Source organism: Lynx canadensis, chromosome F2, assembly GCF_007474595.2.
Source record: "Lynx canadensis isolate LIC74 chromosome F2, mLynCan4.pri.v2, whole genome shotgun sequence".
Lineage (NCBI taxonomy): Eukaryota > Metazoa > Chordata > Mammalia > Carnivora > Felidae > Lynx > Lynx canadensis.
This window is the reverse complement of record NC_044320.2, coordinates 72,284,392-72,356,480: the sequence shown is the minus strand read 5'-3', so window position 1 is coordinate 72,356,480 and position 72,089 is coordinate 72,284,392. Positions and strand designations below refer to the sequence as shown.

Below are 72,089 nucleotides of genomic sequence, written 5' to 3'. Positions count from 1 at the left end.
TAATCCCTAGAAAGAACCTAACATGCTAAAGCATGGAATAAATGTGATGAAGAAGTAAATGTTTAATATCCCAAATGGGAATTAATAATCCCCATGCCTGTGTTGTTATTTTTATTGTGTCTCCTTGCCCATAAAATTCCAAACCTCCTCCCTAGCAATACATTCCCAGCACTTCTTTCAATGTCTGGATCAAAAATCTATATCCTCCAGTAAGGTTTACCAGGCAAGTCATTTTCCAATTTAATTATTTCTATTGGCTCTTTTTACATTTTATTTGTTTATTTACAGAGTACATTTCTTCTAGTTGTTTCCTGTTACGTTGATCTCTTCGCGTAGATTATAATTTTTTTCAAATCCCTTATTATCTGCTTCGTTAAGCCACCTAGTATGCTTTTCGTTGTAACTCAGATTCCCAATAAAGGTTTGTTTTATTTTTAAGGAATTGTTGAAGAAATGTTGAGTTTCATTTTTGCTGTTATTTCTTTGTTGTTTTGACAGAATCTGTCCCTCGTCTTTCAGCGTGGCTCTTACATCTTGGGTTAGGTTCGTGACGTCATCTGGAGCATTTTCTTCTACTTTTCCTCTCTAAATTTTACACGGTGGGTATACAAACTGCCAGATTCCATTTAAAAATATTTTAACAGCCACATTAGCGAAGTGACAGATTTTTGGTAATTGTTTTGTTAAAATATTTGGTGGTTTTATATCAGATCCCCTTTATGACCGTGCGGAAACTAGAATTATTTTAGTGCAACTTTAACAATTACTACAGTTCGTAAAACACTTGGGGTTGGGGAAAGATACCAGGTAACTAGCTAAGCATAAAGCATCGAGTCTGCTATAAATATCAAAGGTGAATTTGTCATAAATCACTGGATTTAGAACATAAAATATCCTTGGGCGTGAAGTATACATAAACTACCACGTTCTTGTAATACACATACACCATAGCAGTGCAGTAGCAAACTACTTTTAGAAAAGCCAGCCAGATTTTTCCCCCCAGTTATCAAGAACCAAATGTCCGTTTTTAACCATTGCGTCAAACCCTATCAGGAGAGAATAACATCCTAAATACAGATTCAGCTTTATGACGATCATATGAAGGAAACATTATATATGTAGTCACAATTACAGAGTGTCTTCTGGGATATGTGGAATATAGAAGCCCACATTTATGCTGTCCACTGATTTATTATATCATCTTTATCCAATAACCTGAGAAATCAATTGCTAGTTTTGAACAAAAGACAGCAAAAAAAAAAAAAAAAAAAAAAAAAAAAAACAACCTGGAAATTACTTAGGTTTCAATTAAGAGTTCTATTTTTATTGGAGCGTTGCAATAGGTCCAGGAAGAAATTTGTGAATTTATAGAATATAGTTTTGTTATGTGTGGAAAGACGCCAGTTAAAAAATTAGAAACCATTGTATAAAATCATGAATGTTAAACAAAGAGCCAGATAGGATTTGCTTTCAGAGAGAAATTAAATTCCATACCAAAAAACAGAGTATGAGTTTGCAATTGTCTATAAAGACACTATTTACCAAATACCAAACAGAAAGAACACCTTGTTCAATATTGTTTAACTGCAAAGCATGTTTATAAAATTCCAGCAAAAATATTGGGGGGGGTAACTAATATATTATTAGAGCTCTAAAGCTGCAAATCTAATGATTAGACAGTCTCCAGAAATGAATATGAATCAAACACTTGTTGTTTCCTAAGCATGCGAATGACCTGAGGTGGACATTTGTGTCATAGGAGAGTCTGAAAACTTAAAGCATCGAGTCCAAGTAGGTATTTGTTTATTTGTTTGTTTATTACAAGGGCAGAAGTAGAGTTTAAGGTGTAAGAACGTGAGACTCCCATTTCATATTAGTGTTCCTTTGGTTTAGCCAGTTGGAAGTATTTTGAGTGCATTCTAACAGAGGAAAAGGGGAAGAAAAAAGCAAAAATTGGGAGATGTAGCCACATGAAGACACAGAAGTGAGAATGTCTTCTGTATGGTGCACACTTGTATCCATTACTTACTAGCTAAAATGACTGAATTGAGGAGTGCCTGGGTGGCTCAGTCGGTTGAGCATTGGACTCTTGATTTCAGCTCAGGGCATGATCCCAGGATCATGGGACCAAGCCTCACATCGGTCTCCATGCTGAGCATGGAGCCTGCTTAAAGATTCTGTCTCTCCCTCTGCCCCTTTCCTCTGCTCACGCTCTCTCTCTCTCAAATAAAAATATAATAATAATGAAATGACTGAATTGAAAGGAAAATACACATACCTCTTCAAGCTCAGCTTTAATGGATTCTCTTTAGATGCAATTAAAGAAATAAAAGCATAAAAAAAATACATGTGTAGGCTCTCTAATATGGTCATGTAAAAATCAGATATGTATAATTTAGTTTGGTACCATTATATTTCATCTCTATTGTGGCTTCATGCTTGACCAAGAAAGTTGTTACTTTCTTAAGAAAATTAAAATTTCTTATGTAGATCATTTGTGCCTTGGCATCTAGTGCTTAGGATACCCACTCCTTAGACAGAATATTCTAGAATCAACTTGACTTTCTAGCTCATTAATTGCTATTACGAACACAACTTTGGAAGTACTAAGAGCTATATTTTCTGGATGAAAGATAATCAGGTTTATATAACTTTATTACAGCTCTTTCATAGTGTCGTACAATGGTTTTTAGATATGAGTCCACATTACCACAGAGAAAAGATGGAAAATGAATTTTTGTCTTCTGGCATTAAAGTCATCTGGTGATAAAATAAATAGAAAAAGAATACTCACATCATTTCAAGCTATTTTATTTAAATGTCTAAATATTCTCACTAAATTTTCCTTAACTTAAAGGAACTGAACATTCAGTCTGCTCATAGGTATAATATAAGTTTGAAAATCATGGGGAATGTAGACATTTAACTTCTTTTTTGACATTATTATTTGTCACAAATATCTTCATCTCTATTATCCAATATCAATATGTGATTGAAGAATATTATGGCTGCCTTTGGCTCAGATTATTTCATTGCCATTTGAAAAGTAAAGTGTTTCTCATAATACTTGCTCAGAAGTCTCAGTATCCATACATGCCAGCCTCTTTTAAAGCAACTATTCCCATACGTTGTGCAAAGGCCAATAAATAAAATCAATCTTATCCTACCTTTGTTATAACTAAATCTCTTTTTTTGAAGTTGGGACAACAAAGGTGAGAATGGACTTTCCTTATTCACCACCGAGCAGTTAAGGTATTTTTCAATCTCTGTTCATGATTTCCCATTTTCTTTATATGAGACCATGGATGTCCATCACGGGAAACAAAAAAAGAAAATCAAGCGATTGAACAGAACAAAATTCTTTCCGTTCTCAAAACTGTAATAAGAAATTTCTTTTTTCGCAATAAATTTCATAAAAAAAAAAAAAAACAAACAAAACAAAACAAAACAAAATTTAATTGGGCAGGAGTAGTAACTATTTGAAAGTAGTGGAAATTATTTACTATTTTTGTTTATTTTGCAAGCAAAATAGAACCTGATCATGTACATTATGTAATGAAACAAAATAACTTTGCTCTAAAATTGATTAAATTGTAATAACATTTAAAAAAAAAAAAGAAAAGAAATTTCTTGAAGTAGAAGATGGCTTGAAACTAATTACTGAAAGAGTTTCCCGTTATTCCCTAGAAAAACCAACACAATGGCGGCAACCGGCAGCCTCCAAAATGTCTCCCAGTGATTCCCATTTCCTAGTATACAGGCGCTAGTGTGTTCACCTCCTGAGTCCCATGGGTAGAATACAGCTCCCCAAGATTAGGTAATAAAAAAATATGATTTCTACCTTTTTCTTTCTATCTCTGTTTCTCTGTTTCTTTTTGTCTCTCTTTGTCCATACTCAACCTTTCTGTGGGGGAAGCAAGCTGTCATATGATACATCGTCCTATGTGGAGGCTTATTTCTGCAAGAACCAGTGTCTTCAACCAGTAGCCATGAGGAACTGAGACCTGCCAATAACCACGTGAATGAGCTGGATTTGGGGTCTTTGGAGGTCCACTGCTGTATGAGTGGCTGGTAAGTGGATTCTCCCTAGTCGAACACTGGGGTGACTGCATCCCCAGAAACACCTAGGTTGCAGCCTTATAAATGCTCCCGAGGGGCGCCTGGGTGGCGCAGTCGGTTAAGCGTCCGACTTCAGCCAGGTCACGATCTCGCGGTCCCTGAGTTCGAGCCCCGCGTCGGGCTCTGGGCTGACGGCTCAGAGCCTGGAGCCTGTTTCCGATTCTGTGTCTCCCTCTCTCTCTGCTCCTCGCCCGTTCATGCTCTGTCTCTCTCTGTCCCAAAAATAAAAAATAAAAAAAAAAACGTTGAAAAAAAAAATGCTCCTGTGTCAGAGGAATTCCTCAAGCTGGACTTGGGTTACTGGCTCATAAAAACTGTGAGACAATAAATGCTTGTTGCTTTAAGCTGCTAAGGAAAGCTAGCTAATATAATGAGTATCGCTAAAACATAGGCTAGTAAAATTATTGAGCATCAGAAAAAACACGCCAAATGACTTAGGGAAATAAAAAATCAAATTGCCATGGATTTTTAACAGCAGTACCTTAGGATGATTAAGAAAAGGAAATATGACCAATGAATTTTATATCCAAGACATCAGGGAGTATTTTTCTTATGATCCTTTTCTGAGGAAACTTTTAGTGAATTAATTATCTTCAGACAACCAAAGTGATGAGCAAAGTGCTGACCTAAGAATTCATGCTGAAGGTTCACAGTTTACGGCATAAAAATGTGCTGCTCTGATCTGGCTTTTCTAGAAGGGGTTCTTATCCATTCCCATATTGTAATACAGAACCTCTATCCAGATGATGATCTCGTGAGGACCTTCACACAGTATGTTGATGGCTTTGCCTTACACAAGTAGATTTGAGTTTGTTACTCAGTTTTCAAAAGTATGAGGTAAAATATAAAGAAAAGCAAGTGAACACAAATTTAAAAAATTGAGATGTGATTTTCTATCCAAAGTGGAAAAATCTTCTGATTTATGGGGTATTGAGAAGAACACTCAGGAGGATCTTACCTCACTGGTAAGGAATACTATTCCAAACTGAGACTGTTTATTCCTACCCAACAAATCTTAATGTTAAGACTTCATAAGATCAAATTGTTTTCAAGTAACTTAACAGTGTCCCAAAACAAAGCTCGAGGACACTTAACAGGTATACAAAAATATTCAGCATCCAATAAGGTAAAAGTCACAAATTTTGTCACTCAATCAAAGATTACCAGGCATGGGGCACCTGGGTGGCTCAGTCGGTTGAGCGTCCGACTTCAGCTCAGGTCATGATCTGACAGTCTGTGAGTTCAAGCCCCGCGTCGGGCTCTGTGCTGACAGCTCAGAGCCTGAAGCCTGCTTCGGATTCTGTGCCTCCCTCTCTCTCTGCCCCTCCCCCACTCACACTCTATCCCTCTTTCTCTCAAAAACAAACATTAAAAATTTTAAATATATATATATATATATATATAAACGAACATAAGCATATGTATATGTAAACAAAAGCTAATAGAAATGTAAACAGAAATAGATAAATTAATAATTATAGCAGAAATATCTCTGGAACTTTCCCAAATATATGGACCCAAGATAACACAGTTTCACACAATACATGCATTGAAGGGAAATATCAAAACATATATGAAAAATATTTTGATTTGAATGAAAATGAAAACACAGGATAAATTTAAAGGAGTATTTTTGGGAAGATTTATCACACGAAATGCCTATATAAGAGAAGTAAAAGGTCTCAAAACATTGATTTAAACTTCCTTCCACCTTATGCAACTAAGAAAAGAAAAGTAAATTAAACCCAGTACACAGAACAAAGAAATAATAAAAATCACAGCCACAGTCAATAAGATAGAAAACAGAAAAACAGCAGAGAAAACCAAAGACATTCAAGGCTGCTTACTCGAGAATATCTATAAAATTGATAAACTTCCAGTCGGGAGGAAAAAAATAAAAAGAAACAAGACACAACTTATAAACATCAGGAATGAGAGAAGGATCATCCCTACAGTTTTTAGAGATAGTAAAAGGATAGCAAGGGAATACTACAAAAAATTCTATACCAATAAATTCAATCACAGATGAAATGGACAAATGCCTTGAAAGACATAAACTACTGAAGAAGAAATGGGTGAACTGAGTCACGTAGGGAATCCCTTGGGGTAGGTTTCTGGAGAGAGATGTTTCTCCTACAAAGAAAACAGACTTTGGAGGCTCTGTCAGGAAGCAATGCTGTCGCAGGGTTCCGTGTGGGGCTGGGGGTGATTTGGGGGTGGGAATGGAGTGGGGAAACTGCAGTTACGGATTCAAGCACTTGAGACTGTAGGGTGGGAGGGGGTAGCTCAACAAGGCTGAATAGGGAACCCTCCATATGAGACAGAGAATAAGAAAGGAGCAGTCTCTTTCAAGGAAGAGCTCGTGAGGAAGAGTTTCAGAGAACATTTATATAACCAACTTAACCACAAGACGAACCCAAGTCAACGTAAAACTCTTCTCTGTAACATAAATGTAAACGTAAATATAAATCCCTGTGTCTGGGATATTTACAATAATGTAACTAATATTTCTGAGTGGTTATTCTTCACCGGGTGTCTAGTTAAGTGCTCTAGAGGCCTGGGATTTGATCATTCCTTCTGTTTGGAGGTAAGAAAAGGGACGTTCACTTAGCATAAATCAACTGTATGTTAACGAACTCAAATTTAAATTAAAAAAGGAAAGGGAAGGAAAGTTCAGAGTGTCGGTAAATTTTCCTAAATCAGGAAGGGCCTAGATTCTAACAACTCAATCATGAAGATGAAATTTTCCTAAATCAGGAAGGGCCTAGATTCTAACAACTCAATCATGAAGATGATGATGGTAACAGTAACAAACAAACAAACAAACAAAAAATCAATTTCAAATGCGCCAGAACTTTGTGTTCATTATCATGGTTAATCTTCACGCGACCTTAGGAGAGAAGGTACTATTTTTCATCTTCATGTTACAGATAAGAAAACGGAAATACAGTATTTAAGAAAATTTCCCATATCATAAATATTTGTCTACGATTTTCACTCTAGGGAGACTTGAAGAATGATCTGTTTGAACTGGTGTTTTGCACTAGCTTGAGGGATAAAGTATTTTTATCGTCAAGAGTGAAGTATTTAAATTATATATGTGTTTGTAGAAATTTTATACAAGTGATTTTCAAACAAATTCCCCAGACATAAAAAAAAAAATCAATGTGGTCCAATTAAACAGCAAGTTTGTTATTTATTTACATAGTGTTAGACTGAGGATTTCTACTGGAACCATTTGGGAAAGACACAGTACCACATGGGCAGAAGGGCAACTTCGTTATTTGGAGTGACTTTTTTTACAAGAACAAAGAAGAAGACAGTATGCAGCATCATTGGGAACATAGAATATGGGAGGTACTTTAGGTACGTCATCAAGTCCAATAGTAAACTTTCAAGTGGTGTTATCATCCCAATTTTACAAATAAAGAAACTGAAGTTCAGGCAGATGCACTTTCTGACTGAGGTATACAGAAGCAGTGGGTAGAATCAGGATTTGCATTCGGGTTGGTCTGACACCATCGCTAGGTTTGAACGACACCATCGTTAGGTTTGAACGAAACCACCGTGCTTTCCAGACGAACGTTTTGCTCCATAATGTAGGTTTTCCTTCAAAAGGAATAATCCATTGAAGCAAGTTTAAGAAGAAGGGATGGGTTACTTTAAAAGCAAAGAAAGAATCATACCGTGGTCACAGAGGGCTTTATAATTCTTAATCAATCATGAAGAAAAGCATTCCTAAGGGCATATGAACACTGAGACTTTGTCCCACAAAACCCTGAGAGATTGGTTTGAACCAACGGATCAAAATCAAATAAAGAAGCATGAGCACAGTACTCAATGTTTTATACATTTGCTCTATAGTTGAGGTTGTTTGAGTTATTTATTTATGCTTGAATAAATGAAATATATTTATATAACATGAAAAGAAAAAAGTAATAAGTAACACTCTATTCATTGCTGAAGGAATATCCTAAATCATGAGGGTATGACTGTGGGATCAGAATTGTGCATGGTTTTTATCCTTAGTTTTTCCATCCGTGGCCATACATCCAAGCTGCTAAAATTTGGAAAAAGCACGCAGTCACCAAGTAGCAGCAAATTGGAAAAATGAGAGTCTGGGAAAAAGTTGTACGTCCCACATAGACTTGCCACAATTTCAGTGATGGAAATAGGGCTGTGGTCATATGGCAGAAATCCAGGTGCTGTTAAACATGGGTCAAGATAAAAAAATGGAATGTCTTCAGATTTCAGGGTTATAGAGACAAAATTTATAACATTTCACTTGTTCATTTTCTATGTGTCCCACAAACCTTCACTTAAGCAGGAAAATTCCATCTGTTTATTCTCACATTCATTGTAAAAGTAGCCAAGTGTATTATTCACTTCTTTCATTTAAAATAGCATAAATACATCTATTTAATTAGTAATTCAATAGTTTCAGATGAAGGCATTTGACACACATTTCCACCAAAGATAACTTAGAGCATAAGCTCAGGATGATAAAGAAAATATGAAATAAGGAAGGGGCCTTACTTATCTTCTGTGTTTTTTTTTTTAATTAAAAAAAAATGTTTATTTATTTTTGAGAGAGAGAGACAGAGGGAGGGGCAGAGAGAGAGAGGGAGACACAGAATCAGAAACAGGTTCCAGGCTCTGCAATGTCAGAGCAAAGCCCAACATGGGGCTAGAACTCATGAACCACAAGATCATGACCTGAGCCAAAGTCGGACACCCAACCGACTGAGCCACCCAGGCGCCCCTCTTATCTTCTGCTTTTGATGCACAGGTCAAATTGTTTTTCTCCTCTACCAGTTAAAAATACAATACAGAAGAAGGGGAAAAAACTATAAAATGTTCATTAGCAAAAATACTTTGGAAGATAATAAAAATTAATTACTAATTTAAGAAAAACAAATGTAGATTTTAGTAAGCAGTTTTACTTTTGACTAGTGCAAACTAAACATATTCCAAACGTCTTCTGATATTTAAAAAAAATGTATACATCTGTATGCTTGTGGTCAGTTTTCAAGATAACACCTTAAGATGATATTGTGGCATCACCATACATAAGCATTAATGTTATCTGTAATGGCGACTTAAATCGTTTTCCTCTGAGAATTCCTCAAAGAAACTTTATGTATCTTTACTTTTTTTTTGCATTTTATTTCAAAAATCTTCACTGAGTTTTATACTTTCTTGGCGACTTCCAACACTTTATTTTTCTCAAGTGATTCTATAACTTCAGAAAGGACACAAGTTCCAATCTCTTACAAAATGGTCTTTGTTGTAAAAAATGTCCTCATTTCCTTCTGCAGAAAAGATACACTAAAAATAAACCTAGCTTTCTTGTTGCCTGGCCATTCTCTTTACTGTCTCTTTTCCTTTCTCCTGGTATTCGGTAGCCAGAGATGCAGGTTCTTTCACTGTCTTTGAAAATTGTTTTCATTCTTTACAGGGCTGTACTTAGAGCTGACAGTTTTTCCATTTAAATATTAAATATTGCATTTTCAATGCTCAGAAGGTTTTTTTGCAAGCCCAGCCACTTGGCTGTATTTGTCAAAGGATTGAAAAATAAATTAATTAAAATAAGCTCAGAGTTCAAGGTTCACGTTCTTAGCACTAAATTATAGTGGTTACTATTGAACGTGGCAAATACACTAGCTCACTCAGTAGCCGTTACAACACCCTTCTCCCCACCTTCCTCTGTGTTGGGAGCTGGAAAATGTCATACTGAAAGCCCAGCCTCCTTTGGAGGCACCGGGGATACGAAGTGAGTAAAGAAATTGTACACTTGAGAGGCAACCAGAGATTGGCCACTAAAGACAGCGTGGTGAATGCCATGGAGAAGGGTGTGCACAGAGATCCCCGGGGACACACAGGAGCATTTACCGTGTACCGCTCATTTCATGTCCACACGAAATCTCTAGAGGTACAGCTGATACGAGCACAGTAACTGATTGCCATGACCAAATACAAACCATGTCATGGCGGCCTGGGTTTAGGAGGAAGTAGAGAAACCGCTCCCATTTCCTATGATTGAACCTTTTATCTAGAGAGGCTGGTTCTAAGATGGCACCAGAACTCACTTTGAAACAAGATACCGAATTCATCACCTTTCTTCGATATTCGGCATTGTATTTCTATTTTTTCAGCTTCCTGAGCTTCCTGAGTCATTTCCTGTCTGATCTCTTGGATTCTAGTCTCTCCTTCTGGCCCCACCGCTATCTCACGTCGTTCCTACTTTTTCTAATGATCTTCTCGAATACCTGAAACACTGTGCGTTGCCTGTGGTAGAATGGATTATTGTTCCCTCTTCATCATTCCTCCAGTCTGCCCTGGAATTCTGTAGTGCCTTCCACTATGGACTTGGCCATGTGACTCGTTTTACAAATGGAATGGGGCAGAAGTGAGAGCGTGCCAGCAAGTTCCAAGCCAAAGCCTACGAGGCATCCCACGTGTCCCCTTGAGGTCTTATGTGCCTGTGATCTGCCAGGAGATATGCATGCCCCTGGTAGCCACTGCACCTTCAGGCTGAGCCCTAGAATGATGACAGGTCGAGCACACCGGATCCTGAGCTGGAAGCCTGGAGTCCAGCCTGACTCAGCCAACCCCCATCAAAGTCAGGGAAACACAGTTTACCCGCAGCCTTGTGTGCGTGAAAGTCAAGGTTTGCTTTTGCAAGGCCCTGAGATTCCGAGGTTGTTCACTACAGGAAAAATTGCTTAATATGTTGCTTGCAGAATAATGTATAAACTCTCAGATTTTGCCCTTCAAGCTCAAGAAGCTTTTGCTTCTTGGTCTAACTTCTGGCTACCACACGAGTTGCCGGTTTGTTCACACTATCACAAGGGTGCATTTGCTGTGCTACTGTGGGGCCCGGTTCTTTGTCACACTGTATTTCTTTCAAAGCTGAACTCTAACCCTTCGTCCACAAAGGCATCTCACTGACCGGATATTGATGGTCTGAGCTTCAGGCTACATGTTCTGTCTACGACTCTCAAAGTCTCTACAAGTTATGCTGCATTTCTATCAGTCTCTTCTATTGCCATGGAACTTTCTGTGTTAAAACGTGAAAGTGTGAGACGGAAGAGGGTTTCTGATGTGGTAGTGAGCGTGGGCATGGCCTGGTACAGCGTTTGCCAGCCATGGGATCCTTTGGCCAGTAAGCTATTTTTTTTGAACCTTTATTTATCGGCTTTAAATTGGGGATAGAAATCCCTACTGTGAAAATGGGTTGTAGAGAATAAATGTGATAATTTATATCAAACTTTAAGCACAATGTCAATCGTGTATGGGGAATAGTAGAAACTGCTAGTGAATATTATTATTTTTGTGATTACTGAAAGTCCTTAAAGGAAAGAACCATATTTATAACTGAAGAACCCTGTCACGTACTACAAAGTGAGTGAATATTCCCTACCCTACGAGATTTCTGCTATTCAGAAAGTTAATTTATTGCATGAACTAGGCATCAAAAATGTTTTTGGTGATGATAGTAATAATCTAAATACTTAATGCTGCCCGTCCTTAAGTATATCCATCAAGAGTTGGTGGTAGCTTAGACTAGAGTGGCAATTGTAGACATTGTTAAAAGTGGCCAGATTGGATGGATTGGAATCAGTAAAGAAACAATTCAGGCTTCCAGACTTTTATCCTTTGCCACTCTATGAAATGATGGTACTATTTACTGGGAAAGAAAATAATGGGGGGGGGGGGAAGCAATTGGGGAGGGTTAAGATCAAAATATCCATTGTGACAGCATGAAATGTCTACAAGAAATACAAATAGAGTGTCAAATGTTTGCCATCAAGCATAAATATGGAATTCAGGGGCTGAAGATGATTAAATAGAAAGGGACATATGCAGAGGTGAATTGAGATGAAATACAGATGCAGGGTGGGGGATGATTAGGTAGTGGTAGAGAGGGTAAATTTATTGCTGGAGGAGAGAGAGGGATAATGGCAGGAGCAAAGTGCTTGAGTAGATTAGGAATCCCGTACATAAACGGAGGGATTACATTAGATACGTCCAGGACCTGTATACCCGCTGAACTCAGAAGCAAGGCAGATGCAGAAACAATGGCAAATCTGGTATTACTTAGACCTCTTCTAATTACATATGTTTCCTCGGTTAAAAAGAGAAGATAATGACTATATGGAAGAAAGGGTGATGAGTATACACAGAGGGAGGAGATCTCAAGAAAGAGACGTGTGTCACAGGGGAGAGTCAGCTGATTAGGGAACAGTAGGTAAGAATGCAGAGACGTACTAAGGGCTCGCTTGAACTCTGTAGTCACAAATTAAGATGAAACCGGGCAGCAGAGTTGTGTATTTTTCCCTAGCAACATTTTGGGAGAAGGAAAGGGGCACAGGAGTCGAGCGTAGTTTGAGGGAGACTGTACAGCTGGAAAGGTAAAATTACCCTCAGGCAGGAACATGTCAAGGAACCCAAAGACTGGATTGTCAGCTGGGTTTTCTGCGATACGGAAGTCATCCTGAACGATGACTCCAGTAACGGTGGAGACAAAAACAGAGCCAGGTGGTGAAAGACTCAGTGCAGATGGGTTTGCTCCGTATCTTTTCTTTTTTTCCCCACCCTCCACTCTTCCCATTTGGTTTTGGTGAGGAATGGGTTTGGAATTTTCCACCTTTATGTTCTCAAGTCCATTCTTTTTTTTTTTTTTTTTTTTTTGTTTATTCACTTTTGAGAAAGAGAGACAGAGTGTGAGCGGGGGTGGGGCAGAGAGAGAGGGAGACACAGAATCCGAAGCAGGCTCCAGGGTCCAAGCTGTCAGCACGCAGCTGGATGCGGGGCTTGAACTCAGGAACCACAAGATCGTGACCTGAGCCGAAGTTGGATGCTTAACCCACTGGGCCACCCAGGCGCCCCTCAAGTAAACTCTTAAAAATAAAACACTGCCTTGTGAATACCTGAGACCAGCACTGGAGTGAGGCATTTCTCTGGTTTTGATTTTTTTCTAATGTTTATTTATTTACAGAATAGAGCACACACCTATGCACACAGGTGAGCAGGTAAGGTGCAGAGAGGGAGACAGAGAATCCCAAGCAGGCTCCATGCTGTCAGTGCAGAGCCTGACGTGGGGCTCGATCCCACAAACTGTGAGATCACGACCTGAGCTGAAACCAAGAATCTGTCGCTTAACCAACTGAGCCAGCCAGGCGCCCCTCGTTTTGATTTTTTTTTAAAGCACTTTTGATATCAGAGTCAATCAAATTAACTATAAAACAATTTAATGGAAACACATCAACTCGCATACTATCAGAGTCATATCGATTTTATTATGAAAGCTTACGGCATCAAAAGGAGATTGCAGTCAAACAGGCAAAAAGACAATAAGTATTTTATGGAAATTATTTTGTCATGTGTGACCCTCAATATTTATTTTTCATGTGCATATGTTGGATGCTCCACCCCAATTAGGACTTGGATTCCAGGATGACACAATTGCATATTGTACCTCTTTATCCTCAAAGATCAAGCACAGACTTTTAAAAAAAAACTTTTATTTAAAAATAATTTGGCGCTGACAGAAAATGTACAAAAAGTCAACGTAGTACAAAGATGCAAAAATATAAACAGAACACAGAACTCCCATATACATTTGACTCAAAGTCAACTTGTATCCAAAATATAATTGACAACTTACTCCTTTTGCTGCATCGTGTATGTGTTTTATGTTCTGAATCAATTGAAAATAAGTTGCATATACTTTAAAGGCTTCAATGCTTTAAGTCTGAGAATAGAGAGATTCTGTTAGCTGACCCTAGTAGAATGGTTAATTTGATAGGACATTTCTGTATACTCTACTGTTTGTACCCCAATTTTGCCAATTGCCCCAACAATGTGCATGATGGTATATTTTTTCCCTCTTTACACACAGTCCATTTTAGGATCAGTTATTGCATTTAGTTACTGTGTTTCTTCAGGGCCCTTTAATCTGGAATATTTCCACTGTGCCTCTTTTTTTTTTCTTCCACATTAACATTTTTGAAGAATAAACTTGCTTTTCTTTTAAACAAACCATTTTTCGTTTTGATTTTGTCAACGTTGTCTTATGATCATGCCTGGTATGATGCCTAAGTGATGTTGTGCCTGTCTCAGCATTATCACATCTGGAGGCACATGATGTCCATCTGTCTCTCATTGGTGATGTTAATTTTGATCACTCAGCCAATATGTTGTCCAATCTCTGCACCATATTATTACCAATCAGCAATCTGTGGGGAGATTCTTTATGACTATGTAAATATCCTGCTCCTCATATAAATTTCCTCTTACATTGATTATCCCTTGCTAATTCTTGCTTGATCTAATTTTTACTATGATGGATACAAAATCATGATCTTTTAAGTTTACCCTTCCTTCCACATTTAGCTTTTGACTCTCCCTCCTATCAATATTTGTCTATCATCTATCTATCTATCTGTCTATCTATCATCATCTGTCATCTACCATCCATCCATCATCTATTCATCAATAATCTGGTACTGGTATGAACTGATAGCTTCTTCTTTCTTCCAATGGTTTAACATTCTTTATTGTTCTTAATTATGTTGGTGTTCAAATTTTCCTGTATTTGGGCAGTGGGAGCCCCTCACCCTGGCTCCTATGTCTTTGTCATATCCCCCTACCCTTTTTTAAGCACTTCTTTACTTTCTGACATCAAAGATGTCTCTTGCCCAGCCTTGGGATTACCCATTGATTTGCAGAGCCTAGTTCCTTTTAGTGGGGACCGTATTAGACACCATGGTCTGCGTGTTTGATATAACACATGCCTTTGTATATATAAAATATCATTTCTTTTAGTGATAATGATATTAATTACAATTCCTATTTAAATACGTGCCAGTTTATTTGAAGATATTCTGCATACACCTTTTTTTTTGTATGAGATTAGATACCAATTTTCATATGGTCCAAGTTAGAAAATGTATTTGAAAGAAGTATGACTCCTATGAATCTATTTTGTCCCAAATCATAACCACGAGCTGCCTTGGTGATAATCTCTTTACAAATGGGTCTTTTGTGGCTCAGGCTTTGCTGTCTGCTGTGAGATTTCTTTCAAAGTGAACTCTTTGCTTGGTTTGGCTGATGTGGACACTAAAGCCTGAAGGAGAGGAAAATGGGCTAATTTTTGAAGCTTATTCTCACTTAAGAGGAATGAGTCATCCTGGATCTGAATTACACAGGGCCATAGAAAACAGACAGCCTCTCCTCTTTGCTGCATTGAAATAGCCATCTTAGGGATCTTTTTTCCCTTATTTCTTGGCAAAATCACAAAACACTAGAAGTCTGGCTGGAGTAAGATCTCGTGGGTAGACATTCTGAGGCAGGTTCCAATACAGGTACAGCCGTCCTTTCTCCGGCAGCTGGGGTACAGACAGGACTGGAATACGCTTTCTACAACCATGGATGAATAACATCACACATAAAATACAGGTCGCTTTGTACAAATCCTCTCTTTTGATGAGAAGTGTGTTTATTTTCATTTTCAAGCCGCTTTTCTCAGTGGTGTTATGACATTGTCTGAAAACAAGGGGGAAAATTCTTGGTGTTATTATTGTTTCCAACAAAATTGTTTGCCTCAAGTTTTATAGAAACTTTCCTTTTTCTTTATCAGTTAAAATAGTTGTGTCTCCATTTTCATCAAGATTTTCAAAGCCATGATCGAGTTCAAGTATTAAGAGTTTAATGAAAGTTACTTGTATCATATAGTTCTGGAAGTGAAATGTTTTATTTTTAAATATTACTTTAATAAGCACCTCTGTTGCCTGAATGTTATAGGCACATTCATTATTTACTTTTTTGCATAATTAATAATTGGTTTAGCAGCTACCTTTTATTTTATAGCATCCAAATGGTTAAACTTTAAAAAAAAATTAACACTTGAGTGCTCACGATATAACTTCTTATTTAAAGTGTTTATAAAATCACTACCAGGTAGGAATGACTAAACATAGAGTATACACTAATAAAATATATTATAATGATACAATGTATATGACAATAAAATGACTGTTGAACACATAGTTTTCTCTAGATTTACTGATGCTTATATTTTAAAATTTTTGGTAGAAATCTTCAAATCTTAAAATAGTAAAATTAGAATATAACTTAAGGGTCATTCAGTCCCAACCTCTAATTACTGTCTGATAACTCTCTTTATTTTTGCAGAAATTTATCATCTAACCTCTGCTTAAGCTGTTTCCACAATGTTGAGGAATATACTGATTTGAAGAGCAGACATTTCTAGACAGAAGTAATTACTAGGAATTCTTACCTGAATTGGTGACATAAAATCATCCTCCCTCAGCATTGCATCCATTGATTCAATTTATATTTTCTAAGACACCAATGTTTCTAACCTCTCTGTTTTACAAAAGAAGATCTCAAACTATTTAGGACTAAACATGGGACTATTACTTATTCTTCCCATTCTATGTACATTATTGTAGACAAGGATTGTTCTATTGATACATATTAATCCTAAAGCTTTTTATGTAGTTCAATTAAATAAAAATGTTACTTTTCTATAATTTTCCAGCTGGCTTTTTGGACCCAAGTATAAGATTTTGTATTTAATAATATTTAAATTTTTTTAGTGTTTATTCATTTTTGCAAGAGAGAGACAGAGCGCAAGAAGGGGAGAGGCAGAGAGAGGGAGACACAGAATCCGAAGCAGGCTCCAGGCTCCGAGCTGTCAGCACAGAGCTCGACATGGGGCTCAAACCCATGGACTGTGAGATCATGACCTGAGCTGAAGTCGGACGCATAACTGATTAAGCCACACAGGTCCCCCTGGGTTTTGCATTTAATAATATTTAAATTCCTTCTTATTGGATTTGTTGTATCACTCTGGCTGCTTGAAATATTTACTTTCTCACATTTATTCATTCAGTGTATTGGCAAATCCATCTTTTACAACAGTTAACAAGTTTCTCAAAGTGAAGATATTTTCAGCTGGTTTCCATGACACTCTTCTGGTTTTTCTCTTTACTCTCTGACTTCTCTTCCTTGGTTATCTGATAAATTTCTTACTCTCTGCCTATGATTCCTCATGGTCCCATGATAAGACTTCTTCCATTTCAATGTACACATACCTTTTAAGTGATCCGATCAATTCCCTTAACAAGGGTTCTTAATCTAGAATCCAAAGGGCCTTAGAGGGCTCATAAACATTGCTGTGCATGTGTTTGTTTTGCACCATACCGTTAATGAGGTTCTTAAAGGCAAGGATGACAAAATAATAATAATAATAATAATAATAATAATAATAATAAATCAATATACTATTGAATCTCATATAATTATCTTTTTTTATCCAAGTACAAGTAACCTACAGCATTATTTTAGTTTCAGGTGTACAATATAGTGATTCAACAATTCTACACATTTCTCCGTGCTCATCACAGTAAGTGTTCTCTTAATCCCCTTCATCTGTTTCTCCCATCTCCCCCACCACCTCCCCTCTAGAAACCACCAGTTTGTTCTCTGTATTTAAGACTCTGGGGTTTTTTGTTTGTCACTTTTTTTCTTTGTTTGTTCATTTGTTTTGTTTCTTAAATACCACATATAAGTAAAATCATATAGTATTTGTCTTTCTCTGACTTAGTTCACTTAGCATCACACCCTCCAGATACATCCATGTTGTTGCAAATGGCAAGATTTTTCGATGGCTGAATAATATTCCATTGTGAATATATACCATGCCTTTTTTTATCCATTCATCTATTGGTGGACACTTAGTTTACTTCCATATCTTGGCCATTGCAAATAATGCTGCAATAAATACATTGTTATCTTTATTGTAGTCTCTCTTCTGCTAAGTATCTACCACACTGAATCCTCATCTTCCCTTCCAATTCCAAGCATTCTGTTCCACCTGTGTCCCAACTCAATAAAAGCCACAGCCCAAGCTGACAACGATGCAGTTTAATATGACTCCTCCCCTTTTTCCTTTACCCCATGCAACCCATGCAATAGATCCCTCATTTCTATCAATGTTACCATGTCACTACCTCATGATTCCTTGGCTCTCCCATTTCCCCAGGAAAGCCACCAATATCTCTTGGTCCTATAAGAGCTTTCTAAGTGGACTACCTGCCTCCAGATGTAGCATCTCCAATCTGTTCTCCATCCCAAGGAACTTCCTCAAAACACACTGAATATGTTATATTCTAGTGTTAAAAGCCTACATTTGCTTGCATTACTCAAAGGATAAATATAGACTGTACCTTTGCAAACAAGGCTATTCTCTGTGGCTCCTCATGTTGTACTTCCTCATTCTCAGTCTGTGTTCTAATCATACTACATTTCTGAATATCCTAAGATGTCATGATCCTGCTTCTATAACTTGGCAGGTATATTGCTCTTTCTGCCTGCAACATTTGTCTTTTTCTCCACCTATTCCTTCACTTATCTTCATGATTCAGACACAGCATCACTTCCACTAAAGTAGATCATATACCTGATGGATAGGGATTAGGTGATTCCACTACTATGTAACCCCATAGCCCTCTGTACTTTCTCTGTCATAGCACTGTCTAGAAGCTTCATCCTCAACTCACATTCTCATAGTCTTCCAGAATATTCTTCACCCCAAACATGCTCAAATGAATGTAGAGTTAAGTAAAACCAGTCCTGACTGAGCAGATACAGCTTCAAGATGAGCCTCGTAGGCACACCTTCCACCAGATCGCCAACATTAAACTCATCCTATAGAAAAATTCTGGAGTTTCCTCTGACAACTCTTGTATTTTACTTCAATGTATTTATATGTTTCTTCTCTTATGCTACAAATGCTCCAATGGCGGGGACTAAGCACGCCCTGCCCACGGTTTTATCCCTGATACAAAACTAGTACTACTCAATCAGTATTATATGAATCATAAATTTTCTGTGTCTATGACATCTACATCTCCAAACAGAGCTGAGCTGAAGATAAGGGTTTATACTGAGTACATACAGATCTCCCTCAAGTTAATATCTACTCACCAATGCCCCTTGCATAGTGGGTTTTAACAAGCTACAAATATTAATTGTAGATATTTTCTCCACTGTGACCAAACATCCATAATTAGAAATTTTGTCAAATGGCTTGATGAAACCCACATGTCCTCTGCCTACAGCAGATACTGCTCCTAAGCTTCCAAAAAAAAAAAAAAAATGAATAGGATTTTAAAAGCTCGGAGTCTAAAATAGAACATCATCCATATCCTGAGGAACTCACAGTATATTTAGGGAAACATGTATGTAAGCAAATACTTCAGAACATCGCATGGGCCATAATAGAGATATGAAAAAAGTAATTTGCAGGAACAAAAAAAAGCAAAAGATCAACTCTGCAGTTGGCCCGTCATGATTCTTTATTTGTTCTTTGTGCGTACCCAGTCTGGTTTCCAGCGATTACGAATTTCCTTTCCACAAGCTCCTATCTCAAATAATTAACTATTTGCTCCAGAGACGGGCCTTCATTCTCCACAAACATAACAAGTTTGAGAAATCAAGAGTAAAAGGAAAAAGGTGACGCTTCTATGGTTTGTTGAAGGCACCTTCCAAAGCTTTTTAAAACCAGGATGGGCTTTATTCTTCTCTACTATCTCCTTAATGATTACTGATAGTAGCCAAGGGCTCTCTGTGGCAAGTTCTGTCAGTACCGTAGAACCATTCATCTGGGTCCAGAAAAGTGGATTTATTTTGAGAAGCTGAATGCTCTTTTACAATCTGTTCACTTATCTTTCAGTTTCAATTCCCCCCACCCAATAGCTTTTCCTCCGTTTCCAGGTTGAAGATCATTCTCCTTGACAGGGAGGACAGAAATAAAATAGGGGATCCCTATTTCCTTTCTCTCTTTTGCTAAGTTTATACCATCTGTCCATAATCAAGAAAATTATTTCTTAGTTGTTTTCCTTGCTTAGGACCAACCTAACGCAATTGTCATCCTCAGCTCTTCTGAACTTTAGTCTTTGTGACACGTGAGACTAAGTTTTTGATTAGATACTGAATGTTCACGTATTTATATTTCCTCAGTTGTCACTTTTTTCCTAAGTGGAGAGAAACTTCTCAAATGATACAGCATGGATTATGTGTTCATTTGTAGTGGTCTTATTGTTCATTTAGTGGTCTCATTGCACCTATTTTAAAGATGTCTAGTTGAGGGGTGCCTGGGTGGCTCAATCAGTTAAGCATCCGACTTCAGCTCAGGTCATGATCTCATGGTCCGTGAGTCCGAGCCCCACGTGGGGCTCTGTGCTGTTAGTTCAGAGCCTGGAAGCCTGCTTCGGATTCTGTGTCTCCCTATCTCTCTGCCCCTCCCCCACTCATTCTCTGTCTCTATCAAAAAAATGAATAAACTGTAAAAAAAAAAAAAAGATGTCTAGTCAAGGCACTGTATGGCTAAATGATTTTCTTCCAGGGCACATGCTAATTAAGTGGACAGGGACTGCTACTCAAACTTTTCTCCTGGTTCTAAGGGCATTGCTCTTTCCAGAAGTCTCTCTCACACCTTTCCGTTGACAACACAGTTACTTTTCCCACAGAAAACACTGCAACCAGCTTGTCTCTCTATCCTTAAATATATTTTATACATATGCAAGCAAATTCATATGTACGTGTATATATATGCGATTTTTACACAAATGGTAGTGTATCTGTCTGCCCAGGTTGCCATAAGAAAACACCATAGACTGGTCTGTGCTTAAGCAACAGACATGTAAACAACAGTTCTACAAGCCACAAGTCTAAGATCAGAGTGTTGGCAGATCTGGTTTCTTCTGAATCCTGTCTCTTTGGTGGTTGCCTTCACACTGTGTTCTCACACGGTTGCTCCCAGGTCTGTATGTTTTGTCCTGTGTTCTAATTTCTTCTTATAAGGGTAGCAGCCATATTGGATTAGGGCCCCCATATGACTTCATTTTACTTGAATTGCCTTTTAAAAGACCCTATGGCCAAATACAGTCACATTCTGAGGTATTGGAGTTTAGAACTTCAAAATATGAATTTTGAGGGATCGCAATTCAGTCCCAAAAAGGTAGTTTTCCAAAAACACAATTCTCATCTTATTTTTTCTCTTAAAAATATACCTTAGATATTTTTGATCTCTTGACATATGTCAACTTCTAATTCTTTTAGATAACATGCTTTATTAAAAAGTGACATAGTAATCTTAACCATTCCTTTAATGATGAAAACATATTTCATTCAAAATTTTTGCAATATTAAAAAGTACCCAGTGAGTAACTAAGCATAAGTTGTTTTAAACACATGTGGATACAAATGTAAGATAAATCCCCAGTAGCAGAATACGAATAAGGGCAATGCATAATCAGAAAACATTTTTCTTTTTTTTTTAAATTTTTTTTTTTCAACGTTTATTTATTTTTGGGACAGAGAGAGACAGAGCATGAACAGGGGAGGGGCAGAGAGAGAGGGAGACACAGAATCGGAAACAGGCTCCAGGCTCCGGGCCATCAGCCCAGAGCCCGACGCGGGGCTCGAACTCACGGACCGCGAGATCGTGACCTGGCTGAAGTCGGACGCTTAACCGACTGCGCCACCCAGGCGCCCCAGAAAACATTTTTCTAATTAGTGTTAAATTCCTTCCATATAGTTGTATCTGTTTATACTTCTAGCAAGAAGTATGAGACTTCATTTGTGTTATCAAATTGTTTAATAGTTGTCAATACGTATAAGTGAAAACTGTATCTTGAAATTATAATTTTATATTTTCCTTATTATAAACATATTATAAATATGTTTAGGAGTCAAATATTTGCATTTAATTTTCTGTAATCTGGTATTTCATATGCTTTGCAAATTGTCAACTGTTTTTGAAGAGCTTCTCATTAATTGGTAGAAATGCTTACACGTTAGGAAATTAATAATTTGTGATATAAGTTGCAATTTTTTCTTTTGTCACTTATCTTTTGATTTTGTTTATTTTTCTTCACACAGAAATATTGTATTTTATATAGTTGAATTTACCAATATGTTAGTACAAGGCTTCTAAAATTTTGTGCAATAGTTAAGAGGCCTTCACCATTCTGAGACTGTAAAAGAATTCTATGTTTCAGTTTTTTTCCATTAATAGCTTATGATTAATTTTTCATTTATAATTCTTTTATCTGTCTAGAGTTTATTGTGTGTGAAGCAGGAATCCAAATTTATGTATTTTTTTTTCCAAAATGGCTTACCCTTGACTCAGTTTAATTTACTTAGGAACATGTATATATATATATATATATATATATATATATATATATGTATTTTTTTTTTAATTGGAGTGCTCTCTTTATCAAATGAAAAAAATTCCTATGGATTTAGATGGATTTTCTATTCTGTTTTATCAGTATTAGCAGGTACCACTCTATTTTCATATAGTTAGCTTTGTAATGTGGCTTAATAATTTACAAAGGCAATCCAAATCATTACATTTTTCTAAAATTTTCATGTATATTTGGCCAACTAATCAATAAGATTAATATTAGGAGATCTGACTGCATTATGTTGTTTTTTCCTACTTAAGAACATAGCCAAGGGGCGCCTGGGTGGCTCGGTCGGTTAAGCATCCGACGTCGGCTCAGGTCATGATCTCACGGTCCGTGAGTTCGAGCCCCGCGTCGGGCTCTGTGCTGACAGCTCAGAGCCTGGAGCCTGTTTCAGATTCTGTGTCTTCCTCTCTCTCTGCCCCTCCCCTGTTCATGCTCTGTCTCAAAAATAAATAAACGTTAAAAAAAAAAGAACATAGCCAAAATTTCTATTTGTTTATATGAAAATCTTCTTTTGTGTCTCAGTATTATAAAATTTTCTTCTTATGGCTGAAGATGTCCATTACTTGTTAAGCTTAAGCTTGTCTTCAGTACTTTAGCTGTTCTGTTGCTACTATCAAAGGTTTTTTTTCTCCCATTATGTCTTATAACTGGTTGTCACTTGCATTAACTGAACTTTAAAGTAGTACTCCATATATTTTAGTATGGTTGTTACAGCCGTGTCGTATTTTCTGTAATATGTGTGCATTTATATACACATATATTCACACATAGATAGACTCCGTTTCACCTTTTTTGCTATAGCACTTAGCATACTGTTGTGTCTATGCATTCATTTATAACTGATATTTACAACGATTTTCTACCCAGTTTTGCTTCATCAACTGAAATTTTATAATAAAGATAATGGCTGTATAATAAAAATACCTGTTACTTTTTATAAAGCATCTACCATTTCAATCCCATGTTCTTATTGCAATTTTTTTTCTAAAAGCATGTCATGGAGATGTTATGATTCCTGGCAAAATCATAAATAAAAATGAAAATGAAAGTGTGTAACCTTAAAAATGATTAAGAACCTAACATAATTGAGTCCTTTGATCTCTTTGGCCAAAACAATGAAACTGAATATCACCACAAGAAATTGTCCGGTTTCCTTGTGAAAAGTGTCAGGAACAGACTCATTTCATTTCATATTTGCAAAAATACAAATAATTCTATTAGCAAGTGTTCCTAATGTGTTCTTGGCTGGAGAATGTAACCTCATAAAAAGAGAGTTTGTTCTTAGAGTTTATTCGTTGACTAGAATATTCTCTGTGCGGACGTGCATGTTCAGTTTCTCATTCTGGGACTTGTAACGGAGATTATGATGGATTCTGGGAATAAACATGTTGCATAAATTAGCTCTTGTGCTCTGAGGATATCATAAAATCTCTGAAACCAACTAATCTTTGTAGAAATTTTGGTTGCAAATAACCAAATAACTTTATCACAATAATGGCTCAATATCTAACACCTCATTAGACATTGTCCCTGTGGATCTTTTTTATATTGTTACTCCTTTACACTTACTATCAATGTGACTTAATCCACATTTACTTGTTCAGTGATTTCTTATACTTGCTAGTCTTTTCTGAAAAACTTGCTTATAAATGTCCTGGTAATAAGGACTATTTATTATAGATCTTATTTTTTTTCTTACTACTACCTTCCTCGGCCGTAGCTCTTAGTGCTTATAATAGCTCTGAAGGGCACCTGGGTGGTTCAGTTGTTTAAGCAGCTAAGGTAGGCTCAGGTCATGATCTTGCTGTTCATCAGTTCAAGACAGACACCGGGTTCTGTGCTTAGAATTCAGAGCCTGGAGCCTGCTTCAGATTCTGTGTCTCCGTCTCTCTCTGTCCCTCCCCAGCTTGTGCAATCTCTCTCTCTCCCTCTCTCTTTCAAAAATAAATAAACATTAAAAAAAACTTTAAAAGAATAAGTCTGAGCACAGAGGAACAAATAATTAATATATGTTTTAAATCTTTACCTCTCACTGAGATAATTAATTAAATTGTTAATTAATTGATTAGAAGAGATAATCACCTGGGGTGTTTTGGTAATTTCGGAGGACGTCAAAAAGATAGAGGTATTTATACTCATAAGTTGCTGAGGTCTATACACATTTTCCTCGTATTATTTCTACCTTCATAAAAAATATGGCAGGAGCACCTGGGTGGAACAGGTGGTTAAGTGTCTGACTTCAGTTCAGGACATGATCTCATGGTTTCTGAGTTCTAGCCCCATGTCGGGCTCTGTGCTGACAGCTCAGATCCTGAAGCCTGCTTCCGATTCTATATCTCCCTCTCTCTCTGCCCCTCCCCTTCTCTCTCAAAAATAAATAAACATTAAAAATTAAAAATATCTATATGGCATGTACTCGTAGAGTACTAATAATTATGAGGAACCAAAATCTCCAGAGACTCTCAGTGAAAAATGTCTCCACGTTTACTTCTGGTGTCATTCACTAAGACCATACAATAAATGAGAATTTCCACCTTACCACAATAATCTGGCTTCTGGCTATGAGAGAATAGCTTGATTTAAACCAACAATCCCACCAAAGGCAAAATAAATAAAAACTGGATAAAACAAGAAAGGAGCTATTTTAGGAGTAAGAAAACAATGTTAGACAAGGCTTTAAGGGACCAAGCTTCTGGAGAAAAGAGAAATGCTTTAAAGTGAGCCCTACCTTCTCTGCTTCTCTTCCCCTTTCTGGCACCTTCTGATTCCTAAACAGCATCAAGTGAGAAACTGGAAAGACAGGAAGACACCTTCAGTTAAGAAATTTCAGCCGAGTTTCCAACAGTTTCAGTAATCAGATGAAAAGGAAAGAAAAATGGAGATTCAAGGCCCATTAGGAAGGAAAATACCCCAGGATTCCTGTCGAGCCTTGCGAAAGGCGAATCAAAGCAGAGGGTCTAGGGCAGCTGTGACACAGACAGAAACCTTGACTGACTGAAGGAGATCAGCGTTTATTCTAACTGCTTATCAGAAGAGAAACAAATCCTCTCTGGAGGAAGATAGCATAATCCAGAACTTCACACGATGTCAGAACCAAATGAATGAAAATAAAGAGGAAACATGTACAGAACCAGATTAACACATAGGCCCAACATTGGAGGTAGAAACAGATTGGAGCATAGCAGTTTAATAAGGCTAAAAGTTCTCTGGCAAAATTCTTTGGGTCATCATCCGAATTTCAACCGAAAACTGGAATTAATAAAAAAAACAATCAAATGCACGTGTTGTTCCTGAAAACTACACTCCTTGAAATTAAGAATGTAATAAATGGTGGAAACCGCACCAGTAAATGTTGAAACAGCAATAAATGGTGGAAGCTCCATTCATGTACCACCAGTACAGCCCCGAATACATTTAAGTCCCCAAACTGTGTGACCTGATCATTAATACATATTTTTTTTACTTTCCTCCCTTCTCCACTTGATCACTTTCCTTCTGGGATCCATTTCCAAATAAGCTCTGAGCTCTAACTTTTGTCCTAAGATCTGTTTTGGGGGGAGAGGGGAAAGCCAAACTAAGGCATATAGGTGAAACAAATGACATGAAAATAATAGCACAAAAGGGTAAATGGATTTAAAATATTCAGATCTTTCACCATCTGGGATGTTGTAAAAGTACTAAGTTTATTAACCTTCAATAAGTCCAGAATGAATGTTCTGATTTCTATGGTAACAGCTTAAGTGGGGGGGGGGGGGGGAGAATGTATAACCAACATGTAATACAGGAGAACGTTGGGACAAAAATGCTTGATTTTTTTTGTTTTTAAAGAAGGCACAAAATAGGGGGAAAGAGACCCAAAAGGAGATAGAAAACTAGAAACCAAGTAGGATGATGTAGGTTTCAACACAAATATTTCAGTCAATACGTCAGATGTAAATGTAATTCATTTTCCAATCAAAATATAGGTACTGTCAGAGTGGTTTAAAAAAATCCAAGTATATGCTGTTACTAGAGACACGCCTTAAAATTAAGAACACAGAAAAGTTGAAAGGGAAAGAATGGGAAAAGTCATAGTAGCTAACACTAAACTAATACAGCTATCCTAAGCATTCGCAGTGGTTGGTTAGGCTCTCATCATTGCTAAAGGTGAAGAGAGACATTGCATAATGATAAAATACCAATCCACCAGAACAATTTTTAGTTCACAGACAGCTAATACAAGTACTGACATCGTCTGCTCAATTTCTAGTTTACCAAGCAAGAACGTTAGGAGAGAAAAAATTACAGATTAGAAAAACAAACTTTGTTACAAATCCATCGGTATTTTGCATTCTACTCTACCAATACTTCTTCATCAAAACTATTAGCTTATTAAACTATTTATGTTTTGCAATATAAGCTATCTCATTCTTAGACACGCTGTGTCAATACTGAATCTGCCTTTTCCAGTTTTGTGTATACTTTTGATTTCTAAAGGGAAAGGTTCTTAACCTCTTCGCTAGGATGCTTGAAATGTTTTGGTTTGTTTGTTTTAGATCTAGAAGTCAAGAAAAGCAATTTTACCGATTCCTGGCTTTCAGACATAAACCCCTGCCTCATCGTGGTTGAGGGCAGCCATTATTTCCCTGTGGTCTTTCTCCTCCTTTCCCAACACTAAACGTCAGTGCTTTCCAAAGGTTTCAGAGTTTGATATATTTCCTTCGTAATCTCTATTTCCTTAGCATTTATATATCTATATGTGTGTAAAATTTAAATGTTTTGTCAAATGTATCTGCGTCTTTCTACGTAAACGACATCACACTGGGATCACTCCATTTGAAATAATTGAACTAGCTTCTCTCTGAGAGACTTTTAAATGGAGACGAAATTGACGATTACCAGTTTGTTTTCCCTTTAATAAGCTATCTTTCTAAGGAGTCTCTTAGATGTTGCTTATGATATGTCTAAACTTTTGTTTTTAACCACCAAACACACCGTAGGATAGATTCCAAAGCCCTTTCTAAATCAGAAACTAGTCTTATCTGAAGAGGGAGGAACATTCCAGATATGACATCTTTCTAAAAAGTATAAACTGCCCACCTAACTGTATTACCTAAGCAGGAGTACCGCCATCCGTCTTCATCACGAAAAAATGTTTTCATGATTACTCTAGTTACTTGTCATTCAACTGCCTACCCTTAATAAACTTGCCTGAAAAATAAAGTGCTTCATTCTGTGATTTGTGATATGGTTTAAAGTCCCTGTAGTCTCATGAGTGGTGTTTAAACAATCCAAATTAAAATGTAAGCACTTGAGAACTAGATTAAATTATGTATCACCAGTCTCTCTTCTTCAAAGTTCCAAACTCATGTTGTCTTTGAAATTGAGTATTAAATTGCCCCTGGTGGTGCTGAGCTTTTCTTATCTTTTATACATTTATATTGTTATCCAGTAAGTTAAAAAGAAAATCACACTTACCAAATTCATTTTCTGAGAAGTGCCAGAGATTTGCTCTGAATAGAGAGCGAGCTTTCTTTTTCTCTTCCTAAATAAGGGCTCTGTTTTGAGGTGAGAGAAGTGAACTTGAACCCTGGCCACTATGTGTGAGCATAATGCCAGTATATTTGCATACCTTTATTTTATTTAATTCTCTAAAAATACGTATGAGGCAGGTATTTTCCCAGGTTTTATAGATGAGGGAACTGAACTCAGAGAACAAAGTAATTTCCTTCAGATCCCTCAAAGCCTAGCTTGATCCCAACATATTTTACATATGCTGTGGGAGGTTGAAGAATGAGGTGGACAGGCATCATGGGATCTTTTGGTTCCCCATTTTGTACAATGTAGGCTTAGCCTCCTGTCATTATTATGTTATCCATCCATCTGTGCCCATGTCTCTCTGGGTCCTCTGGGCTGCTGTCCTCAGCAAGTCTGTGAATGCTTTCTATTTGTACTAATGGGGTTAGACAGAATCAAGTATTGCAGAACCCAAGAATGAAGGCACAGAGGGCTTTTAGACTCTTAGAATGTTCAGGGTCTAGCAAGAATGATGTTGGCCTTAACAGACACATGAAAAGGTGCTCAACATCACTCATCATCAGAGAAGTACAAATCAAAACCACACTGAGATACCACCTCACACTGGTCAGAGTGGCTAAAATAACAACTCAGGAAACTACAGATGCTGGCGAGGATGTGGAGAAACGGGAACCCCCTTGCACTGTTGGTGGGAGTGCAAACTGGTGCAGCCGCTCTGGAAAACAGTGTGGAGGTTCCTCAAAAAATTAAAAACAGAATCACCCTACAACCCAGCAATATCACTACTAGGAATTTATCGAAAGGATCCAGGAGTGCTGATGCATAGGGGCACTTGTACCTCAACGTTTATAGCAGCGCTTCAGACAAGAGCCAAACTATGGAAAGAGCCTGAATGTCCATCAACTGACGAATGGATAAAGAAGATGTGGTTTATATATACAATGGAATACTACTTGGCAACGAGGAAGGATGAAATTCTGCCATTTGCAGCAACGTGGATGGAACTGGAAGGTATTATTCTAAGTGAAATAAGTCAGTCAGAGAAAGACAGATATCATATGTTTTCGTGCATATGTGGAACTTGAGAAACTTAACAGAAGACCATGGGGGAAGGGAAGGGGAAAAATAGTTACAAACATAGAGGGAGGGAGGCAAACCATAAGAGACTCTTAAATACAGAGAACAAACTGAGGGTTGATGGGAGGAAGGGGGAAACGGGTGAGGGGCATTGAGGAGGGCACTTGTTGGGATGAGCACTGGGTGTTGTATGTAAGTGATGAACCGCGGGAATCTACCCCCAAAACCAAGAGCACGCTGTACACACTGTATGTTAACCAATTTGACAATAAATTATATTTTTAAAAAATGATGATAGACAGGTGGATAAATAGATTTGTATTCATCTCCCTGTATTAGATAGGCACATAACAGAATTGAAATACTTATCACCTCATAATTAAAATGATAGACTGCTGAAATTTAAAAAAAAAACATAAAAAATAAAAGTATTGAAAGGAAAAAAACTAATAATGTTGGCCTTGGCAATGAGCTCGGGAGGCAGTCAAGATGATGTTGACGAGGGTAGACCACCTCCTCTGGCTTGTACGGCCACCAGCTTGTTTATTCTTTCACGTATGGGTAACAGTTTCCTCGACACTCTGGACACTGAATTAAGCTATAGTATCTCTCCTTGCCCAAGCACCCCTGCAGACCAATAACTCCCTCAAATTATATAATAGATAATACCAATTTAACAAATATTATGCCTTCAAAAGTCTCCTATCCCTTCTTAATGTGTTTCTTTGGCGGCAACTGCTAAGCCCTTTTCACTTCATTGACTTTCCACTCAGAAAATACTGTTTGTTGAGGGCGACTGGGTAGCTCAGTCGGTTAAGCGTCTGACTTCGGCTCAGGTCATGAGCTCACGATTCGTGAGTTCGAGCCCCATGTCGGGTTCTGTGCTGACAGCTTAGAGACCGGAGCCTGCTTTTGGATTCTGTGTCTCATTCTCTCTCTCCCCCTCTCCCACTCGTGCTGTCTGTGTCTCTCAATACTAAATAAATGTAAAAAAAAATAGAGAAAATACTGTTTGTCTTGCATATTTTTATTCTCTTCCCATTCTGATCCTTTGTCGACATCCTGATGAATATTATTTTTGGTCACCTGAAGTTTGTTTGTTTGTTTGTTTTTTAATGGTTTATTTTCTCCCATGGAAACTTCGCATTCCTTGCCAGGTCATGAAAATGATCATCGATAGTTGTTGTCCACCCACCATATGCAGGGAACTCAATCTATACCCACAAGAAATTCCAAGGGAAATTTCACATGTGTTAGGGGAGAAGAGTAAGTTCACTTCTATCATGTTTATCATATCAATATTTTTTTACCTGTTTCTTTGCCCTTAAGGATTGTACCATGGATATGGCTACGGCCATTCTTGGATCAAAGACTCCCACCGATGTCATCCTTTCTGCAATGACTGAGTGGCCCTCCACCCACCCCCCCCACCCCAACTTTAGTTTCATATGATGGATTCAATGGTTGTTCTAAGACAGTGTTTAGCTCCTTTAAGGGTCTGTGCTACGTATGGCACTTACTAGGATGGGGTTACCTTGGGAGTTTTATCCCAGAGGAAGGATGTAGTTGAAGGTCTGCTTGTTCTGAGTGTGTTTACTGGGACAGAGCCGTCATAAAGAGTGAAGGAACACCTCGTCTGGCCCAAAAAGTCTATTCAAGGAGTCTGGAGCAGAGTCCAGAAAGAGCACTCTCAGACCTGAGAGCCACCCCGCTGTTTTGCACCCAAAGGCGAATATCCTCCTTTGAACACAGCCCTGGAATGGGACAGAACAGCCTCCCGATCGTGCAATAAACGTCGTCACTTCCAATGTTGAGTGATTTCTAGCTCTCTCCCCTGTGGTGTCAGTAAAGAGAGTGTTTGACGATATTGAGGAAGATTGAATTACAGTACTGGGATTTTCTTGTAATGCAGCCATTCGGTGACTCAATTTTTGACTTAACCACATACAAATTTGGAAAGGCTTGGTAAAAACTCTCTCTTTTTTTCTCAACCAAAAAAAAAAAATCAAGAGACTGACATTTGAGAAGATTGCTATGTGTTTTAAGGCAATTTTCTTGCTCTTTTCTTTTTTCACCATCTATCTTTCTTTTTTGTAAGGGATTCACTTTTACACCAATTTCTTTCCTTGGCCAGTATGAATATATAAGGTGTGGGATGACATTCCTCAAGATTCCGGATTTCAGGCTAATGTTGCAAAATATCATAGACCCTTTTTAAAGAAGTAGATAAGCTCAAGGACTGAATCTTTGCAAACATTTGAAAATCATATAGGATATTTATTTTTTAAACCTCTGCTGAAAGCATTTTGTATTTAACCTTTCCTTCCTTCTACCCTACTCCCTCCTTCCCTTTTCTTTGCTTCCTTTTTCCTTCTCCCCACTCTCCAACCACAAACACATGCTTTTTCAGGCATTGGGACATTTAGTTCTACTGAGCCGTTGTTTTTTTCATTATTCATTTGGTTTCTGTATTTTTCCATGTACAAGGTACTTTCACTTTTTTCAAAATTGGGAAAAAAACAATGTTGTCAGTATCAATAAATCTGCATCCAGAGAGAGTCACTTCCTATCAGGGTTTCAAAAGTGCTTCATGGTTTTCCGATCTCCTGTCTGTGCTAATCAACGCTGATGCTTCACATACGCAGGACGCGCAGTGCCAACTTCTAAACCAGCTCTGTGCTGCGTTCCATTTTAGGAATGAGAACCTGGATTATTTATTTATAACTGTATAAAGTCCTGTTGTTAAGCTGCTCTCGGTGAAAAGCAGAGAGTGGTTTGAGCCAGATGGGGAGAGGCTGGCAGGATGATGGCTTGATTCTGTGGGAAAGGAGAGAGGAATTTTATTCCCTACTATAAATTAAATAGCCTAATTTGACCCTCCACCAGTAACGTGATAACCAATTAATACATTAATGGGTGGGGATTATGCTGTCTGGTTTTAGAAAATGGAAACTGGGAGTCAATTCCATTTAAATACTCTTTGGGGCCTTTTTTTTTCTTCCTGTATAGCCCAAACCAATGAGAATTATGAAAGAAAGACAGTGAAACTAAATTGTTTAATGTTTATAATGTTTCTCTTTTTTTCTGGGTATTAATTCTGGCTCAGCCTTTTATTATCTGTAATGCAATGGGAAATTCTTTGTTCCTTGTTTCGGTTTTATGGAGAAACACTTGACATTCATCACTGTGTAAGTTGAAGGGATACAGCATGATGGTTTGATTTACATATATTGTGAAATAATTATCACAATAGATTCGGCTAACATCCATCTTCTCATATACATACAATTAAAAAAAAAGGAAAACGTTTTCTCCTTGTGATGAGTACCCTCAGAATTTACCTCTTAACAACCTTCCTATATATCAAATGGCTCTCTTAGCTATAGTCATCGTGTGGTACATTATATCCCTTTTGATGTAATTTATGCCTTTTGATCACCTTCCTCCAATCCCCCCTTCCCCATCCTCTCTCTCTGGTAACCACAAGCCTGATGTCTTTTTCTATGACGTTGGGTTTTTTTTTTTTTCATTTTGTTTTGTTTTTAGACTCCACATAAAATTGAAATCATATAATATTTGTCTTTTCTATCTGACATATCTCTCTTAGCATGATGTCTTCCAAGTTCTATCCATGTTGTTGCAAATGGTAAGGTTTCCTCATTTTGTATGGCTGAATAGTATTCCAGTGTGTGTGTGTGTGTGTGTGTGTGTGTGTGTGTATGCCATAACTTTATCTGCTCATCCATTAGTGGATATTTACGTTGTTTCCAGGTCTTGGAATTATGAACAATGTTGCTAGGAACACGGGGATGCAGATATCTTTTCCACTTAGTGGGTCCATTGCTTTTGGATATACTCCCAGAAGTGGAATTGCGGGATCATATGGTATTCCTATTTTCAGGTTTTTGAGGATCCCCCATACTGTTTTCCATAGTGACTGCACAATTTAAATCCCCACCAACAGTGCACGAGGGTCCCCTTTTTTCCACATCCTCACCGACATTTGATAGTTCTTGTCTTTTTGTTGATGGCCATGCCTGTTAAGGCATGATGTGACGCCTTCTTGTGGTTTCAATTTGTATTCCCCGGGTGACTACTGATGTTGGGCACCAGTTCATGTGTCTGTTGGTCTTTTGTACATCTTTTTTGGAAACATGTCTATTCAAGGTCCTTTGCTCATTTTTTTTCCATTGGATGATTTATGTTTGGCTGTTGAGTTGTTTGTATGAATTCTGTATATATTTTGGATATTAACCCCTTATCAGGTATATGTTTTGCAAATCTTTTTCCCATCTCTTAGGTTGTCTTATCATTTCGTTGAGGTTTCTTTTGTTGTGCAGGAGCTTGTTAGTTTGATGTAGTCTCAGTTGTTTATTTTCTATTTTGCTGCTTGTGCTTTAGTTATCATGGGCAAATATTTATTAACAAGACCCATGTCAAGGACCTTTTATTCCTTATCTTTTCTTCCAGGAGTTTCATGGTTTCTCGTCTTTAGTTTAAGTCTTTAATCCATTTGGAGTAAGTTTTTGTAAGTGGTGCAAGCTATGGGTCCAGTTTTATTCTTTTGCATGTGAATTTCTAGCACCATTTACTGAAGAGACGCTCTCTTCTCCATTGAGTATTCCTGGCTGCCTTATCAAATATTAGTTGAACTTGGGTTTATTTCTGGGCTCTCAATTCTGTTCTGTTGGTCTATTTCTCTCCTTTTTTATGCCAATACCGTACTGTTTTGATAACTCTAACTTTATGGTATAGCCTGAAGTCAATACAGCATGAAGACTTAACAATTGCAAATATTTATGTGCCCAACATTGGAGCACTTACCTTATGAAGCCAAAACCTAAGAGAGCTAAAAGGAAAAATAGACAATAATACAATAATAGTTGTGGGACTTCAATACCTCACCCTCAACAATGGATAGATCATCCAGACAGAGAATCAATAAGGCAACAGTGAATATGAAAAACATTATGAGCCACATGGCCCTAACAAGTATACAGAATATCCTATCCAACAAGAGCAGTGTACACATCCCTCTCAAGTGCTCATGTAATGTTTCTTTAACTCTTAGACAAGAAGGGTTATACAAGTACAAATTATCTGACATAATAGTTACGTGAAATAATAAAAAAGCAGTGATTATCCCCTTTTCTGTAAATTTTATTTCTCCCAGTTTAAACTTAGCAGCATTTTATGTTCTATTCTTGAAAGCTGATCTATGTGGCGTGGTTTATTTTATCTATACCACATTGCCATTCATTCACACAGCAGATGACACGTGTTGTGGTCTCTCCTCCAGCCTTTTAAAAAACATTTTTAGCCCAAATGACATACGTTATTTCTAACTAATAATATATAATTTACCAAATCCCAGCTTTTAGAGCACTTTAAAATCAAAGAGAAAGCCACACATATTTAGTAACTAACGTATACAGATGTGATCATGATAATCTTACCACTTAATAGTGATTATTGAATTGGAATTCATCTTCAGCATTCACACTGCAAGTGCTTTGGAATGACCAAACGTGGAAATAAGAATTGCACTTGTATAAAATAGGAAAAGAAATAAGATTGCTCCTTGAGCATAAAGCAAACTCTAGGACCCAAATATTTGGGGGAAGAAAATGAGCTTAATACTTTGGAGACAATGGACATGATTGAATATGATTAAGTATGATTTTTTAATTCTTACAAATGTGGACCCTGATGAAGACTGGCTTCTCTTGAGTCCCACTGATTTAATTTGGGCATACTGTAATTTACTGAGCTGGAGTAGAAACAGTAATTCGGTGAGGCCATCATAAGCTCATTAGAAACACACTGAGAACGCTTAATGGTGTACAACCCACAGCTTTTTGCATCCATTTTACAGTGATCCCCTCTTGCCATTCCTGCTGCTTTCTACTCCACGCTGTTGATAGCATGGTCGTTTTCAAACACCCCAGAAAATGAGAGGTATTTTTAAAACAAGATTGAAGTCACCAAGAAACAGAGAAAGCCAACATTTCAGGGGTGTGCAGCACACTGTTAAGATAAAAAAAAAAAAACTTCTCATGTATTGTTAATCATGGCAACATTGGTTAGCTGTTAAGTACTGTATATTGCAACTAATCAAAAGCTCAAATATCCTACACAATGGAACAGAAATAATTACTCTCCCCGAGCTTCTATTGTTTCCTGCCTCAGCCTTCCCTGAACTAATAAAAGGTTTAATTTTAAATTGTGTGAAGGAAATGTCAGCATTACGAAGCCGTACAACATTCAGCTGCCTTGCTCACAATCAGGTAAAACACATAATGAATTAGACCTTAATGGACTTAAGCTAAGTGAAATCTAAACAAACCTGAATGGCCCGCCCCCTCCTCACCATGCGCTTTTTCTCTTTACCCCTAATTGATCTGACCACGTACAAAAAGGCAGGGTCCCAGCATCCTCACCTTTCAGATGAGAATGTTCTGATAAGGTGTGAGAGCTCTGTTTATGAGATCTATGTATCCGTGCTCATGATATCAGCTACGCGCAGTGGGCGATTTGGTTCAAACGAGGGATGTTTATTCTGATGCTTCACAGGAAGAATGGGGGGAAGGGAGGGCAGGGGAGAGAAAGGTGCTTAAAGGCTTCCTGCATTCAAATGTGTGTGGGTTTTTTTTTTCACTTTTACTATCTTCAAAAAAAACTAAGATAAGTTTTCAATCGAAAACTTGTGTTTGAAGTTTCAGTTTACTAAGAAAAAGTCCTACTATATGAATATATGGAGAAGGACAATTTCTCTGCAGTCTTCTGAATTGTGGGTTTTGCAACATAATTGGACTCTGATTTCAAATGGAAACAGCAAAGAGAAAAAAGCTATTAGAAGAGTGTACGCCTTAGTTAATACTGTTGAAAATAAACGAAACAACATGGCAATTTGGGGAGATTTGTTTATTCTTTTAGCCATCTACAAATCGATGTTAATTGCTCACTGCTTCTTAATATTAAATGTTAGGGTGACTTCAAAAGCAATAAATAACATACCTAAAAGAATTATCTATTTGTTTGAAATTGCACACAGTACTGTGAAATAGCGGAAAACAATTCTGTCCCGTAGCTTATAAAGAGGCTGGATTGGACAAGTCACTTAGCCCCTGCAGGCCACTAACAGGAAGGTGATAACACCTGTCTGGCTCCTTGTGAGAATGACAGAGGATGGAGAATGTATCTGAAGGACTCGACACAATCCCAGGCACACAGCCAGTGCTTAACAGACTGTAGCTCTGATAATCCAAGTACTTACCGGGATAATACAGGTCTTCTACTCCTGTCTGTGTATTTTCTATCCTCTTCCAGCCATTCGTCACACTGCCACCGGGGTTTTTTCTAAACTACCGGTTCTGTTCATGCGATGTTCCTACTCAAAGCCTGTCGACAGCCACGGTTGTCAACTATTTCTCAATAGAAAATCCCCCCCCCAAAAAAGACGTCCGCATATAAAATGAGTAAAAAAAAGTACTGTTTTAGTAGTATAGACCTTACAAATTCAACTTCGTAATTTGTACTATATTATGAATCAAGAACATAAGAACAGTGAAACTGTTTTAAAGAATATTAACAATTTTAATATATTTTTGATAATATTAAATTGACAGGAAGGAATGATAGTGAAGTGTGGTATCAGTTCAGCGTGGAAAGAAGTTATTTTGGACAGAATAGAAAAAATATTGAGTCACAAAGATAAGTAGTCATGAATGATAATAGCCCTTTTTACATAGCAGTCTAGAATCTTGAAGTTTAAATAATTCAACTGATCTGGAAACTTGAAAGGAAGAGTAGTAAATTCTGTTTATTTTTCAACCGCTCAGGTTGCTTCTGCATTTTGGTAGGAGTCAGCGACTGAATCTCTTAGATAATTTTAAACTTCATTTTTAGCAAAGAACTTTACAGCTTGCAAACACATGGTCACAACTTATTTTGATAGAAGTTTTCACATGATTCTTTGCCCACTCCTGTTTTATAGATATTATTATTACCTTTAGAGATTTTTTTTTATTATTTGGGTGTAATATTTTGAATTCTCCCTCCACTGCCTCTCCCTTCTCCCTTGGGGTGGGGGGAACAATTGTGATGAATGATGGGCTTCTGGAACTTAAAATATATGAGTGTGGCCTTACTTCTTCCTTCCTTATTTATAAAAGCTTGGCTATACACAATACTACAAGGACACTGTCCTTTTCCTCAAGCCCTGTCTTCCACTGTCCAGTGTTGCAGAGGAGAAATCTGATGACAAGCTATTATCTTCCTTTGTTAGTCCTCATCTTTCAAGAAACTTTACATGATTTCTCTTTGTTTTTGGAGTTCAGCACGTTGCTGGTTTCTGCTTCAGTCTGTGTCTGTCTTTTTGCCGTAATTTGAACTGGCGCTTGGTAAGCCTTTTCTACTTGAAAATTCAAATTTGGCCCTTAATGGCACTGTGTTCCTTGACATTTCCCATCCTTGGTTTCTTGGTTTTTGGTTTTTTTCCATGTTGTTTTGTTTTGTATTGTCTTTTAGCACTTACTTTCTTACTTTCTGGCATGGCAAGAGGCTCCAGTTTCATCTATATATTCACTGTCCAAGCGCTACAATCATTTTTCCAAAGAGTTCCAGTTCCTTTATTTGGAAATATATTAAAAGACAAGGTCTGAGCACTGGGTGAGCGCACTGTAGGAACGTAATTGCTTCAAGGACTTAGTGAACAGAGCTCTGAAATGTATACAAATAGTTCTTCTTTTTTCTGTTATCCATCTAGCTGTATCTGAAATAAACTATACACAAGCTCACCCTAATGTCTCTGATTCTTTTTCTTTTAATTTTTTAAGCTTTATTTATTTTTAAGAGAGAGAGAGAGACAGAGAGACAGAGTGTGAGTAGGAGAGGAACAGAGAGAGAGGGAGACACAGAATCTGAAGCAGGCTCCAGGCTCTGAGTCGTCAACACAGAGCCCAACGTGGGGCTCGAACTCACAGACTGCGGGATCATGACCGGAGCCGAAGTCAACTGCTCAACTAACTAAGCCACCCAGGAACCCCCTAATGTCTCTGATTCTAATGCAGGACCTCATGGCTCATTCTTGCATTTGCCTCTTGCTCTTATGTAACTTTTTCCTCCCACAATGAGAAATCTGACTCTTACCTTCCATCGTCCATTGATTTGTTTAATCCCAGTATACCTAAGCTACAATTTCAAAGTTTTTAACCCATAAACCTAGAAAACAATTTTTCAAGCGTCACTGCAATTTTTTTAATGTGTTTTTATTTATTTATTTATTTATTTATTTTTTATTTTTTATTTATTTTTTATTTTTTTTAACGTTTATTTATTTTTGAGGCAGAGAGAGACAAAGCATGAGCGGGGGAGGGTCAGAGAGAGGGAGACACAGAATGTGAAATAGGCTCCAGGCTCTGAGCGGTCAGCACAGAGCCCGATGCGGGGCTCGAACTCACGGACCGCGAGATCATGACCTGAGCCGAAGTCACCCGCTTAACCGACTGAGCCACCCAGGCGCCCCTATTTATTTATTTTTTTAACGTTTATTGATTTTTGAGACAGAGAGAGACAGAGCATGAACGGGGGAGGGGCAGAGAGAGAGGGAGACACAGAATCCAAAACAGGCTCCAGGCTCTGAGCTGTCAGCACAGAGCCAGATGCGGGGCTCGAACCCGCGGACCGTGAGATCATGACCTGAGCCGAAGTCGGACACTTAACCGACCAAGCCACCCAGGCGCCCCTTAAATGTGTTTTTAAAAAATATTTTTAGAAAAATTTTATTGGTAGGATGTTTCAGTAGTTAAGCTTACAGATAATAATCTGTTCTATCTAATGGAAGAGTATTTCGGTTTTAGGAAATAAAGGGTAATTACTTTTGGTGGCCCTTGAAATATTATCAGCATTTTAACTCAAGACAACCAATAAGACTGTATAGAAATCCTATAAGTTACTGAAATTACTACAAATAATTGAGAGATCTGCAGTTTAAAGACGGTGCCTTAACAAAACGGACAGCTTGTATGTCATTAATCAATGCTATTTCGAAAAATAACATCTTAATTATTATTACTACCTACTAAAAGTAGAATAACCACTTGGACACATTTAGGAAACAACAGTTTTTCCATTCTTCTGCTTTTCTGTTGTATCACCTGTGTTATGAATTGAGCAGGAAGTTGTATCAGAGATGACCCTATAGATGCCAGGGTGACCTTCTGGTGTTATGGACTGAATGTTTGCATCTCTGAAAAATTCTTATGTTGAAACCCTAACCCCAGTGTGACAGTATTTAGACATAGAGCTTTTGGGAGGTAATCAGGTTTAGATTATGTTATGAGGGTGGGACCCTCATGATGGAATTAGCGCCCTAATAAGAAGAGGAAGAGAGAGAGAGATCTCTCTGTCTCTCTCCACAAGCGTGCATGAGGATAGGCCATGGGCACATGCAGGGAGACGGTCATCTGCAGTCCAGAAAGTGAATCTACCGCTACCTTGATCTTGTATTTTCCAGCCTCCAGAACTGTGACAAATAAATATCTGTTATTTAAGCACCCACAGTCTATGGTATCTTAGTATAGCAGCACGAACTGCCCGAGGCACTTGGTAATTCATGAGTTGTAGTTAGTTTGGTCAATTATAAATTTTGGAGGTTAACAGTTGCTTTATATTATTCAGTTGCAACTACATATGTAAAACAGATTTTCTTTATACTAAAATATCATCCCATTTCACTTTGTTCTTTGGAAATTAAGATATTTAAACTCTGAAAATATGATTAAATTTAACAGGCTAGATCTGAGTAATTCCAAGTACAGTCCCACATTATGGATTTTTCCCCCAGCTGTACGTGTGTCAAGCATCCCACAAAATAATAAGTCCATATGAAAATCTCACACGAAGCAAGAACAATGGATGTTTTCGTCTTGACTGAGTTAGCTGATTGCATTTTCTAGGAGGCGATTCACATGACATTTGTGCATGTCAGTAACAGAAAGTTGAATAAGCTCTGTCCTGGTAATTTAGCTTTTCCAACACATGTGACACATGAAGGTATTTGAATATCATCAAATTTAAGTTTAAGTCATGTTTCTAAAAATAACATGAAGTTATGTATTTTTGCAGACAGAAGTGTAAAGCTTTATTTTCATGCACGCTATGTTGTTTACAGAATGACATTATTACTTAGTGAGAATCACAGAAACTCTTTTGGAAAACTCACTGCATAAAACTCGGTGGAGCATGGGGCTATCTTATTACAACTGAAGATAAACACCAGCACCAAATAAATAGGATCAGAGTATTTTTGCCCGTGAGTGATTTTGTGTAAAAGCAGAACAAATTGATTTTATTTTGTATTGTCACTATGACCAACACTGGTTAAATGATCAGGTGACAGCACAGTTGATTGGTTATTTCTCCTTGAAACTGGCCTTCGATTATTTTACATTTTCTAGTTTTAGGCAGAAACCCAAAATTATTTGACCTCACAAAACATAAAAAGGTAGCATTTATAAATATAAGACTTGTACCAAATAAAAACACCTCTTACCATAGGTTCTAAAACTAGCTTTAACATGCCTTAGCATTCCCTAATATCAATTAACTAGACATGCTTGGGACAACTCAGCAAACTTCCTAATCAATCGTTTTCATCAGAAGTTATAATAATTGCACAGAAAGACTAAAATATATACCCCATAATGAGATAACTTGGTTGTAGTTATTATATTGATAATCCTCAGGGGGTTAAGTTTTAGAATATATTATTTTTGGTCACATGTTTTAAGAACTGTTTAAAAATGCAATTTAAAGGGTATCGAATGAAGTGTTTGCGGAACCTCAAAAACCCCACAGAACTTCAGAAATTCATGGTACATACCTTGAATACTACTCGTAGGATTCAGTCCAGATTCCTAATCCATTTTTCAAATTCATTCGCATGCTGACCCCCTCCCTCCCCCCCCCAACCGTTGGGCTCATCTTACCCTGCAAATACAGCCCTTTTTAGCCATGGCATCTTCTTGGACCTCCATATTCTTTTCCATTTGGGTAGCTTTGCTCCTGTCCTTCCTTTTGCTGGAAATATGTTTTTCTTCTCTCGTCTTCTCGATAAACATTTATGCTTATTTCTTAAATTTATTAAGTTTACATCAAGTCTTAGTTCAAAAGACTGCTCTTTGGGTAAGTGTCTGATTTTCCTGGTCAGAGTCAGGTGGTTTTACATTCAGTGCGCCTTTGGGGTTGTGCGTCTTACTCCACCGCTGGAGAGAACCCATATTCTCTTTCCTCCCACTCTGGGAAGGGAGAAAACCTCTGCTCCTTTCAACATACACAGAATCAATAGGACATGTACAGTGTTTCCAGCCCGTTCCCAAAGAGAAGGTCTGGTTGGTCAGCTTGGTCAAAGTCTGACACTGAGCTGCCTCCCAACGGTAAACACATTGGGAAGTGACGCATGTTCACTGTTCAACCTCAATTCCTCAAGCCTCACATCTATGAAGCAGGCCTACAGTGTTTGTAGATGTGGATACCCGAGGCCAGTCATATAATCTGCCAGGCAGGCTTCATACTGTGATGGACAAAATCTATGTGAAGGATGCCTCAGGCTTTGGCTGCTTATGGCAACACAGTTTACAAACATCCCTACATCTTTGGGGTTATGAAGTGCTTGCCTGGATTAATAAAATGGTGTCTCATTTTTCATTTCCCTTGCCATTCTTTCATGTATACGCCATGAGTCAAAAATCTAAAGGAAATAGACTAATGGGATTCAGGCATATCAAATGTGTAACATGCATGCTACCATTCATCAAGATGTCAGTCTCTTCCACTAAGCTATGAGTTTCTGGAAGACTCAGAGGGTATCTTGAGCCTTTAGTGACTTGTACAGGCACAAGCAGAAATACAAGGGTGTGTTTAATAAATCCATGGTCAAAATGTCCCCAATAGAGATTAACCTGGTATAGTATAGGAAGTGGATTGGATGAGGGGCAGGGGGAGGTGAGAAGGGAAAGGAAGGCTGGAATTAAAACAAGTAGTAGTTAATGGTAAAGACTCTAGCTAGACTAGCCAGGTTGAAGCCTGATTCTGATACTTCACTAGCTGTGGTATCTTGACAAAGTTACTTTCTATACTCAGTATCTTCATCAGTAAAATGGGGATAATAATGGTATTCTCTTGCAGAGGATTAAATAAGTTAGTACTTGTAAAACAATTAGAACAGTGTGTGGCCCATATTAAGACTTGTATAAATGTTCACTCAATCAATCAATTGATCACATATAGGATAGTTTGTGGATGTTGCAACAATACTGATGCCTTGAGCCTAGATAGTGACACGAGAATGGGAGATTGGAGAAAGGTTATCAAATGGGGAAGGAAGAATGTTACAGAGCCATCTTTAGAATTAAAGAACTCCAGCTTATAATCAATGAAGCTGATATGGTTATATGAGTTTCTGTAAACTCATATTTCTGACCTTCCAAATGTCAGGTTGTGGCCTTATTTATTCTTTATGACACTCAGAAAGGGGGAGAGCATTTGAGGGGGTGTCTGTCCATTTTGGTCCTCCTTTGGACTCATTTTCTTATAATGTTGTAGAAAATGTAACCTTTGTACCAAATCACTCAAAAAGAAATTTTTGAGCCGATCATCTTGGAATATTTCAGGAAGGGTCACAAATATCTTCATGTCTGAAAGAAAATAATTTTAATGATATAGATATAAAACTATATAGTTCCCATGTTTCTAGTACAGACAACAGATAAATCTGGTAACTATGATTTCTTGATTAATAAGGTTAAAAAAATTAAGTTAGCAAGCAATTTTTGTTGCCCTAACCCAGTGCCCATGTGACACTTTTATAAATCGCAAAATGGTGCCCTATCTGGGAAGATGGGTTACGAGAAAGCAGTTCTTTCTCCTGGCTGACACTGCTTACTAAGCCAACCTCTCATTCACTGTGATATGGGGGACATGTGTGTAAGGCACAAAATATGAACCACATACTAAGACCTGGCTAAGCCTTTATCAAAGAAGATGTGAAACTGTGACTAATATTGCCTAGCTTGCAGTTAGGTTTCAGTATAATTTGAATCTGTTAATTAGGTAATTTGTGACATTTTTTTGATTTATTATGAAAAAAATACAGAAATTGTAAGGTGAAGATAGGTTAAAAAATCCATTCTTGGGATATTCTCAGTGTCCCTGGCCCTGAGGGAAGCATCTGAATTTGAAATGGAAAAGAGTAGGGGTGCCGGGGTGGCTCAGTCAGTTAAGGGTACAACTCTTGGTCTTGGCTCAGGTCATGATCCCACGGTTCATAGGTTCCAGCCCTGCACTGGGCTCCATACTTACAGTGTGAAGCCTGCTTGAGATTCTCTTCCTCTCTCTCTCTGCTCCCCCCCTGCTCATGCCCTTTCTCTCTCTCAAAAATAAATAAATAAATAAACTTAAAAAAAAAAAAGAGATAAATGGCAAATCAGAGCTCAAACATTTATTTCCTAGTTTAAAAAAAGTTACTAAAAATCCTATTCGCCGTTATTTTAAATAATAACTGTAAAGATTAAATAAGGTAATATAGGTAAAAACGATGTAAATCCTAAAGTGGTTTCAAAAACATGTTAATTCTCTATTTGTAATAATTTAGAAATTATTTTCAATATGTATAAATAATAATAGCAATATTAACAAAAATAATAAATTATGCTTTACAAGGAAAGTTCAATGTCACATTTGCTTTGAAAAATGATGCAAAATAATTCAAAAGAATTCAAGCCTAATTATTTTATTCTCTTTCAAAAACCATGGTTCTTTAGATCAGATTAACAATTCTAATTTTTTTAATGTGACTGTATTTTTGTAATATATTTTTTAATGTTTATTTTTGAGAGAGGAGGGGCAGAGTGAGAGGGAGTCACAGAATCTGAAGCAACTCCAGGCTCTGAGCTATCAGCACAGAGCCCCATGCGGGGCTATAACCCGGGAACTGTGAGATCATAACCTGAGCCGAGGCCGGACGCTCAATTGACCGAGCCACCCAGATACCCCTAATGCGATTGTTTTAAAGCACAACTGAACACTTTGTTGTGTGCACTTAAGTTCTCTGGGACTCCATTTTCTTTAGAGTAAAAAGGAAATGCTAATTCATCATGTCCCTTCATCAACACAATAATCTGATACTTTGTATTTGCATGTACTTTCATCTCGAAAAGTCATATAAAAGTACTTTAAAAGTAAGTTGTAACAAACGTGATGATCGGTCTCTACATGCATATTAATATTGAGAGGATTTCTTCCCATATACCTACAGTGCAAAGATTCTCATAGTTACATCACAATGTTCTAATTCAGTCAACAGAAAATAGGGCTTAATTAATATTTAGTATCCTGATTTCTGGCTACTATATAAATTCAGCCCCAGCTAAAGAAAGTACATTGAATTCTGAATTGTGAGTGAGCAATCCAAATACTTATTCATTTTGTGTGTTTGAGTGTTATTGGCGTAAATTATTTACTAATTTCATTTGCTTCATTGAGTATTTTTTCATTCCCTCATTTTTATTTCATATTTACATGTGTCCCTTCCTATTTAGGCCCAATGTAATCTATTCAGGCTGTGCCCATGAAGCCTCTTATTGTCCACTCCATATGCAACAAATTTCAACAAAATTTTCACACCAGAACTGAATTGTAAGCATGTAAAATTTTTGTGAACTGGGCTGTAAAATATCAGAAACAATACACTCTATCCAAGTTGACAGCTGATATCTGATCTGAAAATAGTGTATTTTCCTTCAAATGTCAGTATCCTGTCAGTTTGCATTGCATTGATATAAACAGCTATACAAGAGGAAAACTTTTGCTGTGAAAATCTTTGATAAATACAACAACCAAAAAACCAACCAAACAAACAAAAACCAAAGCTCTTCCCATGTTGTCAATATTTGAAATCCTGCCTCGCTACAGGAGTGTGATAATTTGCTGCAAATGTTTATAAAAGGGTGTATTAGTCTCAGATGGCTCTAACAAATCATCACAGATTTAGTGACTTAAAACAATGCAAATTGGTCTGGAGGTGAGAAGTCCAAACTGGGTCCCAATGGACTAAAATCAAGGTGTGTTGGTAGAGCTGTGCTCCTTTTTGGAGGTTCTGGGGGCGTGTGAGATAATAAAAAATATTTAGTCTTTGTTTCCGGTTCCTGGCACAGAGGTTTTAAAATGCTTGGACTCTGGGAGTGATGACCGTATTTGGTATGCTAATGAGATGACTGTTGGGCGGGACATTCCTACGCAGCTTCTGGATGGAGTCTGGTCAGCACAAAGTCCAAACCCTGATTATAGCCTTGGGAGTTTTGACTTCACCCCACCACTCAACTCCCAGGAGGAGAGAAGGGCTGGAGATTGAGTTCAATTGCTGTTGGCCCGTGATTTAATCAAGCATGCCTACGTAAGAAAGTTCCATTAAAAGCCCCTAAACAATGGACTTTGGAGAGTTCCTGGGTTGGCGAACAGATCAAGGTTTGGGGAGGAAGAAAGCTCTGCATGTACCCCTACCCCATCCCCAGCCCTTACCCTTTGCGTCTCTTTCATTCGCGTCTCTTTCACTTGACAGTTCTTGAGTTGTATCCTTTATGGTAAGGCTATGGTAAGTAAACTGTTTCCCCGAGCTTCCTGAGTAGGTCTAGCAAGTTACTGAACCTGAGGAGGAGTTGTGGGAACCCGTGCATTTACAGGCAGAAATGTGAGTACCCTGGACACCGCATTTGTGGCTGGTGTCCGAAGTGGGGGCAGCCCGGTGGGACTGAGCCCTTAATCTGGGGGGCTAACCCTGGGACTTAGTGTCAGAATTTAATTGAAATGCTGGACACCCACTCAGTGTTGGAGAACTAGAGAATTGGTATTGGAGAAGATCCCAACTTTGGGCATCGGGAAACAAGCCTCTCAGGGAGAATCCGTTTTCTTGCCTTTTCTAGTATTTTAAGGCCTCCTGCTTTCCTTGCCTCATGGCCCCTTCCATCTTCAAAGCAAGCAATGGCTGATTTGTTCTGCCGTCACATCACATCACATTGACACAGCCTTTTCTGACACTTCGTCCACATTTCAAGGACCTTTGTGATTCCCTTGGCTTCACCAGATAATCCAGAGCAATCTTATTTTAAGATCAGTTGTTTGGAAACCATCATTCCATCTGCCACTTCTCTTTTACCAGGGTCTGTAGCACATTCACCAGCTTGGAGGAATTAGGATGCGAATATATTGATGGGGGGGGTGGGGTGGAGTGAGGGGGCACCGTTCTATTTGTTACGAATGACGATCGCAGGCAGATGTTCTTCCACAGGAGAAATCGCCCAATAACCCCAAAATGGAATACATTATGTAAATGCTAGGAGGTTATCCAAATTAGTTTGTGATGCTGGAGTTTGGATATATCAAATGAGTACTTGAGTATGTGAAAAAGAAAGAATATCAGTTAAAAGAAGACTTGGCTTAAGGGCTTGTCCTGCTGTCCTCGGGTGACCTTGGGCAAATCAGGTCAACACGCAGGGTGCCCTCATCCGAGGGAGTAATAATACCAGTCATCAACTCAAAAAACCATTTAGCAAATACAATGAAATAATGTATGTGAAAATAAACAGAAAATTATACAGTGCTACTCATACATTCTGTTAGATAAATACGCCATTGGCTTGGGTTTAGCAAACCTGGAAAAAAAACGATTATTGTTTATTACAACACTCCTTCCTATTTATAATATTGGTTAAACCTGTAGGACCAGTAACAGCGAGCATATACTCCTCAAAACAAAATGTCCCCCGTAACTGGTGAATATCTTCTGCCTCTACCTAGGCTCTACCCTCTCACATCCCTCCTGCCCCAGTCAAGTTGAAGAGAAACAAAACAAAAAGAGAGAAAATTTTGGAGAACACAGGAAGTATGAAAATCAGGGAAAGTCTTGGAGCTGCTATTTTTTTCTCCCCATTGGGAGGGGGAAAAATAATGAGAACTTAGGAAGAATCTTTAAAGATTGGAAGCCTTGAAGCACAGAGAATGGAGACAACATAAGACACAAGCGTGAGGACAAGAAATTTCGTTTGGGCCACAAAAATAACTTCCGAAACGGAAAGTCAATACCAGTTCAAATGGGATGCTAAAAGAAGTTTTGTATTTTCCTCTTTAAAGGCCTTTTGGAGAAAGAAATTGAAAGTATCCTCACATTCTGTGAGCTGTAAAGGACCTGAAGTGGTTGTGACTTCATTTTAAGGTAACAAAAGTGGTTCCTCACAGAAGTAACATTTTTAGTACCAAAAGGTGTTCGTTTTTTTTCAGAATAATTTTGGCTACACTTAAAATTTTATATATTCTTTTATTGTTTATTTAGTTCGAGAGAGAGAGAGAGAGAGCATGATCAGGAGAGGGGCAGAGAGGGAGGGAGAGAGAAAGAATCAGTCAGCACAGAGCCAACTCTGGGCTTGAACTCACGCATGAGGTCCTCATGACCTGAGCCAAAGTCAAGGGTCAGATGCTTAACCAACTGAGCCACCGAGGCGACCCCAAATTTCATTTTTATAAACAAACTTCAGAACCTGTTTGTCAACCCCCCTGGCAAAGCCTCTTGAGATTGTGTTTAGAATTACTCTGCATTTAAAGGTTATGTGTGGGACAAGTAAACTTTTTCTGCATTGCGTGTTGCAGTCTGTTAACTGGTGTTCTTCCCTCACTGAAGGACATTAAAGAGAAGCCAAGTTTATATTCGGCTCCATAAATTCATGTATGATTTCAGAGTTATTCCTCAATGACATGTCTTTTTAACTGGCATTGTGAATATTTTGTTTCTTCATTCTCATAAAATATAGCATACTCTATCAACAGTAAATAAAACACATGGGCAAAGTAACAGGATAGATGAGCAAACTACAATGAACAAGACATAGGACACAGCTCACACTCAAGAAAATGTCCTCATGTCCCTCCTCTAAAATAACTTCCAGGGGCGCCTGGGTGGCGCAGTCGGTTAAGCGTCCGACTTCAGCCAGGTCACGATCTCGCGGTCCGTGAGTTCGAGCCCCGCGTCGGGCTCTGGGCTGATGGCTCAGAGCCTGGAGCCTGTTTCCGATTCTGTGTCTCCCTCTCTCTCTGCCCCTCCCCCGTTCATGCGCTGTCTCTCTCTGTCCCAAAAATAAATAAACGTTAAAAAAAAAAAAATTAAAAAAAATAAAATAAAATAACTTCCACTGTGTTTCAAACAACCCCCTCTGGGTCTAAATGTAGCCACCATATTAACTTTCATGGTAATCAGCTCCCAGCTTTTCTTTATAATTTTCCCATACAATTATGTACCTGTAAACAACAGAAATTTAGATTTGTCTGCTTGGGAATTTTGTGTTAATAGAACAACATGGTCTCTTTGATGTCCTGTTTCTTTACTCAAAATTATGCCAGCGAGATCCATGCTGTGTGACTATGTCACAGTTTATTACTTATTTGGCTACACTCAGTTCTGTTGACAGGGATGCTATGGACGTTCATGGATATGTGTTCACGTTCAAGTTCATGTGCAAGTCTCCCTGAACTCATGTCTGGAAGCGAATTCTCTGGGTTATATATATACGAATAGTTTTCAATTTCGGTAGGTGACACACACTATTTTCTAAAACGCTGTGCCAACGTGCATTGCCACAGTAGTGGAGGAAAGCTTGATTGCTCCGTATTCAACGCCAAATTTTGGTTTGATAAGTATACACTAGCTCATCATGATTTTAATTTGCAATTATATGAGCCATAATATTAAGCTTTTTTAAATATTCTTTTTTAGCAAATGTTTATTTATTTATTGTGAGAGAGAGAGTGTGTGCATGCGAGTGGGGGGGGGGGCACAGATTTATAAGTTTTCCCTTAATTTGTGTCTCGTTTAGGAAATCATTTACTACCTTGCAATCTTGAATGTATAATTCATCTTTTATGTTTGTTTAACTTTTTTTTTAAGTTTATTTTTGAGAGAGAGAGAGACAGAGACTGAGATACAGCATGAGTGGGGGAGGGGCAGAGAGAGAGGGAGACACAGAATCCAAAACAGAGCCAGATGTGGGGGCTCAAACTTATGAACCTTGAGATCATGACCTGAGCCGAAGTCAGATGCTTAACCGACTGAGCCACCCAGGCAACCTTAAGTATGTAATTCTATAATGTCTTCTAAAATCTTCATACTTTTTTCCATAATTAAACTTTATGCAATATACACTTTTTTTTGTAATGTTTGAAACAGGAAACCAGTTTAATTCTGTTCCAATGGCACTCAATTACTAGGTGCCGTTTTTGGAATATTCACATTCTCCATTCATCTACCTTGTCCCTTGGTCATATATCGAAGTTCCTCATGTGTGTGTCTTTTTCTTGCTCCTTTTATGCTTTTGTGCACTATTTTCTATTCCTGCATCAGTTACATGAGCTCTCAATGATTAGAGCTTTATAATAAATATGTCAGAATGCCTTGAGACTCAGTCTTCCCAGCTTCAAAAATGTTACTATTATTTTTCCATTTTTACTTAGAACTTACTGTCTCAAGTTCCACAAGAGGAAAAAAAATGATGTCATTGAATATTGAAATAAATTTGACACAGATTTAGTATATTTATAATATTTTAGTCTTATTTCCATGAATGTGGCATACTTTCCACTTATGTGTTTCTTAATGAAGTTTTATGTTTTTCAATAGAGTTCTCATCTTTTGTTAGATTTATTTCTATATAATTGATGGCTTAAATGCTGTTATAAATAATATGGGTTTTGTTTTACTTTCTAAATGTAAATTGTGATATAGAGAAATACAGTCGAATTCTGCCTCACTGTGTCGTTAGCCCTAACACTATATTTTTTTGATTTTGTACTTTCTTTCCAAGTTTCTGAAACAGCAATGAAGAAGCATGTGAATATAATGTAAATTTCTCCTTATAACTGTCAAAATTTGTCAAGTTCAAATCAATTCATTTATTACATATTTTTAGCAATTTCTTTAAAATCTATCTTATTTCTGTTGGAACAATTATAATTCAACGGTTATTCTTTTGTCACTTACAATTGAAGAATTATATTTAATACAATTGCTTATACATTTTTTTCTGTTTATTTATTTTTGAGAGAGAGAGAGAGACAGAGCATGAGCAGGGGAGGGACAGAGAGAGAGGGAGACACAGAATCTGAAGCAGGCTCCAGGCTCCGAGCTGTCAGTGCAGAGCCCGACGCAGGGCTCGAACCCACAACTGTGAGATCACGACCTGAGCTGAAGTCAGAAGCTCAACCCAGTGAGCCACGCAGGGGCCCCTTTTATACATTTTTTTTTTAAAAGAATGCCATATCACTATCCTCCTCCTGAATAAGACACATCAGTCCACTTAATTCTCTAGACTAGAATCACATCTTTATTTTACCAGAACACAACCTGTACAGAAGTGTTCCTAAGCCGTGATGGGAGAAATAAACAAGCCGTCAGAATTGCCATACCTTTTTGAGGAGTTCCCAACCATCGAGACGTGCGTGAACTCTAACGCAGTTAAGCCACATTTTCCGGAAGCAGCCAATGAATGGGACGCGGGGGATCAGGAGACTTTGTTATGTGGACAGTTCTAAGGCTTCATATCTCTGCTGCATGGGGAAAAGGGAAAGTTGAAAGAATGCATGCACCAAATCCTGCATCTTAAGGAAAACTGCCAGCGTGGGACGCAGCCATAGACCTTTTCCCCAGAAACTCCTATAAATAGGTGGTTCAGAAATAACTCTTCTCCTTCCAAGATGGGGAATCAAAAATAAAGCAGCACAGGACACGTTCCAGTGAACGGAGAAAAATACCAGAAAAAAAAAAGAACATGTTGTCATGAAGAAGAAATTTGTGACCTAACATTTCTCAGTGAATGAAAACAACACCACAAAACTCTTAGTGAGTCAATGGCCTCTATGAAGTAAAAGCATAAAAAATTTTTACAAGAGCTCAAAGAGGAAAGAGTGGAACCAAACAACTGGTAGAGAAAAATGCTAGCTGGAGGAGGTCAGGAAATACATTGGGGGGGGGGTGGAAATTTAAGCGTAAAGAAACATGGACAATCAACCGAAAGAACGCAAGGGAGAAAAATCACTGCCTTAATCTGAGTTAAAGGGATAATTATAGAAACAGAGAGCAAAGAAGAGGTAGTGTAGCAGAGCTGCACTACGCAGAAAAGCACAGCCTGATTTTTAAATATACAATTGAAGAAAAAGTTTCTTAAATTGGGGGGAAAACACCTCTTTAGGGGAACAATTTCTAGCCATCAATAATTTTTAAATACTTTTTAATGTTTATTTTTTTTTAATTTTTTTTTTTAACATTTATTTATTTTTGAGACAGAGAGAGACAGAGCATAAACGGGGGAGGGGCAGAGAGAGAGGGAGACACAGAATCGGAAGCAGGCTCCAGGCTCTGGGCCATCAGCCCAGAGCCTGACGCGGGTTTCGAACTCACGGACCGCAAGATCGTGACCTGAGCTGAAGTCGGATGCTCAACCGACTGAGCCACCCAGGCGCCCCTTAATGTTTATTTTTGAAGGAGAGAGAGCTAGAGCGTGAGCAGGGGCGGGGCAGAGAGAGAGAGAATGACACAGAATCCGAAACAGGCTCCAGGCTCTGAGCTGTCAGCCCAGAGCCTGATGCGGGGCTCAAACTCATGAGCCTTGAGATCATGACCTGAGCCAAAGTCGGATGCGTAATCAACTGAGCTATCCAGGCACTCCTAGCCACTCACTTAAATTTTAAGTGAGTCATTTAAGCATTTAGGCAAAAGGAATAAGTCACTTATAAGGGAAAAAAACTGTAAAGACTTTCAAAGGAATATATTGAAGCAAAATATGTACAATCCTCAGGAAAAGCATGATATTTGTAATACAAATATAAAAGCTGTGTAGAGTTATGAACATCCACCTAAAAGAAATGTGTTTCCCTGATCCCCTTTTGAGGGATCTAATAGAGATTAACCTCCAACCGAACTAAAGACGACTGAACAATTAAAGAGAGAGGCTTGGCAGTGAGCAATGAATCTACATAAATGTAGAAGAAAGACAAAAACGAAGGGAAAGATTATGGTGACAAAACAGGAAATAGGCATACTGTATTTTGACTTCCTAGAAGAGAGTCAATTAAAAACATGAAGAAAAATGGAAAGGAAGGTAAGAGGTGGTCCCAGCATAATAACGTCCTCACCTTCAGCAGTTGCACTGGTAAAAAGACGCCAGGTAAAATGAACAGATTAAGTACTGGGTGTAATTGCGTTTGACAAGACAACTGTGAAAACTGAGAAATATTAAAAAAAAAAAAATCAACAAAAACCACATGGCTCCAGGTTTCTTACACGTACGTGTCCAGCGGCGCAATTGGCAGTGAGACTTTGCAGTAACAGGCAACTGGCTCGGAGTTGGAAGTGCACTGAGGTCTGTGGGCTTGGGCCAACATCCAGTCTTCTGGAGAGCCCAGGTGCAGCATTGGCCAGCACAAGAGGCAGGTGAGTTTAAAGGTATGAGGGTGTGTGAGAGGTGCCTGATACTTAAAAAAAAAAAAAGATATGGCATACTATATTAGAGTTATAATCAAATTTACCTGTCATGTAAATAAATGAAATCGCCCAAACTCGCCTGTTGAAAAATGTTTCGTGCTGCTCAGAGTATACACCTATGTGCTATACGTTTAAAAAGGAAAACACTGGGGCGCCTGGGTGGCGCAGTCGGTTAAGCGTCCGACTTCAGCCAGGTCACGATCTCGCGGTCCGTGAGTTCGAGCCCCGTGTCAGGCTCTGGGCTGATGGCTCAGAGCCTGGAGCCTGTTTCCGATTCTGTGTCTCCCTCTCTCTCTGCCCCTCCCCCGTTCATGCTCTGTCTCTCTCTGTCCCAAAAATAAATTTAAAAAAAAAAAAAAAACGTTGAAAAAAATAAAAAGGAAAACACTTCTAAAAGAAAGTGATTCAAAATAACTGAAAGTTAAAGACGGGGCAATGATAAACCAGCTAAATTCAAATAATAAAGCCGGGAGTCACAATATCACTGTAAGACAAGGGAACACTGCATGAAATCATAAGGACATTTTATAGCAACAAAATGTGCAATCCATAATAAAGATATAATTATAAATTTTTACGCACCAAATAACTTAGTGGCAGTGTTCATAAAGCAGAAATTATAGGAGATTCGAGGATAAAGAGCAAAATAGTAAAACATACCATTTTAATTCACCTATCTCATGCTATGAGACATCAAGTGGACAAAAATATGGCTAGGAATAGAAGATCTGCCTAGCATTATTAATAAGAGACCTATTTGAGGTGTATGTGTGATAAATGACAGGCTGAAAAAAGGCTCCAAGAAGATATTCATACCGCATACCTGCTAATGTTGCTTTATTTAGAAAAAGGATCTTTGCAGATGTAATTAAATTAAAGGTCTTGAGATGAAGTCATCCTGGATGGTTCAGGTGGGCCCCAGATTCCATGACCAGTGTCCTTGCAAGACAAAGGTAGAGGGAGATTTGAGAAAGGCAGGAACAGAGAAGACCCGGACACAGAGGATGAAGCCACGTGAAGATGAAGGCAGGGACTGGAGTTGGGAGCTGAGCAATGTCAGTGATTACTGGTAACCAGAACAGAATACATTTCTGTCTATTTCTTTTTGAGGGAGACAGTTCCGGCCGGAGAGGAGCAGAGAGAGAGGGAGACACGGAATCCGAAGCAGGCTCCAGGCTCCCAGCTGTCAGCACAGAGCTGGACTTGGGGGCTTGAACTCACAAACCAGATCATGACCTGAGCCCAAGTCGGATGCTTAACCAACTGAGCCACCCAGGTGCTCCAGGACAGAATACATTTCTGTTGCTTTAAGCCACCCAGGGCGTGGACATTTGCTACAGCGACCTTAGAAAAATGTGTGTATGTGTGTATCCCTTTTATTTTCTCTATATCTAATCTACTCATTTTACGTGAAAATAGTTATTAAAGGATTTTTCCTAGGTAATCATGGATACTTTTATACAGATAGGATATTGTTTTGGCTACAAGGAAAATCTTGGCAGAGAATAGCCTCAGGAAAGTAAGTAGATATGGCCGTAAAGGTATTATAGGAAGCCAACCTCCTGCATAATAGAAGTCATACAAATTAAACCATGATGATACATTATTTCATATTTTCAGATTAACAGGAATGATGGCAATTGTAGTCTCTCCTTCATCCATTGCCTGCCATTTTCTATGGTGTTCCAAATCCTTGGAGCATGACCCCAACATGCATTACTCAGTCATCTTTTTCATAAGGCTTTAGTTGGAGTTAGCCACTAGCAGGAAATGACAGGAGATTAAAGGTCAAGAGGACAGAGTGGTTGAGACAATTTTTTACTTGTTTCTCCCTGCTTTGGCACATTGATTCTGTAGCAGTGGTACCTCTCTAAGATTAGGGCTCAGATGGTGATCCTTCCTGGATGGTTTCTACTTTCAATGGATTCCTAGAACCATATTTCCTTGGAAATAAATCTAACTTTAATAGAAATTATCTTTACTGAAATACAAAGAGATAAAGTGTGAAAAACCAGAATAGAGAACCCAAGAGCTGTGGGAAAATATAAAGTGGTCTAACACAGGTATAACCGAAATTCCAGAAAGAGAAGAGAAAGATATATTTGAAGAGAATATGGCTAAGAAATTTTCAAAATTAAGAAAGACAAACCACAGATTCAAGAATTTCAGAGAGGGGGGTGCCTGGGTGGCTCAGTCAGTTAAGCCTCCAACTCTTGATTTCGGCTCAGGTCATGATCTCATGGTTTGTGAGTTCGAGCCCCTTGGGGGGCTCTGCATTGACAATGTGGAGCCTGCTTGGGATTCTCTATCTCCCTCTCTCTCTCTCTGCCTCTCTCTCTCTCTCTCTCTCTCTCTTAAAAATAAATAAATAAACATTATAGATAGATAGATAGATAGATAGATAGATAAAGAATTTCAGAGAATTTCAAGCATGAATAAAATATAAAAGACCATGGGGCACCTGGGTGTCTCCATCGGTTGAGTGTCCAACTTTGGCTCAGGTCGTGATCTTGTGGGTCGTGAATTCAAGCCCCACGTTGGGATCTGTCTGACAGCTCACAGCCTGAAGCCTGCTTTGGATTCTGTGTCTCCCTCTCTCTCTCTGCCCCTCCCCACTCATACGCTGTGTCTCTCTCTGTCTCTCAAAAAATGAATACATGTTAAAAAAAATTAAATGTAAAACACCAAATTTTTAAAAACACAGTGGATCAGCCAAAGATAGGAAGAAAAGCTGGGGATATAGTTTCTTTGGGAAATTAAGGCATTCATTCTCTGTGTATGCCACACACACACTTATACAGGGCAGGACACATTCTCAGAAAAGACCCAAGAAGACTATAAGCTTTCACTTCTGACTGATCTCTTGGGTCAGTGCAAAAAGACTAAGTTGGAATTATAAATGTTCGGGCTAAGTGTCAAAACAGTGTTCTAGCTCAAAGCCAATCAGCAAAGACTGGGAGACTTTTTGTTTTTGTTTGCTCGTTTCTTTGTGTGAGCACGTGCATGCGTGTTTTAGCTGCTAGCCTTTGAGGAAATCTGGGTCAGAACATTAGCTGAAAACACGCTAAAGGAAAAAAGAATACAGTGATCATGCGCAAGCTGGAGAAAAACCTGCAAAACTAGTTCCGAAAAGTGACAAAACAAAGAATAACCATAGCCTGCAACAAACAAGAACAACAAATCCTGGGAATGGGGAGAATCTGATTTTCAGAGTTATCCCATTATAATATTTAAATATCTAGTTGTCACTGAAAACTCATTAAGCATACCAAGAAACCAGAAAGTATGGTCCCCCCAAAGCTACAGTAATCAAAACAGTAAGGTTTTGAATAAGATAGTTAGATAGAACATTATAACAGATGGGAAGATCCACTAATGGACCTACAGAAGTATCATCAATTGATTTTTACAAAGATGCAATGGCTATTCAATATTAAAATGATAGTGTTTTCAACAAATGGGATGGAGTGATTGGATTTCTATTGGACTTTCACGAGGACACATCGCCAAAGCAGTTTCATGAATAGCACATATACACATGAAAAGATGCTCAACATTGTTCATTAGTTATTTTTAAAATGTAGGGGCGCGTGGGTGGCTCAGTCGGTTGAGCGTCCGACTTCAGCTCAGGTCATGGTCTCGCGGTCCGTGAGTTCGAGCCCCGCTTCGGGCTCTGTGCCGACAGCTCGGAGCCTGGAGCCTGCTTCGGATTCTGTGTCTCCTTCTCTCTCTGACCCTCCTCCATTCATGCTCTGTCTTTCTCTGTCTCAAAAATAAAAATAAGCGTTAAAGAAATGTAAATTATAAACACAATCACATATTCCTACTCATCCATTGCAATGGCTAAAAGTGAAAAAAAAAAAAAGCCTGACAATCCAAGTCCTAATGAATATGCAGAGCAACCTGAAATCGGTTAGATTTCCGGGAGAAATGCAAAATACTGCAGCCATGTTTCTTACAAAGTTAATCATACACTTCCCACAGAGACCAGCAATCCCTCTTAGGCATTTAGTTAAGATAAATGAAAACCTATGTTTACACAAGATCAGTACATGACCAGCAGCATTATAGGTAATAGTCAAAATCTGGGCCAAAATCTAAATGCCCTATAACCTGGGAATGGGTTCAAAAAATTGCTGTTTCCCCATACAATGGAATGCTACTCAGCAACGAATGACCTGAGATTCTAACACATACAACAATATGGATAATTCTTCAAAGCATTATACAGGTGAAAAAAGCCTGTCACAATAGGCTATACACTGTCTGACTCAATTTATATGACATTTTGGGAACCTCAGGCTGTGGGAAGAGAAATTGGATTGGTTGCTGGGCTCAGGGGTGAGGGAAGAGACTGGACAGCAATTAGATATGAAGGAACTTTTTGGTGAGGTGGAAATGATGGTGGTGGTGGTTATGGATCAACTATGTATTTCTAAAAGGTGGAATTTACTATGTAAATTAAACCTTAATAACCTGACAAGAAAAATTTTAAAGCGAAGATAGATATATATATGTATATATATATGGCGATATATATGCCACTGCACTAGAAAGAAAAAGTATTCTCCTTGAAATAAAAAAAAGCATGATTGTAGAAATTTTTTTAAAAAAGTTGGAAATTGATGGAAATTGCATTTCTAATGAGATAGACTGGAAAACAAATTAATTCTCTTAAAAAACATAGGCAAACACAGAGATGACTATCATATGATAAAATCTAAGAATAAAAATAAAATATCAAAGACAAGTATAGTAGGAGTTTGGAGGGAAAAGAAGGAAGAAAAGAGAGAAGAAGAATGGCGAATGCCTAAATTTTTCAAGGCAGAAGCAGGGATCTTGTTTATTTGGGGAAAGAATGTACATAATGTTTATCTATGACTTCAGATAAATGTATGTTAAAATATATGCTATGAAATTAAAAATAATTAACTGGTAACATATCATTGGAATAAAAAGCGAACAAAACTTGATCAATATTATAAGATAGGAAAAGTAAATGAAAGGGAATATAAGAAAGTATAATAAACACAAGATAGTTAAGTGAAATGAAGTAAGACAAACACATCAGTGATCAACAGATATATTTGCTGAAGTTAAATTCCCCCACTATCAGATAAATAATTTTAAACTAGGTTTTCAATAGACAGATACCTAGTGAAATGGCATTTAGGGGAGACATGTTATTAAAAGACTGAATATTAAGGTAGAAATTTTCACATGTTTACTGTGACAAACTTATTGACATAAGTAAGAACATATAAAATGTATATAGAGGATTAAATAATGCAATATCACTTGGTTTATTTAAGCAAAAAAGGCATGTTATTTCTAAACAACTGTAGACTATTTTCAAAAAGAACCAGGTAGCAATACATTAATAAAGTTCAAATTACATAAAGAAAACTGATATTCTAAAGACTCCAATGTGACCACAATGCAGTGCAAACAACTAAAACACTTAATACAACCAAATAAAGGCCACAAAACTCTAACAAAAAGGAATTTTCCTTTATTCAATTCTTGGGTCAAAGAGTACACCGAGATTAAAATGTCAGCATTTAGCAATAGATTATCTCTAACGTGAAAATCTTGAAAACAACCTCCAAGGCCTAAACACTTTTGTTAATTAAAAAAAAAATTATTGAACATAAATGTTATGCAAATTATGTCTAAAATTATCCTCTTTTGAATATTCAAGGCTATGCTTTTCTGTTACTTTCTGGTTTGGAATTTTTTTATAGTCTTCATGCTGTTACCTTTTTCTGTTTGGATTAGTTTTCTTTGACTAAAAAGGAAGCTGGGCCTGAGGTTTTCTGAAAGACAAGACTTATGGATTATTCTGATTGGACTTCTGAAGACTAGACACAGAAGAGAAGTTGATGCCTATAACTCCAACTCAATTTCTTGTGTGTAGTTGACATTTATCCAGATTGGGTCTGGTGGACTTCATTGGATTCTTTGGCTCTGATGGTATGGTTCTTCCATTATTCTTGGGAGGTAGGATATAGAGTTCCCCACCTTAGAAATATTGCACATAACTGATGTACAACTACAGGCCTGCCCTCCTCACTAGGCCTGTCCCATGTCCAATTATGCACCTTATGCTTTTTCTTTTGAAATGTATTCAACCATGTTTTCTTCTGTATCTATTGTCTCTGAATAGGTTTGAAGGAAGAAGTGAAAAGGCTTCAGTTCTTGCTAGTTCCCTACATAGATTCCATTCAAAAGAAGGCAGGGGCCAAGTTTTCTGGTTAGCACAGACCCTGTGATCTGAATTACAGGCAGAGAGTGATCTGATGGGAAGAAGGTTTTTCACCTTCTTTACATCCTTCCATGCTTGTTTGGTTTTACTCAAGGAAAATGCATGTTCAGGAGGTTTTATTTTTTGGTCTTGTTTTATAGCAAGCCTTTGGTGACACAATAAAGGCCATTTCCCGGGCATTTGAAAATGGCTGGAATTTGTAGGAAGATTTTATGTCATTGATATGTTGCTAACCTGGTAACTCATCATTTTCCCATTTTTTTTCCTAAGTGCCGGTGACAATCATTAATTTAATCATTGCTAAAATTTTACACATGGCTATAATCATCTCCCTAAGGTAAATCCCAAGAAAGAGAATTAATTGTTCAAAGATATGAGTATTTTTTTTTTAATTTTTTTTTTCAACGTTTATTTATTTTTGGGACAGAGAGAGACAGAGCATGAACGGGGGAGGGGCAGAGAGAGAGGGAGACACAGAATCGGAAACAGGCTCCAGGCTCTGAGCCATCAGCCCAGAGCCTGACGCGGGGCTCGAACTCACGGACCGCGAGATCGTGACCTGGCTGAAGTCGGACGCTTAACCGACTGCGCCACCCAGGCGCCCCAAGATATGAGTATTTTTAAGACTCTGATCCACATGGCCATAATAACAGCAACTATCTACGTCAAGTTCTATTTGCTTCCAAAATATTTAGAATTGTGCATTTCAATAGCATATCTGAATTATTTTTTTAAAAAATGGAATCCCATTGCGCAAAATAGTATCTCATTATGCAGGTTCTGGTAATTTTTTAATAAGAGTATACTCACTCATTAACAAGGGATCTACCCAGTTTTCTAGGTCAGCAATTGCAAACTCCATAGCCTATTGCTGTAAGACAGATAACATAAATGAACAAAACAGCTCAGGGAATTCTGGGTACTATAGTGAAATAGACCTTATGACTCTTGTAAAACAGGGATCGCTGCTACTCAACTCCACCTGATGGTGCCACACAGCAATGAGGTCTAGTTTTGTGAGAGCTTCCAAGGGAAACTAGCAATCCAGAAAAGGAAATGAAACCTGTTGAAGTTTAAATACTGGACTCTAAGTCAACTTTTAAAAAAATATCTTATAGACCAAGCCAAAAACATTTTGGACAGGATTTGGCCGCTAGCCCAGAAGATTAGAACCATCACAGATAGTATATGCCAAATATGTATTAAATTTATAATGAGAAGACTTGCACATATGAACCTTATTATCTTAACTACACAGAAATGTATTTGTTGGATTGCTTTTGGCTTTAGGCCATCAGATTTTACAGAGATTTGACATTTGCAAAGTGCATTTAAGAGATTCTTTACATCTTCTACTAATCTGCTTAGGACCTAATGGGAAAAGTACATGAATATATCGATACATGTAGAAAACGTATCAGGCAAAATTAAACATCAATTCATGATACAAACTGTTAGCAAACTAGGAATGACAGGAGACATTCTCAGTGTGATAAAGACCTCTATAAAAAATCTACAGGTAGCATTAGGCCATTTTGAAAAACTGAATTCTTCCCCCCATGAATCAGGAAAAACTCAAGAATGTCCACTTTCACCACTTCTATTCAAAACCTTACTATAAGTTTTAGCCAATGAAATAAAGCATGGAAAAGAAATAACTGTCATGCAAATTAGAAATGAAGAGATAAAGCAATTCCTATTTGCAAACAATGAGACTGTGTGTAATAAACACCATCAAATCTACAAAAAGAGAAGCTCTTCGAACTAATAAGGGAGTTTAGAAAAGTTGCAAGATACAAAGTCAAGTTACAAAAATCAGCTATATTTCTATAAACTAAAAACAAACAATTGTAAACCTAACCTTGAAAAAGTACCTTCCTTCAAAAAATAAACAAAAGAAACACATTTAAATCTAACAAAATATGTATGGGACTTACATAGTGTAACACATTGATGAAAAAAGTCATCTTCTTAGACCTAAATAAATAGAGAGACATATTGTGTTCATTATTGGGATAGTCAATATAGTTAATATCTCCTCAATTTAAGTACAGATTTAATATATCCCAAATCAAAATTCTAGCAGGAATTTTATAGATATAGACAAGCTGACTTCATGATTTATAAGAAGAGTAAAAAAAGAAAAATACTGGAATACTCAAAACAGATTGAAAAAGAAAAAAAACTGGAGGACTCTGACAACAAAAATTTAAGAGTTACTATAAAGTTTTGGTGCTCAAGGAGGTTATCTTGATGACAAAATAGTCACATAGATCAATAGGGTAGAATAGAAGTTATAAAAACAGACTTAGGCAAATATGGTCAACTGATTTTTTAACAAAGCTTCAATGGTAAATCAGTAGAGATATGAAAGTTTTTTTCAGCAAATGGTACAGTAACAGTTGGATATTCAGATGCACAATTTTAAACATGGACTTCTACTTCACAGTGTATATAAAAATTTAATAATAGGGGCGCCTGGGTGGCGCAGTCGGTTAAGCGTCTGACTTCAGCCAGGTCACGATCTCGCGGTCCGTGAGTTTGAGCCCCGCGTCAGACTCTGGGCTGATGGCTCAGAGCCTGGAGCCTGCTTCCGATTCTGTGTTTCCCTCTCTCTCTGCCCCTCCCCCGTTCATGCTCTGTCTCTCTCTGTCCCAAAAATAAATAAACGTTGAAAAAAAATTAAAAAAAAAATTTAATAATAGCTAATGATTGACTTAAATGTAAGAGATATACAAAATTCATAGAACACATGGGAGAAAAATCTTTGGAAACTTAGGGTGGGCAAAAATTCATAAAAATAATAATTCCACAAAAGAAAAAAACACAAATTGGAGTTCATTAAAATTAAAGTAATTTTTCTTTGCTAGAAAAATTATGATTATGTTGTGAAAGCCAAAAACCAACCCTCCCACCAACTGGGAAAAAGTATTTGCAAAAATTAAATATTTGCCATAAGACTTATATCCATAATACGTTAAAATGCTCTGAAAACCCAACAATAAAGAGGCAAAGAACCCACTTTATAAATGGGCAAAAGTCGGAACAGACTCTTTAGAAAAGAAACTATTCAGAAGGGAAAAGAAACACATAAAAGATGTTCAACACCTTTAGCCATTACAGAAATGCGAATCAAAACCACAAGAGGATACCTCTATACACTTACTAAAATGGGTAGGAAAAATAAAACGTGACAATACCACATGATGGCAAGGATGCAGGGCAGCAGAAACTCTCATTCTTTGCTAGTCAGTTTGCAAACTGCTGTCATCACTCTGCAAAATAGTTTGGCAGTTTCATAGGAAGTGAAACGTGCTACCATAGCATATAGCAATCTCATTCCTAGGTACTCTAGACAAATAGAAATTAATCTCCACGCTAACTATTGTGTGTGAATATCTATAGCATCTTATTCGTAATCGCTGAAAATAGAAACAACCAAAATGCACTTCAGTGGGCAAATCAATAACCATGTGGTACATCAATGCAATGAAATACTACTCAGCAATGAAAAAGAGTGACCCATTGATGCATGCAGCAACACGAATGGATGTTAAATGCATATGCTAAGTGAAAAAATCCAGTCTTGAAAGTTCTCTTACTGTGGGATTCCATTTATATAACATTCTGGAAATGTCAAAACTATAAAGATAGAGAACAGGTGAGTAGTTGCTAAGATTAGGGATGTAGGAGGCTTTGACCGCAAGAGGAAATCACCATGAAGTTTTACGTGGTGATGGCATTATTCCAATCCTGTCTGTTGTGGCTGTTTCACAAATCTACGTCTGTATTGAAGATCATAGAACTCTACACCCAACTAGTGATTTTAGGTGGAAATGAAAATGAATCTAATTATCAAGCAGCTGACCAGAATAAAGTAGTAGTCTTCGCAAAGTTTTAAAAACCCAGATACTTTCCTTGTGTTACTAAAGATTGTTACCCAAGGTCTAGATCAACAATCTAATAATTCCAAGCTATGAGGAAAAGTTATAAATATGGACTAAAGGGGGTGAAATTTACTTTTAAAATCCTAAAATCAAAATATTTTGGATAACAAAACAATGGACAAACAAACACAGAAACGCATCCATAAATGGAGAGAATACATTGGCGGTTGCCAGAGGGGGGGAAGGGGGAGTGATGGGCACAATGGAGGGAGGTACAGGCTTCCAATTACGGAACGAGTCAGTCATGGTATACGGCCTAGAGAACACAGTCAATGGGACTGTAATCACGCTGTATGGTGACAGATGGTAGCTATGTGGCGAGCACAGCATAACACAGACTTGCCGAATCACTATGTTGTACCCCCGAAACTAATGTAACACTGGGCGTCAACTGTAGGTCATTTTTTTTTAAAAAGAGGAAAAAAAATAACTCGGCTGAAGATCAGAGAGTAGAGTACACACATAGAGGTATTTTTGGTGTTAATCAGTTTGTTTGGCAGGAATATTCTGAAAAGACCGTCGCTGCTTCTCCTTGATACGGCAAGAGGACTTCAGAGATGTGCTGACACTGACACTAACAGAAGCAGCAACGTTTTATTTTTGCTTGTGTCCTGCGCTTAATACCTATGCATCGTAATGGCGGTGGTAGGTCTGCAAAACAGATGAGATGATAGATTTTTATCCAGCACGCCTTCACAAAGTATGTCATTTTCCCCCTACATGTGATCTCACGCCACGCATCTTTGATTTACAGTCGTGAGCCCTGTGACAGGCTGCATTAAAGCAACTCTGCTCACAATCTGTTCAGATTGGAAACATGTCAAGAAGGGAGCCTTGGTGGGTTACTGACAGTTTGCCAAAGTTGCTCAAAACTGACGAGCAATGGCTAGCTTCCTTAAAGGGTTCTTCTAGAGTCGTGCATGGTGCAATAGGGTTACGCCCACATACACTCATACTCTGATTTGGGTAATAGGACTCATTTGTGCAACTCAACCCTCGAAATGTGCTTTGTGTAAATCAGTAGCTAACAGCTCGTGATTTACGGACGACGACTGAAGGGGGAGGATGCCACAAAGTTACTGCAAAAGTCCTAAAAGTGTGTATGTTGACACCAAAGAGTGTCTGCCGACTTATTTTCAAACATATTTTGGCCAATGATGTAATGCGTAATCACAAATTACAAAAACATTAAATATTCATACGTTAGTAATAACTCCTTATTATATATTTTCTCTGTAATGACTACTAAGATTATAATTGCGTTATCATGAGGGTGAATACAATTCTCTGATTTGCAAGGAGTTTGTCATACATCAGTTCAGAACAGCCAACGTACGCAGTGTTAATCATGGCAGGAGTCATTATCTTATTTCAAGTGTTGCTGTTTTGTGATCTAATGAGTTGTGAAACCTGAAACTTCTTTGAATAAAGTCAATGCTAGAACTGCTATACTTACTATCTTTTAAAACATCTATATTGATGGGCACCGGGGTGGCTCAGTCGTTAAGCATCCGACTCCGCATCGCTCAAGTCATGATCTCCCGGTTGGTGAGTTCGAGCCCCATGTCAGGATTTGTGCTGACAGCTCAGAGCCTGGAACCTGCTTCGGATTCTGGGTCTCCCTTTCTCTGCCCCTCTCCTGCTCGTGCTCTGTCTCTCTCTCTCTCTCTCTATGAAACATAAGTAAACATTTTTAAAAAATCTATATCGAAATTTTATTGGGTTCCACTTCCAAAGCACTACCTGGTAAAAACTGGACAAGCTCAATAGAATGGGCTCTAAGACATGAGAAACCAGGGTTAAATAACAAAGTATTAGTTACTCTGCTGTAGGAAACGGGGCCACCTGGCCCCTACAGAGGACAAGAGCTCTTCACATCGCAGCTTCTTCATTGTTGCTTCATTCCTCTTCATTCTTTTTCCTTCTTGCCAATTACTAAATTATAAATAGAAGTTCCCTATCAGAAAACACATTTCAAGTGTGTTTTTCAAGATCTACTGGAAACAGTGTGATCAGTTTAGAAACTGTTAGGAGACTGCTGCATGAAAAAATATTTCCTCAGTAATATGGACCTTTCGGCTTTGCCTGAATAACGATAATTCTATTTAAATCCAAACAATTAATCACATTATCATCTAACTGCCATGAGCACACATCTGTCTACCCAGTCTTCCTGGTGGCAATTCGTAACCAACTTGATGGACGGCTCTCCCGACCTATGAGATGTAGTGCTCACTGGGGTGTTACAAGTAACAAGTTCTGGGGTGCATGGGTGCGTCCAAATCTTGATTTGTGCTTAGGTCACGATCTTACAGGTTGGAAGGTTTGAGCCCCGCACCGGGCTCTCTGCTGACAGCTGAGCGTGCTTAGGATTCTCCCTCTCCCTCTCTCTCTGTTCCTCCTCCACCCACACACACTCTCTCTCTCTCAAAGTACGTAAGTAATATTTATAAGTAACACCTTCATTGCTCCAGCTCACTATATACACATCTATGGTTGAGATGACAGAACATCATCATAACAGAAGAATTCTACTAAGAAGTTAATGTGGCAGGATAACCTGAATGAGAAAATAAATGTGTTTATATTTTTTTCATCGCAGTCTTATTAGAAAAGAATAGAGAGTTATTTCCTTAAGAGACGAGTGAGGGGCTTTACATCCCAACAGTCTGAGCTTCACTTACTCTGAGTTACTGCAGGTCTGAAGATACATGGAATATCTTCAGGGGTCAAAGGAAAAAGAGAACTGACTGATCCTCATGCCAGGGCACTAAGGGGGGCTGTGCGGGGTGTGCAAACCCCATACACAAGAATGACGACCATTAAAAACACCAGTCTGTTTTTTTTTCCGGGTGTGAATATGGGCTCTAGATTTTTATATGAAATATACACATTTGTGATTACTGGAAATTCATACTCATGAATCGGTCAGCACTTTACTGACCAGCTAAGCACATCAGTGAGCTAGATCTGTCCCGATGACTATGGTGTTGAACTGTTGGCCCAAGGCCTGTGGGAAAATTAAGCTACGTGCTCTGAGAAAGGGAGCAGATGGGGAGGCCAAGACTGAAAGCTAAAGAAAAGAAGTTTCCCTGAAAGAGAGAAGAACATGATACTTGGAGTTTCCCCAGGTGGAAGAACATTTAGGTCCCCCTCAAATTCAGGGACCCAGAAAAAAACTTGTATGGGAATAGTGGCATGGGCACATACAAACCTGTTACTTACTCTTACATGGTTTTGCTTTGGGTACAATGGTGGCCTTCAAGGCCACTGATGGCTAAGGACAGCAACAAAGACTGGCCAAATGAGTCCGTTGTGGACTTGAAAACAGGTTCCTTTATCTTTCCCGGACTTGCATGATGCAGTGGGGGAGGGGGAGTTCCAATAATGACTGACCATGAAGTTCTCACAAACCCCAGCAGGTGCATGGACTCGGCCAGGCTGAACTCAATCGGAGCATTTTAAAAGAAATATGACATATATTTTACAGGAAGTGCTATTACAGTCCAGAGAAAATACGGAGGGTCCATACTGTGAGAAGTATAAGCTCAAGATAGGAGAGGAAGGAGAATGTATCATGATTCTAAGAATCAAAGCCCTGAGGGCTTATTTCCAACTCTCCCGAAACTAGAAACCTCTGGGTCACATGTCACTGGTCTTTGACCGCTGGCACTCAGTCAGTCATTCTCTCTTTGCCCTATTTTACCACGTGTCGCACAGGGTTTGGAGCTAGCCTGGATTTGAATCCAGCCGGGCTGCTCTGTTCCTTGTCAACTTAAACATTTAACTTTCATTATCTCTCTCATCCTTTTCAAAAACATTTAATATGCAGTTGTAGCTTCCATTTTGGCCTCTATGTCTCCAGCCTCATTCTCCTCTAACCATCTCCCTCTTTTGTCCTCAGTGAGTGGTGTCTCCTGGGCATAGTCTCGCCCTTCACATTTCTACTTGAGCAACCTTTTAAAACATAAATCTAGACCAGTCATTCCACAGAGTAAAGCATTTCATGGCCTACAGATAAAATATCTTGATCAATATTTTTTCAGAGGAAACGATGTTGGGAGAGAGATAACATTGGCCCCAGTAATTTCTATGCCAGGCACGGGGAATGAGCCCTTTACAAATATTCTCCCAAATGTCCCATTTAGCGCTTGTACAGCATGGCGACTCTGAGTGGGGATGGAATGCTCCCTGTTTTGAACCCTTGTTGATAATTGAGTAAAGAGAAGATAGATTAAGTATGGATAGCACAGTATGTCCTGGGATGTTGTCTCACATATGATGTGATCTGATAGTGAAAAACCAAAGATCTGGAGCATGAAGGGGCATCAAACCGTCCGCGGTGTGGCAAGAGGAGGAATAGGTTGAAGACTCACACGTCATAATTAGTGAAATTGAACTTCTGGAAGTCCTAAACAAGAACAAGGTATAAATAAACAAAGGAAGAACACTTGGGATATCTGAAACAGCATGAAAAGACCTGTTAAAACTAAAAACTCTTAACTTTTTAAAAAAAAATTATTTTATTTTATTTTTATTTTTATGAAATTTATTGTCAAATTGGTTTCCATACAACACCCAGTGCTCATCCCAACAGGTGCCCTCCTCAGTGCCCATCACCCACTTTCCCCTCCCTCCCACCCCCCATCAACCCTCAGTTTATTCTCAGTTTTTAAGAGTCTCTTATGGTTTGCCTCCCTCCCTCTCTTTTTCTTTTCTTCCCCTCCCCCATGGTCTTCTGGTAAGTTTCTCAGGATCCACGTAAGAGTGAAAACATATGGTATCTGTCTTTCTCTGTATGACTTATTTCACTTAGCATCACACTCTCCAGTTCCACCCACGTTGCTACAAAAGGCCATATTTCATTCTTTCTCATTGCCAAGTAGTATTCTCTTGTGTATATAAACCACAATTTCTTTATCCATTCATATTGTATATTTTTTATTTTTTTAAGTTCATTTATTTATTTTGAGATAGAGAGAGAGGCAGAGAGGGGCAGAGAGAGAGGAAGATATAATCCCAACCAGGCTCAGCACTGTCAGAGCAGAGCCCAATGTGGGGCTCGAACTCACAAACCATGAGATCATGTCCTAAGCTGAAGCCAAGAGTCAGATGCTTAACCTACTGAGCCACCCAGGTACCCCTAAAATCTATGACTTTTGAACTAAAGATTTTAGTATATAATTGAAAAAAAGGTTGATCTTTGATGAATGGCAAATTTTTATAAATACATAAATACTGATATATCTGTGCCACTAGGTATATCCATGATTCTATCATTATTTATGGTTCTATTATCTATCATCTATCTATAATCTATCATCTATTTTAAAATATTCAAGGGGCGCCTGGGTGGCGCAGTCGGTTAAGCGTCCGACTTCAGCCAGGTCACGATCTCGCGGTCCGTGAGTTCGAGCCCCGCGTCAGGCTCTGGGCTGATGGCTCGGAGCCTGGAGCCTGTTTCCGATTCTGTGTCTCCTTCTCTCTCTGCCCGTCCCCCGTTCATGCTCTGTCTCTCTCTGTCCCAAAAATAAATAAACGTTGAAAAAAAAAATTTAAAGATAAATTCTAGTAAGTGCAGATGTATTGTAGCAAAATATTGGAATTGTGATGAGGGAGAAAACAGGAGAAAACCTTTCCAAATTTCTCATTGAAAAGGAGAAAAGTAAGGGAGAAGAATAATTAAAGGGGAAATAGTCTATGTTATAAAAAAGATAGAAGTTCATTATGACACCATTTGGTGACTATTAAAAAATAATTTCAGAAGTTTTCAAGGATGAGAAGGAAATGAAGAAAAACTATGATCAAATTAGTTAAAAAAGGATAAAGAAAAATATTTAAATAAATAATCCACATACAGGAATCGTTCTGATACATACTTTTTAATATTTTGATGTCTCTGAAATCAGAATATCAACATGATTAGTAAAATTAATTTAAAAAAGAAAAATCTGTGCTTGATAATGAAAACAAGTAAGTTTTTCAAAGTAGAAGTTTAAAAATGTTTTCTCGGGGTGCCTGGGTGGCTCAGCTGGTTAAGGGTGCGACTTCGGTTCAGGTCATGATCTTGCGGTCTGTGGGTTCGAGCCCCGCGTCGGGCTCTGTGATGACAACTCAGAGCCTGGAGCCTGCTTCAGACATGTGTCTTCCTCTCTCTCTGCCCCTCCCATGCTCATGCTCTGTCTCTCTCTCTCTGTCAAAAATAAGTAAACATTAAAAAAAATTTTTTTAACGCTTTCTCTGTCATATTACAATAAAAATTTTTAAATGCATACAAAAGATGACTGAAATATTTTAAATACTTAGAAATTAAAAACATTTCCAAGATCAAACAATAAATGCAAAAATCATTTATTTCTTAACAACTGATGGACAGAATGCTCAGTAAAACCAACAACAACAAAAACTTACGGAACACGGTAAGATTATAATTTAAAATGCCTATATTCACAGAGAAAAGAGAAGCAGAGACTAATAAAATAGATTAAATCTTTGCGATCTTGAGGATAGAAAAAAAAATAGAAGAGCAAAAATAGGAGACTAGAGATAAGAAAGGAGATAAAGAGCCATTAGAGAAAACTAACACATCTCACCGAAAAAATGAAAATTTGGGAGTAATTGCATGTTTGTCTCTTAACATATTGTCAAAACTGATGTTCGAACAAGGAGAAAATTTCATTAGGTTAATTATCACTGTAGAAGTTAGAAAGGTAGTTAAAGTTATTATTTAAAAAAGACCACAAGACAGATGGTTTTAGGGGCACCTGTGTGGCTTAGTTGGTGAAGTCTCCAACTCTTGATTTTAGCTCAGGGTTCAGTTCATGAGTTTGAGCCCCACATCAAGCTCAGGGCTGACGGTGCAGAGCCTGCTTGGGATTCTCTCTCGTTCCCTCCCTTTCTGCCCCTCCTCCCCCTGCCGTCTCTCAAGAATAAATAAATTAAAAGACAGATGGTTTCAGAGTTTAGTTTTATCTAACCCAAAGAAACAATTTATTTAAGATTATTTAAATTATTGCAGATGGAAGGCCCTGCGGTTGCTAAAATCAGCATTAAAAATAAATCTGGGGGCGCCTGGGTGGCTCAGACAGTTAAGCATCCGATTTCCGCTCAGGTCATGATCTCCTGGTTGGTGGGTCTGAGCTGTGGAGCCTGCTTCGGATTCTGTTTCTAACCTCTCTCTCTGTCCCTCCCCCACTCGCACTTTCTCTTTCTCAAAATTAAATTTTTTTTTTTTAATTTTTTTTTCAACGTTTATTTTCCATTTTTGGGACAGAGAGAGACAGAGCATGAACGGGGGAGGGGCAGAGAGAGAGGGAGACACAGAATCGGAAACAGGCTCCAGGCTCCGAGCCATCAGCCCAGAGCCCGACGCGGGGCTCGAACTCACGGACCGCGAGATCGTGACCTGGCTGAAGTCGGACGCTCAACCGACTTCGCCACCCAGGCGCCCCACAAAATTAAATATTTTTAAAAAGTCCTCGATATATCAACTATACTTCACTTAAAATAATAATAATAATAGCACATATTTGAAAGTAAAAAAAAAAAAGACCTGGAAAGGATAAATGAATGTGAGCCTATATACCAACCTCATTTATTAATAAAGCTATAAATATTGTAAGTAATGCTTACCAAATGGAATCTTACAACATATTACAAGAATAATATACTATGAGCAAGGAAGGTTTATTTTAAAAAATCCAAGAGTGGCTTAGTACCAGGAAATCCATCCATATAATCAATTGTATTAATAAATTAAAAGAGAAAAAAACCACAACATATCAAGAGATACATTTCAGAAAAATACATTTATTAAATCCTGCCACTACTGTTAACGAGAACTTTAATAAAAAGAAATAAAAGAGAACTATTTGTACATAATAAAGACTGCCAATCAAACATTAAAGGCAAATATCTAATGGTGATCACCAAAATCATTTTAATTAAAATTAGGAAATATGCTGGATTTCCTACTAAGATAGAACAAATCATCATTACCTTTAGGAAATGCACTATAACAAAAAAAAAATAGGTGGAATATTTGAAAAGAAGGGATAGTTTTATGTCTTCATTCTGATGATATTATTGCATACCTAAAACTAAAAAAATTATCTGGAAAATATTACAATTCCTAAGATGAATATGTAGTGGGAACAAATACGAGATAAATATCCAAAGTTAACAGCTTTTCTATACTCTAGCAATAAACACCTAAAAGTGAAAATTGAAAATGGCATGCCATTTACAAACAACCTCTAAAATATTAAGAAATATATCTATTTTTCTCTATTAAGAACTATATCTATACAGAAATATCTATCAACATGCAAAAACTATGCTGGATGAAAACATAAAGTGAATCTGAATAAATCAAAAACCATACATTCCTGGATGGGAAAATCTAATATCTTAAAAGTATCATATTCCCATAATTATATACAAGTACAACGCAGTTCCAATGAGCAATTCAAGAGACTTGTTTGAAAATGCATAAAATGGGTAAAGTTTGCAGTGAACAGTAGTGTTTTAAAAAAGATAATAAGATAATGAAATTAAGAAATTGTGGGGCACCTGGATGGCTCAGTCGGTAAAGCGTCTGACTTCATTTCAGGTCGTGATCTCAGGGTCAGTGAGTTCGAGCCCGCATCCGGCGCTGTGCTGACAGCTCAGAACCTACTTCAGATTCTGTGTCTCCCTCTCTCTCTGCCCCTCCCCCGCTCATGCTCTGTCTCTCTCTGTCTCTCAAAAATGAATAAACGTGAAAAAAAAATTTTTTTAAATAAATTGAGAAGATACTTGCTACCAGATATTAAAACATACTATGTATCCATCAAATGAATATGGAATTAATATAGGAACAGATAAATATATCAGGCAAATACAGAATTCAGAATTAGATCCTTGACATAAAAAATGCACATATTAAAAACTTTTAGAAGAAAAGGATAAACCGCCACAACTGTTTCATGAAGAAACGGTAAATGAATTCCATCTCATATCATACAAAAAAAATGCAAAATAGATTTAAAATTTTTATCATATGCATTGATTTTGTTTTTTTTTTTTTCATCATGATGTCTAATCTTTAATCTCCATTCCATGTTTCCCCCATCCCACCTACCCACCTGCTCTCTGGTGACCATCAGTTTATTCTCTATAGTTAAGAGTCTGTTTCTTGATTTGTATGTGTGTCTCTCTCTGCTCATTTGTTTTGTTTCTTAAATTCCACATAGGAGTGAGATCATATGGTATTTGTCTTTCTTTGGCTGATTTTGCTTAGCATAATACCCTCT

The 72,089-nt window shown here is 37.9% G+C and overlaps 1 long non-coding RNA gene across 2 annotated transcripts; it reads right to left on the bottom strand.

The window, feature by feature from the left end:
• Window positions 1-14,056: 14,056 nt before the first annotated feature.
• Window positions 14,057-50,695, bottom strand: LOC115506464. Of its 2 annotated transcripts, none has more exons than XR_003966396.1 (3): window positions 50,511-50,695; window positions 25,141-25,202; window positions 14,057-15,669 (listed from the first exon to the last, which is right to left on the bottom strand). It is a non-coding gene; the product is annotated as an uncharacterized LOC115506464 (long non-coding RNA). The 2 variants fall into 2 exon arrangements; XR_003966394.1 differs by lacking the exon at window positions 50,511-50,695 and adding an exon at window positions 35,447-35,521.
• Between the last annotated feature and the right edge of the window lie 21,394 nt (window positions 50,696-72,089).